The following is a 63,669-nucleotide window of genomic DNA, read 5'->3' on the forward strand; positions in this document are numbered from 1 at the left end:
CAGATCTTCCCCTGACAGACGGTGGCTCCCTGGGCAGTTTGATGAGCAAGCTCTTTGTGCAGGATGTTTAAGGCTAGAATTCAGTTCTCTTCTCCTGTGGAAGGGTTTCAAGACATGCTAAGCAGGGAAGTGCTGCAACTACGTTCCTCCTTTCTAAGAAAGTTCACAGCTATTTTCGGGACCGTCAGCAGGTGAAGCCACCTGCAACACTTTCTAAGTTTATACAGGGTTCCAGGGCTTCTACATCGAGAATAAAAAAAGAGCATCAGCTCATCTTCTTTGCCAGAAAATCCAGACAGAAGTAAAAAGCAAACAAACCTGTGCAAAAAAACCCCAAAACCAAACCAAGTGAACACAGAGTCATAATTTCTACATGTCGTTCCCAGAATTTGAAGCATAAGGGAAGGACGACCATAGCCAAACTTGGTGCCCTAGCCATGCTCCAAGAGCAGCAGAGGGCAGAGAGAGCTGTCCCCTAACTCTTCACCGGGTCCTGAATCACCAGAAGTAGTTTCCGGCAAAAGCACACACATCTCCCATGGAACGGAACGCGCTGAGGCTCCGGCAGGTTGGCAGCACGGCAGGGACCATGCCCAACAGAAAGCGTGTGCGTGGAAAGGGACCACCGCGGGTCCTGAGCCTGCCAGCGAGCGGCGGCCGAACCCGCGGGGAACCGGCACCTGGGGGCTCCGGGCGGCCTCAGGGCCGAGCCCCCGCAGGGGCGGCGGGGAAGGCGCCCGGGGAGCCCCGGCCCGGCGGCGGCGCCGACCACAAGACGGGCACCGCGGAAAGGGCCCCCGCTCCGGCGAGGCGCGGCCGGGGCAGCCCGGGCGAGGCTCAAGGGAAGCCCCCCGTCCCAAGACGCACGGCGGCAGGGCCTGCGAGGGCTTTTCTCCCCCGGCCCCGCCCGCAGCCGCCGTCGTCCACGCCGGCCCGCCCCCCGTTCACGCCCTCTGTGAACGCCAAGGGGACTGGGCGTGGCGGGGAGCGAGGTTCTTTATGCGGCGGGAAGCCGGCGGTTGCCGGAGCTGCGCGCGGTTGCGGCATCAGAGAGGAACGACCCGGGCGGGGGCAGAGGGGGGCGCGGCGAAGGCGAGGAGGAGGAAAAAGAAGAGGAAGGCGAGCGCCGGCCGGGGTGCTCCTATTGTTCCTCACCTGCGCCGGCCGGGACACGTGGCGCCGCTGAGTCCCGCTCCTCGCCCCCCGCCACTTGACGCGCACGCAGTCGCCCGGCACCATGGGCAAGGGGGTGAGCGGCGGGGCCGGGGCGGGAAGTGGGAAATTCAAGGAGCCGGACCGTGGCCGGCGCCCTTTTTCCCTTCGACGGGGCCGCGCTTTGTCTGTGCCGGGCTGGGGTGGGTGCGAGCGCGGCCGCGGCCGTTGGCGAGCGGCGCCGGTGCCGCCGGCCCCAGCAACGTGCGAGGGCGGCCGCCGCCGCCGCCCGCGGGAAGGAAGAGCCGCGCTGAGGGCGTGGCGAAGCCCGGTGTGAGGAGCCGGCGTCCCAAAGCCCCCGGCTCCTCCTTGAGGCCGTGTCTCCCCGACCGGGGGCCTCCCGCCCGCCCGCAGCCCCCGGGGCTGGTGTTATCTGGTGGCCTTGCGGAGCTGGGGAGGGAGCGCGGCTGCTCCCTGGGCTCCTGGGAGTACTTTAGACTTTCCTTGAGACACGAGGGCCCGGCGTGGGGGGGCGGGAGCAGGGGAGCCGTCAGCGTTATTGGGGCGGGTTGGTAGCAGTGAGGGTGTCATGGGAGATCGTGGCGGGAGGGAGGCGGACACTTCTGAGATCTGTTCATTGGGGTGGTAAATTCTCGCAGAAAGGCTATGCAGCGGTTTCTGCCCTGTGTCAGAGTTGTTTCTCCCTTATAGCGAGGAGAAGTCCTTAACTCAGATCGGATCTTTCAACTAAAAAAAAAAAGTGTATGTGAAGGCTGTTGGAAGGAAAAGAGTGGTGGAAGGCTGTTGGGGTCTGTTGAGCTCAAGCGCCCGTGTGTGGAGCAGGAGCACCTCTTGGCTTGCTCTGATTTTATGTCAGAAAAATATAGTCCAGTTTCTGGGTTTTGTTGCCTGGGTGTTTGTTTCTTCCCTTCGAATGCTTCCCTGTATATCTGGTGTAGTTGGAGGTGTGTAGATTTGTGTTTACTTTTGGTTTAGACACATTCCAGTAAAATTCCCAGATTTCTCTGCCTCCTGAGGAGAGGGTGACCGTGCAGGGCCATGGCAGCGGTGGTAGCATGTTCCCTGCCAACAGGTGTTCCGTGCTTCCCGGGCGCTGTTCAAACATTGACTTGACTTTGTATTGTCCTCATCGGTGCAGTACAGCAGCAGCAATGTTGACATAACTGCATGAGTAGCAGGGAGAGCTGCAAAAACATGGCTGAGAGGACAGCTGCTCGGAAAAGGGGCTTGAGGAGTGTGTGGGGTGGGCTTTCAGCATTTGTTCCGTATATGGGGTTTCTTTTTCTTTTCCTAAGGAAGTCCTTCTGTTGCCTGGCAGTCCAGCCTGTTGTATTTAAATCCAGTAGGCAGCAGGCGGTGTGAACAGTAAAAGTTCATCTAGGAGATTAAACACTGAGGAGAGATTTGGCAGTGTGAGCAGGATTCTGAATCTTGTTAATATCATCAGAGCAGCCTTTGAGTTGTGCTTTGAGTTGAGCGCAAAAGGCTTCGGGGGCTCAGCCTGCCTCGGTGGGACTAATAGAAGGTACAAAGGCTTTCCGATGTAGAAAACTGTCTTGCTCCGCTTCAGATTTCATAGCTTGCACGGATAATAAAGCAATTAGCCTGCAACTGAAGCGCCGCCACAAGGGATAATTCAGCAGGGATAATACGGCTGCCTCATGCTTTCTGGTAGCAAGTCACAAGATTTGCCCGTTCAGCAGTGAGAATGCATGCGGATAATTGGGGACCCCCTGAAAAACGGGCACGTGAGAAAGATGGAGTGTGGATGCAACACTGAACGGCATGTGCCTGCCCTGAGTTAGGGTGCCCAAAAAGGAAACCTCTTTCCCGGGGGTGCATGAGATGGAAGAGCAAAAAAGAGCCTAAGTGTGAGAAAACAAGTTTCTTCTCTCTCTGGCTGTGAGGAGAAGCTGTGTGGAGCGTCTGGTTTACTTTAAATGGTAATGGGGCAATGGGAGGGCCTTCAGCTGCTGCTATGCAGCCCAAAAAGCAAATTATCCAACGGGGGGTGTGTAGTGGAGGAAGGCACTCTGGATTTCATTCCCGTTCAGAGCTGACTGGAAGCTGTTCGTTGACAGGAGCATGTTTCACTCCATCTCCCTCGCTGCACAGGCGTAGCAGTAGTTGGTGGTGTGTGCTCTGGGTCACTTCTGGAGGTCAGCCCTGCCTTAAAAGCCATGAAGAGGAGTCCTTTATTCAGATCTTATCTTCTAACTCAAGAAAAGTGCGTGTGAAGGCTGTTGGAAACAGTAGTGAAGACTTTTTGAAGCTGGGTGCTGTGATCAAGCACCCGTGTGTGCAGCAGAAACACTTCTTGGCCAGCTCAGATTTCCTTGAACCCCAGTTAAGGTTTTTTTTTTCCCCTGTCAGAAACTATGAATGTTTACTGCATTATGGAACCATCTGAGGGGAAATCATGCAAATCAAAGCTATCCTTATCTGGTGCAATTAAAAAAACTGAATATATTACCTTTCCCTTCCCCCATCTCCTTGATTCCTTTTTTACTATGGCTATTTTATGACAGTTCACTTTTTATTACTATGGCTAGAGAATAGTCCTTTTGCCAGAGAAAACCCTGGGCCTAGTCAATGCATGTTTCTGGAAAAATGAGGGATCAGGGACCGGGGTATCTGGCAAGTGAGGTGAGCTGTACAACCCACTCTGATCCTGGCCTGCTGAAAACTGCAGCTCATCCTTCACCCAGGCCTTTCCAAGGGATGACCTTCACCAGCTCATGTAGGGGAAAACTGTGTCCAGTCCACTCATCTTGATGTGTTTGTCGACTACTAGAGGTGTCTGGAGTTATGGTGACTATTACAGGCAAAGAAGTGAGGAAGGTGACTCTTTGTAGTTGGCACAGCACCAAAAAGGCCAGGATGGGCTGCTCAGCTGTGCAGGGATGACATTTGGGAAGCCCTGTCTGCTCTTGGGTCTTAGCACAGCTCCAGAGCCGTAGAGATGTTTGTCCTAATACCCAGAGAGGGCTTAAGGTGTGTGGGTGGTCCTTGTTTTATCCTGATGATTAAAAGCCTGATTAGGTTTGCATCTCTTCTCATGGGAGAAGAGCTTGTCCTTCCATAATTTGGGAAACAGCAGTCTGTGCACATTTAGCAATTTCTAGCTGTTGAGTAAAAACTGCCTTGTACTGTGCTGGATGCTGAGAGTCTGATCAATTGGTGCAACTTAGATTTTTGATTCAAGACAGGAGGTTGAACACAACTCTAGGGAGGGAGTAAGAAGGATCCAAAGAAACGATTCCATCTTTTGCCAGGATTACATCGGGTCATGGAACAGAGATTTCAGTCCAATAGGCGGAGTTAGTTTTATGACTCATCTGGTTAATATATTTACTGTCTCATAAGACAGCAAGACAGTAACTTTTCTGTTTTCTCTGCACAATTGATTATAATGACATAAGCAGTAAAACAGACCAGGCCTCCAGAGACGGCATAATTTGTTTTGGCTCTTACTTGACATTTCTTGTTGGATTAGGTGATCTTAGAACAGGGTACTTCTGAGCTTGTCTGCTCATTTGTACTCCTCCTGTTTCCTGGTCAATCACGGCTTGTATTGAGAACATCAGCCATGAATGGCTCAATTAGTCCAGAGCGGAAAATCAGCAGCTATATCTGAAAGACAATAGGATTTTCTGGGGGATGTATAAAACTTCTTACGCTGGTGTATACAAATGTTGTGCTTAAGCCAGTGGAAAAAAAATAAATCTTGCATGGAAAAAAAAGAAGCTGCATTGTTTTTTTTCTGAGGCAGTTTTGATGAGTCAGTTCTTAGGCTAAGTCAAGGAACAGGGGTGACATTTCTGATGAGACAGACCTTCCTTTGTGTTCAGGACATGTGATTAAATCGTGATAAGATGTGGATGTGGAGTACCACAGGCCGCCTTCTCTTTGTACAGCAGGAAAGGAAGGGGAGAGCAGGGAAATCCTACAGCGCCGAGGTGGGATGGAAACCTCTCCCCCTGGCAGCCCAGCCAGCACAAGCCTTTGTTGAACGGATTGGGCTCATCTTGCAGGAAGGGAGGCAATGGCCCCGGAGGCACAGAACAGGGGCAGGACTTGGACTCTGATGTGTGTGTCAAGTTCAGATTTGAATGATGGAGCAGGAAGTTCAGATTGTGCATGAAATGATCCTGTAACAAGAGCTGAAGCTGATTCTCCTGACTTTCCTACTTACCTTTTCAGTAAGGGTGGGATGTAGTACTAAAGCAACAGGGAAAGTATTGAAAGTATTGTGCTTTTTTTTTTTTTAAGCTGAAGAATTGCTGAGCTCCTCTGTAAGATGGACTCCATTAAGACCTAAATACTTGGGTGCTTAAAGAAACAAGTAACTCTATCCACTCTTTGTTCTGACTGCGGCTGATCGCTGGGTTTTTTGAGTTTGTTTTTTTTTTTTAAAGCAAATCATACTTGAACAAAGGCAATGAGCCTTTTCATGTTTGCCCACTTGTAGATTGTTTCAGCTACAGCTGAAAAAGCTTAAGCACTCCTATATTCCTGGATTATTCACTGCCCCCAATGAACTCAGTAACTTTATTTCTGACAGAAGTTTCAAAGAATCAGAAGGTTTTTAGATCGCCTGCAGGAGTTTGCCAGGCTTTTCTCGGGGAGAATCTGAAGGTGGTGGAATGGTAGTCAGACAAGGCACTAGCTCCTTCACCTTGGTGAGGAATCCTTTCTCAAGCAGTAACCAAGAGGCATGTGTTTTGTGCAGGGCTGTGTTTGGACTTGTCTGCCATAGCTCCAGCAGAAGTCAAAATTGTTTCCTTCAGAGGTTGAAGGAGAGAGATGCTTCATGGCTTTTTGTGAATTGCCTTGAGGCAAATTCCTGTGATGCTGGAATGCAAGGACCTTGCTGATTTAAGTACTGTGGCTTTCACTTTTTTAAGAAGGGAAATGGGAGTTTAGGTGCAGGGAAGAGAATGTCAGGAATGCTGACAGTCTGTAGTTCTGTGTCCTTTTCCTGGATCAGTGGAGGCAAATAGTTCGGCTCTGCTCCACTTACTAAAAACTGTTTCCATTGCACAGCTCCGTAGTGGTGTGCAAAGGTTGCCTTTCCTGAGCAGGGTAAGGGGAGACTTCTGTGCATGTGAAATGTGTGAATTCAGAGTGTTGCACACAGCTTTCTCAGCACAGTGAAAACCCTTGTCTAGATGAAACTGACGAGCTCTTTCAGAAAAGTAATGATCCTCCTTTTTTGTGCAGTTTCACTTTTGGTTTCAGTTTCTACTTCTCTCAAAATAGATAATAAAGATTTCTTGTGCTAGCTGCTCATCAGGACAGGTCTTGGATCCAAACAATGGTTCCCGAGTCCAGATCACTCTCAGGAGTCCAGTTCATGGTTTGGGGTGTTCATGCAAAGAACAAGCAAGGCAGTGCATTTGAAACTTTTTCTTAATCTTGTTAAAGATTTGACTCTGGTGCCACTAAATGCTGTTTCATCTTAAAGTTCTTCTCGGGGATCTTATTAGGTGAAAATCTCATCACATAAAACTTGGCAGAGTGTAGGGATGTAACGGGTCCCGCACAGAAGGGAACAGAAGGTTGTCTTTTAAATGATGTTTATGTGCACTAAGTCATGATTTGTTTGTCCTTAGATGCTTGTTTACCCCGTTATGACTAGATCTAAATCTTTGCACGATTTCATGTAGAATTAACCATAATAAAAGTGACTAAAAATCCTACTGGATAAAGAGGCTTTAAGCGAATCATCTGCTCTGTGAAGTGTAAGCAGGACTGAGCACAGATTGAATCTGCAAAAGTGTACTGCTGCTTTGTATACCATTCTTGCTGCTCAAACTGCCATAAATTGAAAGCAGATTTCTGTTGCGTAAACTGGCCAGCTAGTTCTCCAAACTGAGAATGAAAGTGTTGGAACTTAGCCCCCAGAATGGACCAGCCAGAGGTACCACCTCTAATTTATCTTCAGTTGATAGGCTGCTCCTCCTCACCAGAGGGTTTGGAAGGCTGGGAGGGGGGAGGAGGAGTTAATGCCTTGAAGGAAACATACGTTTGCTCTCAGGAATTGGTTTCTTCTGCTCTTCATCACTTTTTCAGCTTGAGCTGAGGCTCACACGTCAAGACTGCCTGAATAGTGTGTAGCTTGCTTTCCACTGATAGGCTTGCACAATGTCTGGCTCTAATCTGTGTATTGGGGATGATACTGAGCAGACCTTTCTGTTCACTTGCTCATTTTTATTATTTATTGTAGTGGCATAACTTTCACAGAATCATGTAGATTGGAAAAGACCATTAGAATAATTGAGTCCAATCGCTAACCCGACATTGCCAAGTCCACCACTAAACCATCTCTCCAAGTGCCACATCTACACATCTTTTAAATACTGCTGGGTATGGTGACTCAACCAATTTCCTGGGCATCCTGTTCCAGGGCTTGACAGTGCTTTCTGTGAAGAAATTTTTCCTAATAGCCAATGTAAACCTCTCCTGGCACAACTGGAAGTAGCTTCCTCTTGGCCTGTCGCTTCTTGGGAGAAATAAACAACCCCCACCTGGCTACAGACTCCTTTCTGGGAGTTGCAGAGAGCAATAAGGTTTCCCCTGAGCCTCCTTTTCTCCAGGCTCAACAACCCCAGCTCCCTCAGCTGCTCCTCATCAGACTTCTGCTCCAGAGCCTTCACCAGCTCCATTGCCCTTCTCTGGACATGCTCCAGCACCTCAGTGTTCTTCTTGCGGTGAGGGGCCCTGAACTGGACGCGGGACTGGAGGTGTGGCCTCACCAGTGCCGAGCACAGGGGGACGATCTCTGCCCTGGTCCTGCTGGACACGCTGTTGCTGACACAGACCAGGATGCCATTGGCCTTCTTGGGCACATGCTGCCTCATGTGGAGCCGCTGTTGACCAGCACTCCCAGGTCCTTTTCCACTGGGCAGCTTTCCAGCCACTCTTCCCCCAGCCTGTAGCACTGCCTGGGGTTTTTGTGACCCAAGGGCAGGACTTGACACTTTGCCTTGTTAAGCCTTGTACTGTTGGTCTCAGCCCATTGATCCAGCCTGTCCAGATCCCTCTGCAGAGCCTTTCTGCCCTCCAGCAGATCAACCCTCCTGCCCAGCTTAGTATTATGTGCAATCTGACTGAGGGTGCACTCGATCTGCTTGTCCAGATCACTGATAAAGATGTTAAACAGGACTGGCCTCAATGCTGAGCCCTGGAGAACCCCACTGATGGCCAGGTGCCAGCTGGATGTAACTCTCTTTGCCACCACTTTCTTGGTCCAGCCCTCTAGCTGTTTTTTAACCCAGCACACAGTGCACCTGTCCAAGCCACAAGCAGCCTGTTTTTCCAAGAGAATGCTGTCAGAAACAGTGTCAAAGGCTTTACTAAAGTTTAGGTAGACAACTTAAATAAACTGTAATAATTTTGTCTGCCTGGCAGTCTTGTGTGTATAGTTCATGTCTACTGCTGTGGAATTTGGCTGTAAGATGTTTCTAATAATGCTGTCTTCCCTTGCAGGCTGGAAGAGACAAGTATGAGCCCACTGCTACATCAGAGCATGGCGGAAAGAAGAAGGGGAAGAAGGAGAGGGACATGGATGAGCTTAAAAAGGAAGTTGTGATGGTAAGAGTCTAAGGCACAGAAAGAGCAGCTTTAAGAATGTTTGCTATGCCCAAAGCCCTGTGCCTAATCTGACTAAAAGAGAAACAAGCTGGTGTGCTGACAGCATGGTGTGACTGAAGGCACTGATCTCCCTTCTCCTCCCCTCCGTCCCCAAGCCAAATGTGTTGTAAGTGTTTAAGCATCAAGATGAGCACACAATAGACCCTGGCAACATCACTTCTCAAAAGGCACTTGACACAGAACCTAAGCCTGTGCCTGCCTGCATTACCCATAGCAGTTTAGATGTATTTCCTCAGCCAGTTGAGTGCACTCTGCATAGCAGCATTACAGGCTTTATTGTGCTGTCATGTGAGTGGGACTGCTGTTTTCATTCCAGCTGAGGAGTTGGGGCTGTACAGCTCCATTTACTGCTGGCCTCTGCTCAGACTGACCTCAGTAGTATTCCTTCTAATTGTGTGTGAGGCTGTGGGGAGTGTCTCCCATCTCCATCTGTGAAAGCTGGCTGATGCTAGATCTGTCCATGAGCATCATCTGGCTTAGATCTGCTGACCTTGAAGGTGCTGCAGATTTTGTTTCTGTTCTGTGGGTTTGAGACTGAGCTGTAACATTTTTGACCCCTCTGTTAGGAAGAGGGGATTCTAAAGATTGCTCAAAGATCACATTCTGTGTTCAGTACTGATGTATACTTGAAGCAACTGCTCCTCCAGTACAGCCATTTAAGTGAGGCACTGGTCTGAACCAGCTCAATCCAACTGAAAAATAGCCTGACTGTGAGGAGAAGCCACTTTGGGGAAAGAAACACTTCCCCCAAAGTAGTGCTTAATATAGCAACACCACTTAAAAATGTGTGAGATTACAGGTTTAATCTTCTGTGCATTCCTAGCTTCCTTCCCAACTCCTTTTCTTTCCATTCCTCTCTCAACCTCCCAAAAACAACCACCCACTGAGGTTTCACAGAATTTCCTGGGGGTGTAAGGACTGCACTGAGAGAAAGTCAGACTTTTTCAGAAAAGCTTTTAAGTACCCAAATAGTCACAAGAATGCTAAAGATGAGACTGTGCTGAACTCCAGAATGGGTTTGAGATTTCTCTTCACAGAGAGAATGAACTAGAGTCGTGCTATCTCACCCACCTGTTGCAAATAGGAAACCTGGGGTGGGGTGGAATTGCTGAGCTCTTTTCTCAGATTCTTTTCTCTTCCAACTATTTCTTGTCTTTCAGGATGACCACAAGCTGAGCCTTGATGAACTTCATCGTAAATACGGAACAGACTTGAGTCGGGTAGGTAGGCATTGTATTCCTTCCCTCTTTGCCCTGATCTGAAAAGAAACAGCCGCAGCTCAGAGCATTTCACAAAGGGAGATCTGGGTGGTCTGACTTTGGTATGGGTTGGGGTTTTTTTTCTTCTTTTTGTGTTTAATCTCCCTTCCTCCAGTTAAGTTTCTCAGGCTTTGGGTGAACTGTTGAATTCACAAGTACTTCTCTTTATCCTCCCACTGTCCAACTTGACTGCAATGCTTCAGTGACTTTGCTTCTAACAAAGTCACTGTTACCTGCCTCTGAGTTGCTCAAGGTCAAGTTGCTCAAGTTGATTCTTGGTGTTATTTTTTTCCGGAGGAGCATGTAATGAAGACAAATGTTTGTTATGTTGCCACTGTAGTCTAGAGAGCTAGCACATGCCCAGAGACTTAATGATGGCTAGTAGCAGTTAAAATTCTGCCTTTCTGCAGTAAGAGGTATGCAAATGTCATAGGCTTCCTTAGAGTCCGGTGCAGAAGCACTGCAGTGGTTTTACACTTTTGCTGCTGTTTGCTTTGCTTAATGCATTTATTGCATGATTGCAAATAGCATCAAGTCTGCTCTTTATAACAGTGCAGAGATTTGCATTTTTGTGTCCAAGGTAGTTGCTTTTGAATGCTGAACTTCCTGGCAGGTTCTTCTAACATGTCATCATTTTTATGGCCTCCAGTTTTCACTTGTTCCATAATTTGATAAAGGTGGATGGCACTGTGCTGTTCCTCAGAGCTCAAAGTTTGCGGCTGTAGCCTTCTTGTCCTGCCCTTCTTCAGTGTTTGTAGGCCCACGGCCTGCAGGCTCCTGAAGTAGCATTCAGCATCCTGTAACTCCTCTTTTGGCATTCAGCTTTCACATCCTGCATTTGGGTTGTGGAGCCCTGGCAGGTTTGGACATCTCTCCTACCTATTAGCAGCTGCTTGTTGCTGCATCAGAACTTGAGCAAATTCAGACCTACCTTCTGCAGTTGGTCTTGCCACGATGCCTGAAAAGGGAACCTCTCTTGTAGGGTTTGACTTCTGCACGTGCAGCTGAGATCCTGGCTCGTGATGGCCCAAATGCCCTCACGCCCCCACCCACCACTCCTGAATGGGTAAAGTTCTGTCGGCAGCTCTTTGGAGGATTCTCGCTCCTGCTGTGGATTGGTGCTATTTTGTGTTTCCTGGCTTATGGCATACAGAGCTTGATGGAGGAGGAGCCCAACAATGATAATGTAAGTAAAAATGTCTGGTTTACCTCAGAGGCAGCCAAGCAGCCTGTTGGGCTCAAGGCAGATTAACTTCCTTTAAGCGTTCAGTCCAGAAGCTTTTCCCATAAGCACGGGAAGTTCAGTGTGTGTGAGCTTAACATGTTTTGGAGTGCTTCCACATAATGAAATGAACAGGCAACTTCCTTTGTGTTGTGTTAACAACTGCTAGCTTGTGGATAGCTTTTGTGTTCAAAATGTAGGTAGACTGCAAGTACCTTCATGCTTGTGATGGGGCATTTAAATGCCAGGCAATTTATTTGGACAAACTGGAAGCCTTTCAGGCAGATTGTCCTCTGACTCACTTTCTCTGCTTTTTGTAGCTGTACCTGGGTATTGTGTTGGCAGCTGTGGTTATCATTACCGGCTGTTTCTCTTATTACCAAGAAGCCAAAAGTTCCAAGATCATGGAGTCCTTCAAGAACTTGGTGCCTCAGGTATGGAATAAATAATTTCTTTGAGGTCTGGCAAGCTATATCTTGTTCAAAGGTACTAATGGTTTTAAACGTCATGTCCAATTGCAAGGGCTGTTAGTGGGGGTTACTAGCTTCTAATTTTGAGGGATCTGAGAGACTGCTCCAAGTAACTACACTAATAGGCCAAGGTAGTCCCTGAAAACCGGTGGGTTCCACCAGCTTTTAAACAGTCGTAGTACAATTTCTTCATAGTCTGGGGAGTTCAGTAACTAGTGTAATAAGCACTGAAATTTGGATTCCTTCATGGACAGTCTGGATCATACCTAACTATCACACTGTCACCTTGGTAACAAGGAGCTTTAATATCATGAAAAAAAGTTGTTTTTCTCAAATACCATATATATCAGATATAAACATCTGAGTACAAGTAGAAACCTTGTAGAAGCATAGCATAATTATTTTAAGATTCTTAGATCTTTTGAGCCTCGTCTTAAGAGCTGCTTTTGACATAGATTGTTTCTTCACTGTCTTTCAGCAAGCACTTGTAGTCAGAAATGGTGAGAAGATGAGCATAAATGCTGAAGGTGTTGTAGTTGGAGATCTAGTGGAGGTAAAAGGAGGAGACAGAATTCCAGCTGACCTTCGGATCATATCTGCACATGGTTGCAAGGTACAGTAGTGGCGGGCTGTTGGCAGTCTTCATTCTGAAGGAGGATGAATTAGTCTTCTATGCTGTGAATGGGGGCTGGAGTGGAGGAGAAGGAGGGGAAGTACCTAGTAGGCAGCTGTGTCTGCTCGTGTATGATAAAGTACTCTCTTTCATGTAGGTGGATAACTCCTCGCTTACTGGTGAATCAGAGCCTCAAACCAGGTCTCCAGACTTCTCCCATGAGAATCCACTAGAGACTAGGAACATTGCCTTCTTTTCCACCAACTGTGTGGAAGGTATGTGTGTTTCCTACTTCCCTGAAGTATGAGCAGTGATATTGAGCTGTATAGATAAGCGTACTTCTACCGTGCAAGAGCAAGGTGAAAGTTCCCATCAGAGTTGTTGCCCATTCCAGCTGCAGTACTGTAGAATGGGCAAAGACTCCACAGCACTACTGGGTCTTCTGTTCTTGCTTCTTTTAGAGGAGCAGCTATGTGATGTGTCTTCTAGCCTGCCTGTTTTATTACGAGTAAAAAGTGTTGAAGTGCAGATAACATAATGTGAACTATGAGGTAGAGCTCTATGAAGTACTACAGCTCCTGCAGAAAGCAGGAACCTCTGTCAGGACTTTTGTTGCAGCTCTGAATATGGAGGTAGGCAGTCTTTCTGCTGAGGCCCACCCAGAACATCTCTTCCATGCCTACAGGATATTAAGCTGTGGTTGCTTTTGTTTTCTGAAACCCGTCTCTCTTCCAGGCACTGCTCGTGGCATTGTCATTAGCACTGGAGATCGCACTGTGATGGGACGTATTGCCAGTTTGGCTTCTGGACTGGAAGGGGGGAAAACTCCAATTGCTATGGAGATTGAGCACTTTATCCACCTCATCACTGGAGTGGCTGTGTTCCTGGGTGTCTCCTTCTTCATCCTTTCCCTCATCCTTGAGTACACGTGGCTGGAGGCTGTTATCTTCCTCATTGGGATCATTGTGGCCAATGTCCCTGAAGGGCTGCTTGCAACGGTTACGGTGAGTGAAGTTGGACTAAAGATGGAATTTGCTACGTATGTGATCCTTAAGGAAGTGGAGTGCATTATCTCAGTGTGCATTCAGAGAGGTGAACACTAAAGTAATGGAAGATGAGTGTGTAGGCTTCGGATTTATAAGTTCAGTGTATGTTAACTAACTGCCTGAATCAGTGTCAAGTTCTGCAGTTATTTATCTCATAAAGATGGGTCCCTAAGTTAGACCTGCACAGAGGCTTGTCATCATGCAGCTGAAGTCAACAAGACTAGGCATTCTATTCCTGCCTTTTTCTGTGGCAAGAAGGGGTTTTCCTGCTACAAGCATCAGGGTTTCTACGCTCACATGCACACCAGCCCTTCCAACCCTTTAGAGCTGGCAGAGCATCCCACAAGCTTCACTTCAACCCCAGCTTTTGGTCTGGGATCTGTCAGAGGTTTTTGTAAGTTTGTTTTCCTGAAGAGGTGGTGAGAGTATCTAGGTGTTCTTAGGTTTATGGAGAGCAGTGGTGGACAGGACAAAATGCTTTCATGCTGCCTTAGGAAGCAGAGTAGCAACCAAGCCAGGGAATGAACAGCTGGGAACTGGAGCCAGATGAGAGCCTCTAGCAAGAAAGTGAGCTGGAGCTGCTCACTTCTTACCCCAGTAACTTGCAAGGCCTATCACCTGAGCTAATTTGGACTATTTCATATGTGGCTCACCTTCACCTATTTTGAGAGCTCCCGTGATTAGGAGGTGGCAACTTTAACTGAAATGTTAGTCCTTCCTTCCTAATGCACTGAGAAGCAGGAGGCTGAAGCCTTTTCTGGAGGTTTTGTAATGAGGAAAATGTCATTTAAACCTAGCACCTGGGCTGAAGTGTTGCTGTTTGTTCTGCACTGGCAGGGTGAGCAAGGAGTTAGGGAATCACTGCAGGGCTTGGAACCTGGTTGTCATTCCATGTGCATGTTGAGTTGGACAGCAGTGTTATTACTGCACAAGTGCATCTAACCTGACATCTTCTTTCTTGTCCCCCAGGTATGTCTGACACTAACAGCCAAGCGTATGGCTCGTAAGAACTGCTTGGTGAAGAACCTCGAGGCCGTGGAGACCCTGGGTTCCACATCCACCATCTGTTCTGACAAAACAGGCACTCTGACACAGAATCGCATGACAGTTGCCCACATGTGGTTTGACAATCAGATTCATGAGGCTGATACTACAGAGAATCAGAGTGGTAAGTCTGCCTCTCTGTGCTTGGGGCTTCTCATTAAAAATGGCTTTTTCTGGGCCTTCCTGGACACTGGTACTTCTGAGAACCTGTGTTTGTAGCTCTCCAGTCCAAGTGATGTTCACAGTGCAAGGACTTCTAATGTACAGTCTAGGATGAGCATTAAAAAAAATTGAAATGACACATAGAAAGCTTTGCACTCTACCATGACTCTTTTTAATCCTTAAACTCTGTATCACCTGCCTTTTCTGCAGAATTACTCCATTGGAATTTGAGCCTCTTGAATGTTCAGCCCGAAATGTTTGTCCTGTACATAGAAATATTTGCAAAGTACCTGATTATCTTTGCTAAAATGTATCTTGATGAAATTGCTCAATCTTAAGTCTGTTGAAAGTATGGACAGCAGAAGTGTTTGCCCCAGTAATAATTACTTGAGGCTGGATATAGATGGAAATTTCCCATGTGGAACTAAATGGTTGCCTTTGGACAGGGGTTTTCCCAGAACATCCAGGTTGTGTTTGCATAGTGCCAGCAATGAATGTAAGACTTTAGAAGGAAGTTTCTCCTAGTCGATAAGAATCTGAAATCTCAGTGTGCTGTGCAACTGAGAGAAATGCTTGTCTCTCCAGAGCTGTTCAATACAACCAAACGCAGGAGTTTCCGAGCTGTTGTCTACCTTGTGAAATGCTGTGCTTGCAACACATTAACATAAACATCTTTCCAGTAGTGCTGCTGCACCCTGCCCTGAACCAGTCCAAAACATTGTGCTTGCCTGTGCTGCTTAAAAACGCCACTTTATTTTAACACTATTGCAAAGTAATGAGCTATAAATAGATTTTTTGGAAGCCCTAGGCCTGGCAATGGTTGGCTTGGCTGCAGTGGAAATAAACCTAGAGGATTTCACTTCATGGAAAGTATGTTAGGTTATCAGTTAACTGTCTCTTGAATTTATCTCCTTTAAAGTCAACTTAAGAGCCAGAATGAGTTTCTTTATTTAAGCATTGTTCCTTTGGGAGCTATTTCATCCAGTTCCTGGGTTGATGGATAAAGTGAGACAACCTGGAGGTAGAGCCCAGCATCCCTTGCTTAAGCCCTCTGAATGAATGCTCTCTGTCCAGAATTCCTTGGCTTTGTCAGCGTGTCCCTCTGTTGCTGCTGGATATGGAATCTTTACTGGAATCTTGAAAGCAGAGGTGTACTCTTGCACTGCTGCTGTTCCACCCTCTGGTCTTAAAATAATCAGCTGCTCATCAAGTGTCTGGGAAGAGTGGAGGAATGAAAGATGTAGTGATGTTCTGAGTGTGTTCTGTTTCTGATATTAAGGTTTCTGGCTCTTAAACCTGTAGGATTTTGAGCTTACGTGACTTTCTTGAGGGGTGGCTTTTGACATTCTTCCTCTGCCATCAGGTGCTTCCTTTGACAAGAGCTCAGCCACTTGGACTGCTTTGTCCAGAATTGCAGGTCTCTGTAACCGTGCTGTGTTCCAGGCTGGCCAGGAGAATGTACCAATTCTCAAGGTGAGTTCCCAAAAAAAAGGTGTTGGTCTTGTTCCTCACCACCATCTTGTCATAATGGTAGTGAGATTATATCCTGTGTGTCACATGAATCTGCAAAGTTGAGGTAGCTGCCACTCTTAATCTTTTCTACAGTCTAGCACTCTTAGTAGAAGTGTGCTACAGGCAGAGGAGATGGGATTGAAGAGACATTTTCCCCACAGCAGAATCCCAGCCATCTTCTGCCATTTACACTCAGTTTAGGAGGCCAGATATTTCAGACCGCGCTAGAAAAGACCAGAAAGCTTTCCTAGGCATTTACCAGTATCTGTCTGTTGCAGGAATTGCTATCTCTGGCATTTATACACTTCAAAGCTGCAAACACCTGGTGCTGGGGGAGCATTGGTTGTGGGAGACTGGCTAGAGGCAGTCTCCTCTCACTGACAAGTCTCCCTAAGCTTTCAGTGCCGGTGCAAATGCTGGCATAGCACCAGTTCACATTCCTCCTCCTGAACTGTGACCCAGCCAGGGCTGAAATTAACCGTACAGTGCTTATAATCTGTCAAGTATTAGTCATGTTGCTTGGTAAACTTATTCCCAAGAGAATTCGTATGCAGTGGTGGTAGAGATGATGGAACAAACTATTTTTCCCCAGTACTCCTCTGACTGTATCTTAAGTCTACAAAATGTGACCTGAAGTTAGTAGAGCTGGAGTTCTTCCTGTTTAAAGAAGGCTTAGGAGAGGGGAGTTTTGAGAAGTCTTTAGATACCAAAAAGTAGTACAGTAACGGAAAAAAAAATCTTAGAGACCAGAAGGACAAGAAATACTTGGTTTCAATTGCAGCAAAGGAAACTCCACCACAACATTGGGCACATACAGATCTCCTGGGCTGAGAATCACCCATCTCCCATCTCTACCAGTGCCGTCCTTTATGTGGAAAGGGGAGGCATGGACAGATCAAATTTCTCCCAAAGGCTTGATAAGCTGGTGTTATATTGAAATGGGAGAGTACATGAAAGTTTCTGTGTGCACGTCATCACTCTTCATCTCATGTTAGCTGTTCTTTATGGCAAACAGCTTACAGCAGTTCTCAAAGTTTACCCTCCAGCCTCACTTGGTCTGACTGTACCTGATTATGTGCCTTTCTCTTACCTTTTAAAAAGGCTTCTTGACTTTGTCGCAAGAAGACTGCTGCTCTCAAGATGGGAGGCCTGGCTTTCTGAAATGCAGTATTTGTCAGTACTAGATAATAGAACTATTTATTCTTTGCTTTCATATAATGTTATGTAGAAACTGGGACTGGGCTGTGATGAATTCACTCTTAAAAACTATTTTAAATATCCAGTCTTCTGTGGTTGTATGTTTTGATAGTTGTCTTTTTTCCTCAGCGAGCAGTGGCAGGAGATGCCTCTGAGTCTGCACTTCTGAAATGCATTGAATTGTGCTGTGGTTCTGTCAAGGAGATGAGAGAAAGGTATCCCAAAGTGGTGGAAATACCATTTAACTCTACCAACAAGTACCAGGTAAGCAGGTGTCCTCTTGAAAGGAGAGCTGCTGTGTGAAGTACTTGTGTAAATTTGTGCACAGTGTGCCTCAAAACTTGTCCTGGCACTCAAATCTTGTCTAGCCATTACTTGCTTGAAGGCTGCTCTAGATATCTAAGTTAACAGACCATTGTGTAGGAGCTGCACTGACGCTGAGGTGTCAGCTGCTAACAAAGGATCAGACACGCTCTCAACCTGTGTAGTAGTAGGGCACAGAGTGTAGAGTAACTCAAATCTGGGAATAGGAATGAACTGCTGGGAAGTGACCTTAACAGGTGGCACTTGAATACAGAAAAGGTCATTACAACACCTGCACTTATACCCTAATGCTAAAGAATGCACAGATTCCTTAGTTTGTAAACCTCTTAAGGGGGGGGGGGGGGGGGGGTGGATGAAAACTAGAGCAGAATATGACAAATGGCCCTGAGCTGCCATAGTTTCAAAACACTTATGTTTATTACTTGTGTCCTTCACAGTACATGTTTATAGAACAGATTAATTTCTTCCACCTTTAGCTGTCTATCCACAAAAACGCTAATCCATCAGAATCCCGTTACTTGCTGGTGATGAAGGGGGCTCCAGAGAGGATCTTGGATCGCTGCAGCACCATTCTTATTCATGGCAAAGAGCAACCACTGGATGAGGAAATGAAAGATGCTTTTCAGAATGCCTACCTTGAGTTGGGAGGCCTCGGGGAGAGAGTGTTAGGTAAGGAAAAACAGCCTTATTACATTGGAAAAGATTTGTCCTTCATGTTCCCGTGCAGTCCTCACAGATTAAGTGAAGGGTCACTCTGTTCCTGCAGTGTAACCATAGTATTAAGGTCACTTCAGCAATTCATGTAGGGACAGTCCTGCCTTTAATCCAAAAGGCAGACTGCAGAGTCTGGTCCCCACCGGGCAGCAAAGTCACATAGATCAAAATGCAGCAAAGCATTTGGGACCTTCTGTGGGACCATGGAGTATTGAGTTTATTCCTCTGCACAAGAACCAGGCTGTCTGGGCACCTAGCAACAGCTGGTAGTTGTTAGAATAGGAGCATGACTCCTGTCTCAACAGCCCTAGCTAAACCTCTGACTAAGCTGCCCAGTTATTCTTGTGTAGCTGCTTGCAGAAGCAATAAGTGTTCACTCTCTCTGCCTCCCGATGTGTAGGAACAGAGTAAATGTGGTTTTGATGTGTTACAGGATTCTGCCACTTGGCTCTGCCTGATGATCAGTTCCCTGAGGGCTTCCAGTTTGATACGGATGACCTGAACTTCCCTGTGGACAAACTTTGCTTCGTAGGACTGATGTCTATGATTGACCCACCTCGTGCTGCAGTGCCAGATGCTGTTGGCAAATGCAGAAGTGCTGGGATTAAGGTAATTTATTCCTGGGTTGAAAATCTCCTCACTTCATACTTGTGGAAATAAAGAGCTTCCTTGGCCTCCTGTGTTACTGTAACGTGAGCGGATGAAGTAATTGATCAGGATTTAACTACTACAGGCTTAATTTCTAAATTAAATACAAATGGTTGTGTGTTCATGAACTGAAAAATAAGTGAAACTCCAAACTGCTAGAGCTCAGGCAGGTGCAGAGAGCGTGGTGTCCCAAAGCACATGATTTGGCTTAGGCTGAGTTCTGTATGTGCCACAATATTGACTAAAATGATAGGGAAGTGCAGGCTGGAAATGCAGCTGGCTCCATTAGCTCAACATGAACAATTTTTTGATCTTCCATCCACCTCAGTCCCTCACATACTGGTAGCAGGTTACTGCCTGTACCTCACACTTGCTCTTTGCTAGGGCTCTTGAGTAGAACAAAAGACGTGGCCTTTTCAGTGTAAGGGACCCTGCCTTTTTGGCAGCATTGCCCTGCAGTACAGGCAAGGCTTTCAGGGCAGTCTGTTTGCATTTCAGGTTATCATGGTTACTGGAGACCATCCCATCACAGCCAAAGCCATTGCCAAGGGTGTCGGCATCATCTCCGAGGGCAACGAAACAGTAGAAGATATTGCTGCTCGACTCAACATTCCTGTCAGCCAGGTCAACCCTAGGTAATGTCTGCTGGAAAAGGCCAGAGCTGTTCAAAGAATTGAACATTTGCCTCTCTCCTTGCCTTGGATAATTCCTCATCTCCCCTCTGCACATGAAAAGCTTGGCATTTGCTTAGCTCAGCATCTTGTGGCTCTTCAATGTGTATCATGAGTTATATGAAGAATGCACAAGACTGTCTTAAATGTGCATGTCTTGTGTGTGGGGGAAGTACTTAGGAGTAAGATTGTAGGAGAGCAAAGTGAGTGGGGCTTGTTCCAGGTACAAGAGTTGACACTAGTGCATAGCTACAAGCAGAATATACGTAGAACGGGAACTCCTTCCTCTTAAGGGTTAATGCTTGCCTTCATAGCCTAGCTGGGACTGAGGCATCCTCAGAAAATGTGCTTTGGCATAAGCAGGCTCTTTGCAGAATGGCTGGGCTGTCTGCAGTGCTTAGCTTGACCCAGCCTGTGTTTGGGCTGGAGGACAGCCATGTAGCTTATGAGCTGTGAATAGAGACACCCTGTGAAATGAAATTGCTTGGGGGTTTTTTGGTTGGGATTTTTTTTTTTTTTTTTTTTTTTTTTTTTTTTTTTTTTTTTAGATTTTTAGGGTAGCTTCAAAACCCAGCAATGCAGGCTGGGGTTGGCTGGACTGTATGACTGAGAAGTCAGCAGCTGGTTCTAAGGGTGGGGAAGGATTTCCCCTGTCTACCCTGTCTAAACTGGGTGATGTCAAGAGCTGTGTGGATAGTCTCCTAGACCTATAAGGGATGGTATGCTGTGCTGGAGAGATGGTATTTTGCTGCAGCATGTAGGGTACCAGACCAGTCTAAATATAACATTGCATGCTTTTGTGGCCGAAGGGTGTAAATTAGTTGGAACTGGCATGGTGTGAACACTCTGTGAAGAGCCATGTGTCACCAGTCACATGGTCATCAGTCTATTGCAAGAAGGATTGCTTGCTGAAGACAGCAGCATCTCTCGAAACCTTGGAAGCTAACTACCTGAGCCAGGGGTTCCTTTTTTTCATGGATGCCAAGATTTGTGGAAACAACTAGTCTTTGCCTTGATGAACTTTAGAAAGCTATGGAAAGAATTAATCTGCTCATGAGTTTATTTTTTTAAACTGTTGCTTGATTCTGTTTCATTGTATTTTTTTGGTGTTCCCCATATGCCTCTCAAATTTTGAGCATCAAATGTCTGTGCAGAGGCTGTCTGGATTAGTATTTAGTCATAGCAGAAGTTGGTCTTTCCCAAGAGCACTGAAGATCCCGCCCTATTTTTATGGAGCAAGTACAGCTAACAAGAAATTTATTGTGAAGTAAAACATACTTTCTCTTGTTTTCAGGGATGCCAAAGCTTGTGTGGTTCATGGCTCAGATTTGAAGGACATGACTAGCGAGCAATTGGATGACATCCTGCTTCACCATACAGAAATTGTCTTTGCTAGGACATCTCCTCAGCAGAAGCTTATCATTGTGGAAGGCTGTCAGCGACAGGTAAAGAGAGGGAGAGTAAGGGTGTTATATTAGAGAAATGCCCAGACACGTGTATGTAAACTACCAGGCAGTTCTGCTGTTGAAGTGGTAGGGCTAAGTCTCCTCAGTGCTCTCATGTAAAGGGCCAGATTAAATCTGTCAGCAGCCTTCAGGTGCTGATGGCAGGCTGCTCTATGATACATAAATCTAAGGGTCTGAAAGGAAAACATCTTCAGTTTGTACTGAGGTTTTCTTCTGATCCTAGGATGTTCATTTGTAAACTTAATTCCTAAATGCTCTGGGTGTACTTGGGAGGAAGATCCAATATGTTCATGTATTGTCCACTGTCTCCTTCGGACAGAGCAGGATGGTTCTCTGGATGAGCCTGATCAGAACAGGGAAAGGGTGAAGGGAGGGCAAGGAGGAACTGAGGTCTCTTTACAGCAAAGTGAAATAGTTTTTTGTGCTTCATCTGAAAGGTAGGAGAAAGCTTTTCTACCCAAAACATCCTACATGATGATTTCACGCTTGATGTTCCTCTCTTTGTGCCTAGGGTGCCATTGTAGCAGTCACAGGTGATGGTGTGAATGATTCCCCAGCCCTGAAGAAGGCTGACATTGGTGTTGCTATGGGTATTGCTGGCTCAGATGTCTCCAAGCAGGCAGCTGACATGATTCTTCTGGATGACAACTTTGCCTCCATTGTCACTGGGGTTGAAGAAGGTGAGTCTATAACTTGTGTGCAGTGGTGGTAAAGTAACATGCTTGAGCATCCCCTCTGAAATAGAGGCATTCTGGGAGCTGTTCTTTGAGCTTGCCTCCATGACAAGAGTTTTCAAGGAGAGCAGCACTTTTCCTACTCCCTTCAAAGTTTTATTCCTTTCCATGGGTGTTCAGCATGGCCCTTTGGGATGGGTAAGAATAGGAAGCAGCTGAGTAACAAAAGCTACTTTGTGGTGTTGCCTAACACGTGACCTTACAGTCATCTTTGCCAGCTGGGTGTGACATTTTCCTCCCTGATGGAGAAGTAGCTCTCAAACAGGAGCACAACAGAAGGTCCCTCCAGGGGCTCTTGATGCTGTCCAGAAAGGCTTAGTATCCTAGTGCTCCATGCAGTGAGCCCTGATTGCTGTGACCAAAAATGTCTCCACAGGTGTTGCTGTGCATGCAGCAGTCTCACCCTTACATACAAGAGAACGCTTTCATTTGCTGCACTAGCATTCTGCCATTTGGTGTTAGCAGTGAGGCTGCCTGTGAGCTGCTTGGCTGCCTTCTGCTGACAAGTGAGAGTTGTTACCCTGTTCTCTCTTCCTTGCCCCAGGGCGTCTGATCTTTGATAACCTGAAGAAGTCTATTGCCTACACCTTGACCAGTAACATTCCTGAAATCACGCCGTTCCTGATCTTCATCATTGCAAACATACCCCTTCCTCTGGGAACAGTCACCATCCTCTGCATTGACTTGGGCACTGACATGGTGAATGTGGTTCTTTTGTCTCAAGAAAAAATGTGGATGTTCTTAGGTACCCTAAAGAAAGGACAGGTGGAAGGAAGACGCTTAAATACAGTTTTCTCTAGTGTTCTGATGTAAAGTAAATGACCTTTTGATATTCCTTTTATTCACATCTGTCTCGTGGCTCTTGAGTCTGAGGATCTTTAAGGTCCCTGTGAGGACAAACTGGGGATGGGGAGGGGGTAAGGTCCTTTTGGAATATCACATCTAGGGCTTTTGGGGAGTGCTGTTTCTCACACTGAATACATGGGATAGGGAAGACTCTATACAGTGGAGAATTGAAACTTCTCTAACAGCAGTCCTTACACCCTCAGGTCCCTGCTATCTCCCTGGCATATGAGCAAGCAGAGAGTGACATCATGAAGAGGCAGCCCAGAAATCCCAAAACAGACAAGCTGGTGAATGAACGGCTGATCAGCATGGCCTATGGGCAGATTGGTAAGATGCTCTGTTTTCTCTGGCACCAGTTTGCACTTGATGGTAGCAGAGGTTGTAAACAATCTTGAGTCAGTGACTGCTCTGCTTATTTTGGTAGGGTTGAGGTTTGGGGTGTGTAAACCAGAACCTCAGGCTGTAAAGAACTTGCAGTGATTCTTCCCGCATGCCTTATAGCGGTGGCTTGTGCAGCTTGATCCATTGAATCGCTTTCACAGTAATTTTGTTTAATTGCACAGTGCTGTAAAGGAACTGGCTGACAACCAGCTCTCCTCTAGTTCAGGCTTGTTCAGCAAGAACATAGATCCCATTGTTAGTTTAATTAGAAGTAAAGGATTCTCTCCAGCATATCCCTAAATGTGCAGCATTAGGAGCCTTGATTAAAGGCAGCTACAGAGACGTGCCCAGTTCACAGGATGGGAGCTCATGCTTAATTGCAGCAGACCTTGGGAATCTTCTTGACTGTATTTTGCAAGGGTTGGGGGTGGGCAAGGCATAATGAGAATACAAAGGGAGTTTTATCTTGTGTCCTTGAGTACAGTGCCATCACAGCACAGGGCAGAACAGAAGTAACTCTGTACAAAGTTTGGGGCAGAAGCTGCTCAGCAAAAGGGTTGCAGCTGAGTTTGATGTTAGTGTGAACTATTTCTACAGCTGCTACTTGGGACACTGAGCCCCACAAGGAGTAAAATTTTAAGGTGGTTAGGGTTTCTTGCAAACTGTTGTTCTCTGTTATAATTGCTCTGCACAGCAGCTTTATCAGTTGTATCATCCTTTCTTACCTGTTTAGGTATGATCCAGGCCCTTGGAGGCTTCTTCACCTATTTTGTAATCATGGCAGAGAATGGATTCTGGCCTTCTGGCTTGCTAGGGATCAGAGTTCAGTGGGATGACCGATGGATTAATGATGTGGAAGACAGCTATGGGCAGCAATGGGTAAGTTTTGAGGCACAGCTTAGAGGCTGCCAGCCAAAATATTAATGCCTGCTGAGCTTGGTGTGAGCACCAGAGAGCAAAGGCAGCAGGTCTGAACGAATGCTCTCTGCTTTGTCTGCGTCCTAGACCTACGAACAGAGGAAGATAGTGGAGTTCACTTGCCATACAGCCTTCTTTGTCAGCATCGTGGTCGTGCAGTGGGCAGACTTGATCATTTGTAAGACCCGAAGAAACTCTGTCTTCCAGCAGGGGATGAAGTAAGTCAGCCTGTCCATGGAGGATTTAGATGTGGACTCTGTGTTCTCCAGCACACAGCATTCTAGTCCTTCATCCCAGCAATTGTTTTGGCAAAAGTCTTGACCAGGCTGCCTTAGTGGATAAAAGAAGACTCTGTGCTCTCTTCCTTGTAGTACTTGCTTGTAGACTTGCAGTAGTCAGGCTGAGACAAAGAAATGGTGGCTTCTGTTGACATTGTCTGTGGGAGCTAGCCCACCTCAAAGGACAGTGACAGTCTAGTACACAGCCTTGATCTCTTGATCTTGTACAGCAAGAGATCTTGTGGTATGAACCCCAGACACCTCCTGCATTTGTGATGAAAGCAATTGCTGGTTGACTTAATCATGAACTGCTCTGAAGAGACTTAAAAAACCACCATGGCAACTCTGCTGTCACTTTGGATGGATGGCCTGGTAGTTGACACCTGATGAATTCCTTGGGCTGGACTGGAATGTCTGTTTCCATTCACTCCCATGTGGCAACTAGGTGTTTTTTAGGATGTTATCTCTGAAAGTACTTTGTCCCTGACTTCTTTCCTGTCTCTTCTAGGAACAAGATCTTAATATTTGGTCTCTTTGAGGAGACTGCTCTGGCTGCCTTCCTGTCTTACTGCCCTGGGATGGATGTTGCCCTAAGGATGTATCCTCTGAAGTAAGTCGCATCATGATTTTTGTGTAACAGATTGTACCACAGAACAATAGTGCTTGGGTGGGGAAGATGGATAAAAGTAGTTGTGAACTAGTGGAGCATCAAACCTAGTCTTAAGAGTTTAGGTTAGAGGGTGTCAGTGATCCTTTGCTGTCCTGTGGCACACCAGGGTTTTCTCCACTGCGTGTGCAATGTTTATGAGTAGCCTCCTGTTCAGTGCCTCACTGAAAATCAGCAATACAACTTCAGTGCCAGTGTGCTCTAGTGCAGCTGCCTCTTGCACTTACTTGCATGGAGTATTTTTATGGCTAGGGCACTGCACCTCCGAAGAAAGCCAGTTGTATTGCTGTAAATCATAGGCCGATTGATTCTTGGGTGCTAAAGAACTGCTGAGGATGTCTTGTGCCTTTTTCCTGCATTCCTTGGGAAGAGAACAAGTAGTGAAGTCTTAAAAGCTGCTACGTAGATGCAGATGACCAGTTGATGCACAGTAACCTTCCTAATGGTTGGGAAGGTGCCAACATCTTAAGTGTTGCTCAACAGCATTGCAACACTTCATGGCAGGCTTTAGTCTAAAGCCAGAGGACTATTCAAAGTTTTAAGTGTCATGAATCTTCATGGGAAAAAAAAAAAAAAAATCCTGGTACATCTTGGATTCCATTTAAAGTGTTGCCTGGAGTTGGGTGCCGAAGTGTGAGCATTTCCTTGCAAGAAAGCTGGCCTCTGCCCAGTGCCTGCAGCAGCTGCATGTTAGTAAATCACGAGGGAAACAACACAGTTCCAGCAAGCAAGGCTCTGGGCACAAAGGTTGTGTACTTAGAGGAAATGTTGCTTGATTGGTGGGTGGGGAGGTGCTGGTACAGAGATGAGCAAAGGTGCTATGACACACCTTGTGTTGGAATTACTATCCCAAAGTGGATTAATCTGCTGTAGCAGAAAACCTGGTAGTAATTCTTGGCTTGGAGGATTCTTGACTGAACCCCAGCCAGACTGAACTGGCAAGCTGGGTCATGCCAGCCTTCTTGCGCTTGAGGTGTGCCAGCCATCAAGTCAGAGCTGTGCCAGGCAACAAGCATCTCCACAGCCTGTGTTCTCACTGTCTCCTCTCCCAAACAGGCCAACCTGGTGGTTCTGTGCTTTCCCATACTCCCTTCTCATATTCGTGTATGATGAAGTCAGAAAGCTCATTATCAGACGCAACCCTGGCGGTAAGAATATGCTGCTCTTCTATGTGTTTCCTTCCCCACCCCTTCGTGCTGCTGAGTTCTCCAGAAGCCCCAGCAAAGCTTGGGCACTGTGAAGCACTATTTGTGGCTGTATTTTGCTGTGTTTCCTCCTTTTTCAACATTAATATGCAGTTAGTTCAAAGTAAGGACTCCTTGCTGTCCTTACGTTCTCTCCCATTATATGAAAGTACAAATACACTGAAGTAGTTGGAAAAGACTGATTAATGCTTGGATAGTTCTAGAAAGCTGGAACAGGTCCTGAAAGCTGGAGAACATCAATTTGGCAAGATTTTCCCATTGTGACAGGTCACTTATTAACTCGGATGCTACAGTGCAAGTTTACAAGAACCTAAAAGGAGCTCTCATGAGCCTCATAATTGGTTTGCCTTGAGACTAATTCTGCTTTCTCCCTTCTTTTCCTTTAGGCTGGGTGGAAAGAGAGACCTACTACTAAAAAGTACCTGTAAAACATTCCACGCACAGCCCATGCCACCTCTCCACCATCTCCCTTGTGTGCATACTTCATCTTTGCAAGAGCAGAACAGTGCCTGAGCAGAAGTGAGCTGAAACTAAAGGAAACATGAAGAAACATGGACTGGAGGAGACAGCAAGGGGGAGGTTGGGGTGGGGGGAGTGTCCGACCATCAGTCCAGGGGGATGAGAGTTTGAGTAGTTTTATGTGCCTTTATGTTTTTGTAAAAGGAAACCGAAGATTTTATATGTGGATTTTTACAAATAAAGATGGATTATAAGAGGATGCCCCCACATGGTCTTAGGTGGATGTTTTTCTCAAGGCAAAAACTGGTTCAGGGCAGTGTTCCCACCCTGGCTTAGGGTGTGGTGGTGAGTACAAGGGTTAGTGTCTGGCTTCCTGTTTTTGTAATAGGGAAGCAGAGCTGCTTGACCCACAGACAACAGCATATGTAAAAGCTAGTGCATCTTACTCTAGCTCAGTGCTTAATGTGACAAACTGTTTGCCAGCACTTGCATCTCACAGCCTAAAGCTCAGGAAGCTTCCTGGCCTCTGACTGTGCATCTTGGCTTCTTTGAGCGAATGGAGCATTGAGTGAAAAGCTGGCCTGCCTTAAGGGGCTCTTTGCTGGGTTCTGAGTGAGAACAGGCTTGCACTGACTGGCACTTGGATCCAAGCAGCCTTGTTCTCAAAACTGACACTAATTTTCCTCCTTACTTAGCCAAGCAAGGGATAGTGTTTCCAGTGTCCTCTGTGCATGACACTTGCCCCATCCTGATACTGGCTTGTGCCTCATGTGAAATGAGGGCAGGGGCTGATCATGGATTCTGCATCCTCCACTTCTGAGGAAGGTGTTGCTGTTGTCTGGGGTCTGAGCTGTCTCTGTGGGCTGAAGTGAGTCATGCTTTTTCCCTCTGAGTATCTAACCTTTTTCTGTATGCTTTGATTTACTGTTAATGCCTGTATGGCTCACTTCTGTGAGAACTCTGTGAGAGAGCTGGCCTTTTGCATGTGGGCAGTCACCATGAAGTCATAACTATTCATTGCTCCTAGTGCTGTTATGCTAAAGCAAGCTGGAGATGCTTCAAGCCCTGTTCCTGAACTACTGGTCTGTGCCCCTCTTAGATATGTGTCTACCTCTGCAAAGGATCACTAAACCACAGCACTTAAATGCTCTGCAATTAAAACTCCACGTTGTCATCCCTTCTTCCTCATAACTTTTTGGTTTTTTTTAAAGTGGTGTTTTTTTAAAGCTGGGTCGCTTTCCTCATGTACTGAACAATAAAAACTCAGAGAGCATTAGGGAGGGAAAAAATGAGAAGTTGAGGGTGGCAACTGTTTCAATTTGTCTTGGACACTCTACTGTGGAACCCCCAGTTGGAGATGATTAAAAATAATAATAAAGTCTTCCAATTGTTGGAGTCTGCCCATGCTAACAGTTGAATTCATGCAACTGGGCGTGAGGTGATCCCAGTTGGGAAGGGGAGATGATGAGCTGCACTAAGGGAGGAAGAAAAAAAGGTGGGATGTATGTTACTGGATCTGATGATGACTGAGAAGTGATGCAGAAATGACACTCAGTCCACCCAGGCGTGACACTTCCTTGACTCGGGGATTACACTTCCTTAAACGTTTTGGTCAGTGCCTGAGACCCACTGCAGTGAAGTTGCAAAATCAGTGTTGGTTGTCAGATGCTGGCAAAAAAAAAAGCTCCTGTCACTCTCCCTGACATTTGAGCTTTTAAAGCCTTAGCAGTGAGTTTCTCACCAAGACTCCAAGGTGTAGGTGAGGAGGGACCCCTGAAGGTCCAGCTGCCACTCAGAACATCGAGGCCAGAGCTGACCCCCTGCCCTGTGGCTCCCAGGGCTCCTTGTTGGGCTGTCCTTGTGCAGCAGTGTAGTTGAGGCTTCTTTCCAGAAAGGTGCAACTGCAGCCTGCAGGAATGCTTTTTGCTACAGTTGCTGCTCAGGAGTTCTACCTCACCAGGACATCTCACATCAGTCCAGGGGCATTTCTTGCACTTCATGCTGTGACTCACCAGTTTAGTTGCCATTTTCCACAAGAAAACTACTCTGAAGCCAAGTCTGGACAAGCACTGACTCATGTCAGTCAAGGAAAGCCTCACCCCCCTGTGACTCTGACCTCCTTCCCTGGGTAAGGGGCTGAGGGAGCTGTGACTGGGGTGAATGGAGCAGGAAACCGCCACTGGGGTGGTAGAGAAGGCAATGGAGGATGTTTTATATTGGCCCTACATACATGCTGGTCAATACAAGCTAAGTAATGAGCAGTAATTAGAGACAGCATTTATAGCAGCTTTCCTTTAGCACACTGAGCTCTGGTCACATGGCTGAGCTCACCCTGACTTTTTTTCCCCCCCTCAAAGGGCAGGATGTGCTTATGATGGCAACACCATCTCCTTTAGCCTAAAGTGACATGGAAGAATTCGCATGAGATGCCCATGAGTCACCACCCAGCAAAGGAACCTGAAATAGTATCAGTGCCTGAGTGGATGGACACCAGATGTCTGTGCCAGAATCATGCATATCCTTTGCTGGGGGTGGGGGCCTGAGGCAGAAGGATGAGGGCAGGGCATAGGGCCAGCTGGGAATGGTACCCACCAGGATGTGGGAGCATCAGCAGACCTCTACAGAGCAGTTACCTCGCTCATTGCTAGGCTCTTGCAGAGGTGGGTTTTTTTTTCCCCCCAGTAATCCTTCGTTTTCACAAGATCTGCCAATTAGCAAGAAGAAAGGCACTAGTCCCTCCTGGGGACCTGCTCCCCAGCATCATTCCTTAAGGGATAAAGCACTTTTCTGGCAGACTTGAAAGCAGGCAGCTCTGAGCCCCTCCACAGTGCTTGCTTGCCCCTGACTCCATGGCCTTGAAAACAGGAGGAGGGCGAGACATCTCCCTCCAACCTATTAGGCCTCTAAACCAGCTGATTAGCCAAAGTAGAAAGCAGATTAACCCCAATTAGGTGAAAATGTATAAACAATTATATTCAGTAAAGCTCTGTGGATAGGCTTCCCAGGAGTCTGGCTTTGAACAGGCATCCCAGGGACCTTCCATAGCTCACAGTCACAGTTGTAGAGACTCCTAAATTGTACCAATGTTTGGAGCACCTTCTGTGCTCTCCCACAGCTCACTGCTGCAGGCTTCCTCAGATCCTGCCTGCACTTGCTTCATATGTTGCTTTGTTCCTCTACCTCTCCTCTCCTCCAGTCTCGGCAGCCCTCCTTCTCTTTCCCCATCACTCCATGTGCCATCCCAAGGGCCTCTGGACTCCCGTGCTTTGCTGATGAAAAGTATGGCAGAAGGTCTGTGTCTGTGGAAAGTTTTTACTCTCTAAATGGAAGGATAGAAATCCCTCCCATCACACTCATCTTTTCTCTCATGAGATCATCTATCTCCCTGCTTCTTTCATCTGGCTTTCCAAGCACAGTAACATCTTCCCTTGTGTGAACCTTTAAGCTCCCTGACTCTTCAGATGGCTGGAAAGAAAATATGGCTGATTTACCCAGCTCTGATAACAGCAGCTGTAGAATCCTGCATTTATGTGCTTCCTTTCACTTTAGGAGGCCCCACACTTTCCTGCACGGTACACAAAACTTTCCCTCTGCCTCTGGGAGGCTTGTGCTGCTGTCTGGCAAACAGCCAGTTCAAACAGCCCAGAGGAAGATCTGATCAGGAAGGAGATACTGAAAAACCCTCCAGTGAAATGCCACCAGAACTTTCCAACTATAGCTGGAAAACAGCTGTGCTTCCTAAGCATGCCTGGGAAGGCTGGTATCACCTCCCAGAGGTTTGCCTAGCCAGCACCCCCATGTCCTGTGTGCTTACTTAACTGGATCCCTGATGCACTGAAATAAGCCAGAAGTCAGGGACGGTTAGAAAATAGTCAGCCATGAGGAATGGGAAACCTCTCCATAGGCACAGCAGCTCAGCTTTTCCCTTTACTGTGGCAGAGGACATTGAAGAGCCAGCAGAAGAAAACCCCACAGCTGTTTTTTAAATGCTAAAGGATAAAAAGAAGGGATTCTTGACAGCGTGTCACATTCATGGACTTGGACCCACAGCTGACAGGAATCAGGGCTAAAAATAGACATCAGGGCTAAAAATAGACATCAGTGCTAAAGGGCTCAGAGCAGCCTTTGGTGAACGAGTCCCAAGGTGAATTATGAAATCTAACACATGTTCTGTCCCTAACAAGTGTGGTTTCTATTGAGGCTTATTTACTTTGGTCTTCATACCTGCTGGACATAGGATACGAGTGTTGGGTTTCACAACTAAACAGAGCTGGGCCTGACAGAGGACGGGCAAGAAGTCAAGAGGAGCACTGTTGTGGAGGATGCAGCTCCACACAACTCGGCAACAGCGCTGGCCAAAGGAGTTCTGGTGGTGGCCCTTGCCCAGACAAACTGACCCACCTCAGCTGTGACTCCCCTGGTGACTTGGCTCTCACATAAGCTCCTGAAACCCTTCATTCATACAACACCAGCCACTCTATCCACTATTTACCTGCCTTTGGTGATAGGCATTCTGTGGTGATGATCTGATAATTTCCGTCCAACCAATGCCCTCCTGCATTACCCATCCTTATAAATCTGGTCTGGCTGAGGCATGGTGGCAGGGTTCCTTTCTGTTGTGCGGTGGCTTCATCCCATGTGTGGGAGAATGAGCAGCACCTGATCCAGAGAAAAAGCAGCAGCCCAGGCATGAAGCTTGGCTGTGCAAGAACAACTGTCTCAAAATCTCAAAAAGTGTTTCAAACCAACAAGTTTATACTTATCTGCCCTGTGCACGGCATGGCTGGGGTGTATTTGATTTGATGGCAGGAGGTTTACCACATTGTCAAGCTACAACCTGAAAGAGCTGAGAATAGTCTTCACACAGCTCTGTGCTGCCCCAGCAGACAAAGCTGGGCCCAAAGGCAGAGGAGAAGGGAAAGGGAGGGCTCAGTAGACAGCTGGGCTTTTTCTTTCCAGTTAGGGTATTTTCTGCTGTTTTTTAAAGTTGTATCTCCAGCTAATCATCCAGGGACATTTTTCTGTCCCTTTTAAATATTTTTCCCCTTTTACAAAATACTTTCTAAATGCAAATCTGTATAACAGCCAGTCTGCAACATGGTTGTCCCCAGCCTATCCTTATCACACGTGCTTGCCTGCATGCTCTTACTTCTCTGCTCTTCCAGGTTTTTTTTTAGGAGGCAATTAATCCCCAGAGAGATTAAAATAGAAATGAAGGGAGTTTTTCCTTGGAGCAAACATTTCCAAGTGACCTTCCTTCTCCTCCACAGTGAAAATTGACCATCTTGGACAAATCACTCCCAAAGCAACAGATACCACTTGAAGGCTTCCGGCAAAGCCTTCTAATTACCTTAGGCCAGGGGTCAGGAACAGCTCAGCTGCACTGCTGGCAGTCAGAGCAAGCTACGGGGAACACTGTGATCACCTGGAAATAATGAAGGTATGATAGGAAAGAAAACTTAATACGGAGATGACCACCCTCAGGATCTGCTGAGGGGAAGGTCTATTTTGATCACAGACAGAGCAGTCAGGCCAGAGTCCTCACTACCTCCTCTGGAAGCAGTCAGATAGCTACAGTTTGCCTGAGCCTTCCTCTTTTTCATTCTGGATTTCAGTGTGTTTTTGTAATCGGCTGCCTGAACTCATACACGCCTTTAAACACCCATGTGTCATTACTGGAATCAAGGAACTTGCACTGGTGTCAGCAGGGTCCCTTGTCATGCGTGAGATCCCCAAATTACAACCAAATTTGGAAGAAGCACCCAGAACCTCTTCCTGCTGTCAGTGCCTTATCCTTGAGTTACCCCCCACATGAAGCTCTCCACTTGGTGCTGCATGCACGTGGTTGCTGGATTCTCAGCCAACATCCATGAACCCCCTCCCTAGAACACACACACATGGTGTGCAACAACCTTGTCAGGACAACCTTTTCTGTTCCTGTTGTCCTTAACGATTGTCCTGTATTCACTCCCATCAGAGGAATATTAACACCTGAACACTCAGGTAAGATCTAGGTGCTTAAATGCATGCCCACAGATGTCTTACAGCTACAGCTGTATAAATACATCTACATAAATACTCTTTTGCCTGACCACCCTTCAGGCTTGAATAGGCTTGTCCTGCTGTCTAGGGAGAGTTCAGCAATGCTATTGCTCCCAGGGTGTCACTGGGGCTTAAGCCCCAGCAGCTCAGCATCCCAGCTGTGCCCTAAGGGAGATCAGGGAGCTGGCTCTGATACCATCCAGCAGCAGTCTGGGAAGGCTGCAGCAGTCCCCAGGGACAGGGATTGCATTGTATGTCCAGCAACACAGCGAGAGACATGCATTCTCCCCAGAGGTTCACAGAAATTAGCTGAATTGCTGCAGATCTGAGCAGCAGTTTAGGACATGCCTTGTTGTTGGGCCATAAGTATGTGATGGTTCACAGGGGATGGGGGAAGCAAAGCCTCTCAAGCCGGTCTTGAGAAAGACACCCTGCTACAGTCAAGTTTGAGAAAGGAGGGACTAAAGAAAAGCCTTTTCTTTCACAGCTTAATGCCTATCAAATCTTGAGCAGGAAAAGGGAGGTCAGTCCCTCTTTGAATTTCAGGCTAACATTAGTGATTCCACCCTAACAAGGCCTGTCCCACCTTACTGAGGAACAAAAGTGTCTTCAGATGCTGTGTGTGTGTTACTGTTAAAAAAACCAGCTCTTCAGACGTATGTGGGATGAGCTTCTGCACTCACTGAGTGTGCTGGTGACACGGCTCTACAGTCCCAAAGAGGTGAGGGGTAGGTTTGATGGAAGGAGATGTGGCATGGGCAGGAGAAGAAAAGCCCTTGAACTTCTGTACAGTGTGTCCCACCATTGGTTCCCCCTGGAGCTGTTCCTCCCCCTGGTGCCTGTTCCTGACATCTCCTGTGTACCCTGGACAGTCATGGTGTAGGCTGAGGCTGTTCAGCAACCCACAGCTCGCATCCCCTTTCTTGCCAAAATAAGTGAGGAAGGGGATTTTTGCTTTACTTTGCTGTGAAGCACTTGGGAGCAGAGAGATTTTCCCATAAATGGACACCTTTTTCTGCTCTGTGGGGAAAGCTATGTCACCCTTGGCACAGGAGTACAGAGCTAGCCAAATTAGAGGTATTCCTCTGTACTCACATCATTCCCAGCTCCCCAGACCTCCCATCACCAGCCAAGGCCATGCATTAGGGAACACAGGTCAGGGGGTGAGAGGCAGGAGGGGAAGGGTTCTTAGAAGAAGATCAAATCTCAAAACATCATATTTGCATTCATTAGGAGGCAGTAAAGAAGCTAGGCAAGCAGGGCAAATAAAGTTAAGGGTGAGCAACACAGTGTTCCCAGACCAATGTCCTGCCTGCTGGTAAAAGTGGGGGTGCAGTGCAATGCATTCTTGACATTTTGTTCTCCCAGCTGATGCCAGCTCAGTTCTTATCAGATATCTCCACGGCCAATGATTTTTCACAGTGGATAACACAACTGAGCTGCATAGGAAATAATCATAAACCTCTGTTGTCCAGACAGCAGAGCAGAATGTTCTCTTCCTGGCCTTTAAATATTTGTGGCTTTACCTTTTCCACTCTTCCTCACTTAATCTCTTTCCTGCCCTGCACATGCAAGGCTCTGACCCACCCTGAGTTACATGAAGGTAATGAACTTCAGACCAGATCTTTCCTTCCCTCCTTGGATCGAGTCTGACCTTCTCTTCCACAAACAATACAGACTTGTCTTTATCTTGAACACACTCTTTGGTGGTTCCCTGCTGGTCAAACAAACCTTAAATTGCAGGGACAGTACAATCAGCATGCAGACTTGGAGCTGTGGCAGAAGGGCACAGCCAGGGCAAGGCTGCCATCAGCAACCAGCAAGGCAACAGGAGATGTCGTGTTTTCCTCCTGATTCCCCAGCTCTCCACAGCAAAAGGATGCCCCCATCCACCTTCTCTACTGAGGAAAGCTATCTCCATGCCCAAAGATACTCCCAGCTTGATCGATTCCATGAGAAAAAATTCCACAGTCTTGGCAGCGCTGGATGAGGTGGAGGTGCATCCTCTGCCCACCACCATTTCAGACTAATGTGGAGATCATCTTGCAGCCAGTAGAGCTGCCTCTGACAGGAATCTGACTCTGAGCACGCTGGCCTGTCCTCCCAGCAGCAGTGGCACCTGAGGTTCCCTCTTGCACAGATTTTGGCCGAGGCTCAAGGCTGCTTTTGCTGCTATTCTTCCTTTATTCTTCATTTTGAACGTCATGAAGCTGGGCTTGGTGTCACCGCACTGTGCACGAGAGACACCTTCCTTGCTCTGCTCTGTGTCTATCTCTCAGCTGAAGCAATGGGGAGCTCAGTTATGTGTGCCAAAGCCAGGGGAGCTGAGGATGCAATCCAACTGCTTCCCCTTAGATTCTGCACTCCAGGATAAGGAAGCTTACCAGTAAGCACTCACACCCTGGTGATAACAGTGACAAAAGCACCCTCCTGCCTAGGTTAACACGTGATGGTACTGTTAATTCAAGCAAGGTACTGCTCTGCTCTCCACACATGCATACCACGGCTCGAGACTTTTTCAGAACTCCCTGGGAAGAGTCCTACAGATTAGGCAACGAGGAGCGTGTTAATTTTGGCCAGGCTTCAACTCACCCTGGGCTGCTCTGCCCTTGGCTATGTGTCCCAGGGCCTCCCCTTTTGCAGTGCCCTCACTCCCAGGGCACAGAGCACACCCCTCTGGGGCTGCCAGTGATTCTGGGGCTGTTCAGAGCCTCATGCTCTTACAAAGAGATTTCTGTGTGCCACACATATATGCATACATATAAAAACATACACATTCATACAGCCATATATAAATCTCTGTAATATGTGTCTGTATTTACACACATGACATTACACTGTCACATCATAGCTGCCCTGCTCTGGAAACCTTCTTGACACTGTGATAGCAGGGTTTCTGGGAGATGAGCTGTGCAGCAAGTTTCTGAGCCAGTTTAGGCCCTTTTGGGGGTCTTTTTCAGAATAGGCTGGATAATTTCCCATTTTGTCCATTCCTCCATTTTACTGGCAATGATAGGCATCAGCAGCCACCAAACTGAATCTCTTGTGTGCTGCATGCTCTACCACAGTCCCACTAAACTGTAGCCAGTCTCATGCACTATCACATTACAGCATCAGCTGTATCCAGCCACGTTCAGATTTTTGTGGCTTGCGTGGCTTGTGCAGGCCCCACAGGTCCGTGTGCAGTCATCCTTCATCCACACACACTGCTTAGCAGGTCCTAGCTCCCTTTATTGCAGTGCTGTGGATTCCCAGCTCTGCAAACGGTTCCAGGACACTACTGACCCCGGCATAGCCATGTTTTTTGGGGGGATGCACTGTGTTGCTTGGCACAGCCTGGGTTAGTCCTGGCTCTCCATCAGTCCTTGTTTTCAGTTCCAGCCATGGGCTGGGCTCCTGTAAGGGAGCTGGCTACGCTCCTCTTTTCCTTTCTCCTCCCCTAAAACTACCAAACCTATCAAGCACATCAGAGCCAGCCAGTGTAAGATATAGGACTATTTCTTGAGATCTTTTTATTTGCTCACACTTTGTGCAGGTATTGAGTGAAACCTTTGCTGCTTCCCATAGCCCCCGAGCTCCTCTGGAGCTTTAAGACCTCCAGCCATCTGCTCTGATGTTTTCTTGGTATGTCTGGCCATCAGAGATTACTCAATAATCTAGTTATTAATTTGCAGGACAGAGGCCTGCCTGTGGTCAATAAGGGGGCACCTTCGTGTTTATTACATGCAAGCTCTGCCCCTTCTCTGTCCCAAGAAATCCTTCCCAGCACCTCTAACTGATGGGAACTTTTCCAAACAAAGGCCTGTAAGCACAGGAGCGCCAGTTCCCAGCTCCCTGCAATAGCAGGACTATATCTGCCAGATGAAATCCTGGGCAACCAAGTCACATTCCCACAATTCTTCCCTACCTGACCAGAACAAAGATTTTTTTTTTTTTTTTTTTTTTTTTTAATTTTTTTTTTTTTTTTTCCCTGGCTTCAGTCTGGACACTGGTTTACCCTTGAATTCATGAGCAAGAGAGACCCTTAAGAGGTTTCCCAGCTCAAGCTGTACACATCCCAGCTCATCTCTCTACCTGTGGCCAATCTCTAGAACTTTAGAGAGTCAGCCAGAGCTGCCCTGATTTTACAGGAATAGCCACCAATGGCAAGCAGTTAAGCAAGTGGCTTCCAGACAGAGACAAAATCTAGGCTGACAGCATGCCTTCCTCTGGACCATGCAGACAGTAGGCACACCTGTGATGGAGAGGAAACTTCAGAGAGTGATCTTCACACCTGGATAGCAGCTCAAGAGAAAAGGGAAGCTGTAGCTCAGCCCCTGTGTCTGTGCACCAAGTGTGCTCTGCTACAGGTGCCACAAGGACACTGGCAGCCCCATGACCCTGTGACCTGTCCCCTCTCCCTCACTCCATCAGCTGCCTGGGGTCCTGCAAGTGGGAGCCACAGGATCAGGACTGTGTTTTTCAGGAGACGGGAAGGCACCATTTTGCCCAGTGTGGATGGGTGGTAAGGGCAGGGACAGCTCCCCTCAGCTAGCTCCTGCACATGGAGCTCCTGGCTGGCTCTTGTTCCAGGGGTTATCTAATGGCAACACAAGGTCACCAGCCAGCAACCAAACGTCACTGCACAGCCTGGCTTCCTTGCTTGTGTTCCCTGCCAAGACCAGCCCCTGGCAGAGACTGGCTGTGGCCTCTCTCCCAATCCCAGAAGAAACTTGGTGGAAGACCCTGATCCAGTGTCTACCCAAGATCCTGGCAGCCTGAAAGAGCAAAGTGCACTGTCCCACTCATTTGGGTGGACAAGACACAGCTGCTGCACACCAGTGGTGGTTTTGGTGGTTAACATTGTTTGTTTCTCTGAGAGCTGTGTTGGCAAAAACATTTGATCTCTCTAGCAGTACAAATACGCAGCTGTTTCCTCCAAAACAGGAGGTAAATGGAAGGGAGAGGAGTGAAAGTGTGTGTGTGCATTTGTGGTGCTTGTGCTACAGAGAAAAAGGGAGAGGAAATGAGGCTTAGTGCAAAATACAGGAAGTGGAAGAAAAACAGCACAAAGCAAACGTTGCATCCATTGAACGGGACTTGAATTGGTATCTTGGCTGCTGTTTGACTAACTTATGGTATCACTAAATCCCATTCTCCTCACAGGGAAAGAAACCCTGCAACTGTGCATTGTCAGTGTGACGGAAGAAACAGCGGCAGCTGATGCTGGTTGGGTCAGGATTACTCTGGGGCACACAGACCAGCCTTTGTTCCCAGTGCGGTGACAAAGGGCTCCCTTCTTTCCTTTCCCTCCCGCAAGCTGTTCATAGGCAAGCTGGAACAGCGCACGTTCTAAGACTATATCAGCTATGGCAGAGAGGCCTTGGCCAGCTCCCATCAGGACCTGGGCCACCCTGCCCCATGGGAGGTGTCCCTCTCATGCACTGGGGCCCTACATGGAGGGTGCAGCCAAAGAATCATTTCCTTATCGCTTGGTGGAGCTGCGTGCTCCCAAGAGCCTGTTGGCTAAACATGACCACAAGCCCTGAGCCAGCAGGTCCACAGGACACCAGGAACACACAGAGTGCTCCTATCACTTTCTTGCTCACCTCTCCAGTTACCCAGAGCACCCTTAAGCTTGTCCCTTGGACACTCTGCTCCCCCATCTTTCTTGGCAGAGAAGCACTGGGGAAAGGGAGCTGGTGTTGGTGAGTCTTGGCTGGTGTTCATCAGGGTGACCTCCTCCTCCCTCCACATGGAAGAAGAGGCTTTGGAAGGCTTGGCCAGTGCCTGAAAAGGAGCAAGTTCTGGCTGTTGGTGTAACCCCAGACTGTGGTGCATGCTTTTTCTAGAAGAGGTAGCCTCTCAGGCAGTGATTTTTGGCAAGTGGCTGTGCCCAACATCTGGCAGAAGGAAGGATGCTAGGCATTGTGCTGGGTGGCAGAGCACTGCCAGACAAGGAACTCAGCTGGAAAACACACTTCCCACATTCAGCCACCCTCTGACTGGTGGGCTCTCTGCCACCCCACTGCCAGGGTGTGAAGCTCTCCACCCCCAACATCTGCCTGTTGCAAAGGGAGAGCATGCACAGTGGTGCAATATCTGAAGACCTGAGATGTGATCTTGCACTTGTAAGACCATTTGATGTGATCCCAGCATTCCCCATCTGTGCACTCTGGACAGTTCTAGTCTGAGCTATTAGAGCAGCAGAATTATTCCAGACACATTTCTAGCACTCTTTAACTTGTCAGCATAAGGATTTCACCCTCATTATCTTTCCCATGTCCTTGGTACAGAGGGTGGAACCTGCACAGAGACATACAGAGATACAAAATAGGACCCATGCCCTGATGCACACAGGTCCTGACACACAAAAAGACAGATTTAGTTAGAGGCAGGTAAACAGACACCCTCTTACAAAGTAATTCTGTGATCTTCATGGACAAGAAGACTAGTACATGGAAATAATGACACGGGCAGACATCTTCTAGTGCTCCACAAGAAATCCAAAGTGTCACTGTCCCCTAAGGGAACCTGGAAAAAGCAGTATAGTACATTAGTTTAGAAGCTGATGTTTCAGTGTCTCCTTTTCAGAAAGCAGGTGAATAATTTTCAACTTCTGAGAACATCGAACAGCAGTGTATGGAGAAGTCAACATAGGAGCCACTGCTTCAGCTGTAGTTTTGGTGCAAGAAAAGGCCTCAGCAGGAACACCACATGCTGGCCACTGTGTCTGCACACAGGTCACGCCACTGGGAGATGCCTGCAGTCAAGTGATTACAAATCTTTTTCTGGAAGTTGTGTTTCCAGGTCACGTTTGTACTAACTAGCACAACCATAAGGAGCAGTTCCTTGAACAAAAGAAGAACATTTCTGAGTGGAAGCTAAAAAGGTGGAGTTCACCACATCAGTCTCAACAAGGGCTTGTGACCAATGTTCTCCTCTATCCTTTTGCTTCCTGGAAGTTTATTTTTCCCCTTAGGGCTTTGTCTGATGCCAGGCAACAGAACTCTGTCGTGAGGGCTCCACAGGCAGCCCAGAAATACAGCTCAGACTCTCCTCTGGTGTTGTTTTTTAACAGTAGGGATGAGCCAGCTGACTCCATATACAGGTAGTGTAAGTACAGGAGAAAAATGAAAAAGGAAGATAAAAGATGTTTAGGGGTGCAAGACATCCTGCTTAACCCATATGTGTTTATTTCCCTTACCCTGTGTAATACTGTCTGGAGGAGCTGTGGTAACATCCCCACCTGTATCAGGGAGTGCACAGCAGTGAAAGCTGTGTCAAATATGCACATTTTTGGGAAATTCAGCAGGAGCTTCTTCTGTATGCTAACAGGAGCCACCTATGCATTCAAATCCCAGGAGCAATGAGACCAGGGACCGTACTTCATAGCTCATGTGAAGCTGGGCCAAAAACCATGACCTTGAATCTGTGATGTTTGGAGAGGAGGCAGGGATTGACTTGAAGCAGGAATTACGAGTTGCCTACAGCTTGGCTTAGCTAACATTTCCCACAACAGAGCAGAGGGAAGGGCTTAAGCTTGTTTGAGATTGTTCGAGGGAGAGAGAGAGAGAGAGAGAGAGCTTGTCTCCAGGGCTGTTTTTTATGGCTTATATCTGAAAACAATTTACATGTGGCTAGAAGGAAGCTTCTTTGTTATTGTGGTTCAAATGTCCTCTTAGTATCTAGCCTCTATTTTAAGCAGGTGATGCATATATGTTCTCATGCCAGTACTCTTCAGCCTTTTAGCTGAAATAGAAGTTCCCTTTCATTGGGATTTACCCATCTGATGTATTAATAGGCAGCAATCATATGCCCTCTTAACATTCCTTTTGCTAGGCTAAAAAAAGCAAAGACCATCTAGACTTCTACTATCACCTCTCTTTTTGTCCAGATAGCCCTAGTGCCATTCTTTCCACTTGTTAGAAATTTCTCTCTCCTTTTCCAGCTCTTTTGGAAGGTATTTTTCTCTGTATAAGCAATGCTTCTTTGTTTTGTCTCTTTAGCTAACATTTACATTTTTTATCCAAGGTCATCAGTGAAGATACGAGATTAGCTGGTGCCAGAACCAGTCCCTAAGGAATTTCATTAGCAATTGTCCACAACTTTATGTTTCAGAATCTCTTCATTAAGCAATTTGTTACCCTCTTTTGAGTTCAAGTGTGTATCCCTGCACTCCCCAGCTTTCACAACTTCCCAAACACCCTCTGTGAAATCCAGGTATCTTTCATATACCGCATAATCAGTGCTTTAAAAATTATTTATTCTCCTACCCAAGTATAAAAATAATAAAAAATACCTTTCATACAGTCACATTGAATTTTGTCTTATTGTCTGTGCACTTCTATGTCTTTAACTATTCCTTTTTTGTTCTAGGATAAAAAGAAAAGCTGTTCTAAGCTCTTGGGTCTGTAAGTAACTACCTCCCTTTTTTTGTTCCTTAATTAAATTTAGGTAAAATTGTTGGTACTAGGCAACTGTCTGGTCCCCATCCAACCTCCATCTGCACAGGTTGACTGTATATCAGTGCTATTGAATTTACCACTTGATCTGTCTCCAGGAACTTTCTGATCTGAACAAGCCTTGCAAATTTTGCCTTGACCTCTGATGAGATTGTTTGTGTTTCCAGAAACTTTTAACCATCAACTTTTAATACTCTTCTCCTGCACCATCTTTTCAGCAAAATGAAGCAAAACTTGTGGTTTCTGAAGCATGCCTTGATCTTATCTGCACTGCACAGAGTTCTGATGCCTTGCCTGATCTTTTTACTTCTACAAAGAACTTCATTCAACAACTCTGGCAGGTATATCTCACCTGGATTTCTGCTGACTGACGTGTCTTTTTCTCTAAACTTTGTGACCTCTGCAATGTAGATTTCTTTGCTGACCACTCCCATTTTTCACTGAGGAATTTTTTTCCCCAGTCAGCCACATTTTCTATACAGTCTCCTCCTGCTTTTTGTTTGGGAAAGAAAGTTAGCTATTGCCATAGTGAGCCTGAATGCCTTCCACATACAAACACTTCAGAATTTTAACTCAAATTGCTTCATCACTTCAGTCTTATAACTTCTCTGACCATTAATGTTTGGCGGTTGAAAAATCTTAGCTGTGGCCGCACAATAGTTACTCTTCCATTTAATTGTAACAGAATCAGCCTGGGCACAGTCAAGGTTAAAAGTTATCTTCTTCCACATTGTTCTGTAACGTCTCACAGGCTGTCAAGACCAGGTCAAACACAACAGCAGCTGTGGTTATTTTGCTGCTTCTTTAGGGAAGGAATGTCAGGCAGTGCATCCTAGAAATCCAAGGCCCAGCCTATGTTAGTAGCAATTTTTTCTCCATGTATGAAGTTAAAACTCGCAGTAACGGCAATCTCTGGTTCTGCATATCATCCTAACAACATAAGGGACCAACCAAGAGACCTATGCAGACACAACCTTGGATAACAGCAGCAGAACTAAGCTGTCGTTCCTCAAGGTGATTTGAATCCTGACAAAATCTGTTTTATCACCTCTGCTCCTGCTCTCCCCTTCACACTCAGCAATATCATGCACAGTCATTACTACCACATGCTCCACTGGTCTTTGCTCCTCTGAGCAGCACAAGTCTTTCAGTCTCAAAGCTCCAGCCACGCCAGCTGTCCATCCAGCCCCTGAAAGTCCTGGCATACATGGTCTGCTATTGCTCATGAGATCCTTGTCTCAGCATTCAGGCACTTCCATTGTTTCTTACTAGTTTCCCATATACATTGGTTATATAATCTCGGATAGAATATTTCCTGCTCAAATTAGTATTACAATCCTGCTCTCATATGTTCCTTTAGTCATCGTTGTATCTTAATATCTATGTTCTTCCTTCAACTAAACATCAAAAGCCAGGATGGAAACCACACAAGTCCCATCTAAAAAGCCCAGACAAAATCCCAAGCCCTCCTCCTCATGTCTCAGTCTAAAGCCTGTCTCAGGTGTCTGTGTGTTCTTCCACATGCACAGTCGAGCTGCCAAGGAGGGTCCTCTTTCTCTGGATGACTTCAAAGAGAAAACACACTGCTGGCAGGAGTTCCCAAAGAATCTGTAATGTCTGGGCCATGGATTTGCCCTTCTTCTCTTAGGACATGGTTCACTGAGGTATGTAAAGTGCCTTGAACAGTATCTGCAGTCATCCTTCTTCCATTTCAGTGGGAATCTAGCTCCCTCATTTGTCTCAACATGAAAGGAATCACTGGGTTATTCTCTTTTCCTGCCAAATGCCTTTTCAATTCCAGATCCCCTTTGTAACAGGATTTGTCTTAACGTATTCCCACTCACCTAGACCTATTTTTCCTGGTACTCCTGCTGGTCTCTATAGCTTCATTTTGTCTCTTCCCCTTGTTCTTTGCACTGCTTCCTGGTTTAGGGACCCATGCTTCCCTGTCATCTGACCTCAAGCCATCCTTATCGCTTCTTTTCATTTCCTTCTAGGTTCAGTTTTTCTCTCCTTCTTGTTTTTGCAGAATAATTGTTATTCCAGATGCTTTTTCTTGAACTCCAGATGAAGCAGTGGCAGGGAAGAACTTGCATGGGCCTGATAAACTCTGCTCTGTTTGCTCAGAAGATATGGTAGGGATGGTGTGAGTGCATTCCTCTCCATATTGAAAATCTGAAATCCCGAAAAGAGATCAGAGGTTTCAGCAGCACAGAAGTTGTTATCCTAATTTAGATTTACCCAGATCCCAGCTCTGAAGTTACCTGCTGATCTAAAGCAGCAAAGCAGGCTGCAGCAGCACAAGGCCAGAACATACAACAGCCTTCACTTCAAGGCAGCAATTACAAGTTTAAATTAAGAATCTCATTTCTCCAGGAGGCAGGCAGATCGTGCATCACAGGGACAGAGGTTAAATAACCTGCCTCTTGTTGACAGAAGTCAGCTCCAGACACCTCTGTTGCCTGCCCCTTGGCACCACGTGAGAGCTGCTAGAAAGGTGGGGAGCTCAGTCAGTGTGCCTCCATTGTGGATATCTCAGCCGAACTGTGCTGCCTTAGACAACAGAGGTGGAGGCAGAAATGATGGACATACGGACATATCTTCAGCAATGTCATCCAAGTGTTTGAGCCTCCCATCTGAACCACAGTCCTCCCCACAGCTTGGGTACAGCACTCTTTGGCTGACAGCACCCTTGGGTACAGTTCCTTAGGTGGAAAATGTGTGTTTCCTCCACAAAGCTTCCATCCCAGATAGATAGGGTTGTGTTGTCTAATGTGAGTGACATGATGCTCCCTCTTGCTGGGCGGAGGAGCAAATGGTCACAGCACAGGAAGGGACACTGTTGTCACGGGACCATCTCCCCTTGCCTCCCACCGGCCTTGCTCAAGGTCATGCAGCATGGCAGCAACAGGAATAGAGCTTGTGAATTCCAGCTCCTTATCCCACTTGACCCAGAGCCAGGCTCAGCTGGGAAAAAGCAATATCCGTCCAAGCGCAGCAGCAGTGCCCGGGTGTTGTTGTGCAGCTCGGGAACAGGTTAACAACATTCGTGCTGAAACCCCCGCCGTGCACACAATAGGCAGTGAGAGGTGCCAGCTCTGGAAGCTGGAGACCTGGGGACACGCTGTGCTGGAAGCGCTGGGGCTCCATCCAGCTGCACCAGCACTCCCTCGCCCGTGGGACTGCGAGTTCCTCCCTGGGAAAGCAGCAACGCCCAGCTGACTGCGCTCCAGCCCTGGCAGGAAAACGCCGATTTTACAGACAATGCCCAGATGGGGTGATTAAACCTGCTCAGCGACTCACGGTCCCACGGGTGAGCGGTGTGCACACCTCGGAGCACACCTGCTCTCCGGGATGCTTTTTGTGCCTCTTTTTCACTACGTTCTGTGTGCTAGGGATGCTTTTTCCTAGAGAGGCAAGGGAGTAGCAGAGTGTTCCCCCCGTTACCCACCAAGCAGCTTCAGCTCTCCCCCAGAGGCCTCCTGGAGGAGGATGTGGGGTTGTTTACCCTCCATGAGAGCTATCAAATCTGTTAGCCTGGACCTTGGAAAGTCTGAAGGATTTGGGCACCCAACCACTAGGGAGTAAAATGTGCTGCTCTGACTTCGGTGGAAAAAGTCGCGCATCACAGGCTACTGCCAGCTAATGAGAAATGAGTCTGGACAATTAATCAATACACAATCTCCTCCACTAATCATATTGATGGAAGATGAGCTCCATCCCCCAGGAAGGGCAAAGGCCATTGAGCTAAGCCATTTAGCAGCATTTATTTATATCCTTGGTGGTTCAATAATTTGAGTCTTGTCCAATAGCATCAGGACCCTGAGGGCTGGGTAGTATTGTCCAGCTGGAAAAAACCCACAACACAACAGGTATTACTAGGCAGAAAAATTGCCTTTTAATGGAAATGAAAACTTTTAAGGGAAAATACATTCCTTTTTTCTACATTTCAACCACACATGTACGTACAAAAGAAATTCTGAAATATTCCGTGTAAATGGTCATAAAAATATTTTCTAGGGGGAATACTTAAAAGAGTTGTCAAGGTCTCAAAACATATATTACTCTCAGTTGCACCAGAATGCCTGTCTGTAGAAGCCTACCTATTCTATTAAAACAGGATTTGTCCCCACTCATTCATCCTAAAACCATGCCTTTCCTCTGGCAGCCACAACCCATTTTGTAAGAATGCTGGCCCCGTAGGTAAGGTGAGTTCACACTTGTGTAATTAAAGCCTGTGTTGAAACACACACACACACACACACCAAGGGACAAAGATGATGTCATGGCACAGCTGTTTCTGCGACACAGCTGGTTTCCCGGCTTCCTGATACAAATCCTGCTCTTTCTGAGCTGCGGCAAAGCGGGTGGTAAAACTGTCAATTGGAAGTTGCAGATTGTCCCTGCCTGGTGCGTGGTGCTTAGGCTGTCCCTGCAAAAGCTAACAGAGCCCTTCCGCTGCACTACGTAAACTGTGGAGAAAGGCACTGGTGCTCCCAAAGAAGCTGTTTACTTACACAGTTGCCTGCTGGTACTTATTTACAGAGTACTACTGACAGCCACCAAATCTGCTTGTATAGCTCTGGAGACAGTTCAAACTCTGGGTTCCCAGACAAGTGATTAATGGTGTATGGAGAGAAGTTGGGACTGAGGATAAAACCGAGCTTTCAAAACAAGAGCCTCTGATCTCAAACTGAACAAACAATTCCCCTTGCCTCTGTCAGCTAGTTTTATTTCCAACAAAAGAGCAGATTGCTTGGGAAACCACAGTCATGCCAATGAATTACTTTCCTACTAAACAGAGAGAGCTCTCCCAAGCACCCTGCCCTGCTCTCTCAAATCAGGTTGAAGGCAGAGCTCCCTCTGCGAGCAGCTAGTGCAAATGAACCTCAGAGGTGGGTGTCTCAGCTCAGACCTTGTAAGGAACATGACAAACCTCTTCAGAGCCCCACCTCCTTATTAACCCTTACTTGTAAATAGCCATGGGGCCAACTTGTGCTCAGAAAGTGCACCCAATCCTGCCTGCAGCAGATCCAAACATGAAGGCATCAAAGGAACAGTTAACTCACCCTTTGAAAGGATTACAGCAGCCAGAACAGTATTTTCTCACAGTTTGAAAGCATCTCTGAACAGGAAAGAATATATGGCATTGGCAAAGGGGTGCTCCCTGCAAACAGGTCTGTGGCAGCAACACAGAGAGTGCTGTGATAGCAGCAGCCCGAGGCACAGTGTCTGGTCAGACAAGGCCAGCCTTCCCCAGTGCCCCGTTCAAAGAACAGTGAAATGAAATGTGCGGGGTGGTTGTCAACGGCTCTGAAAGCCCCTGGGTATTCGCCTACATGTACACAACACACGTGCGAGTATAGACTCATATATGTGCAGGCACACACACACCATTGTTCACATATTCATGCTGTGGAAAAGTGCATCCAGCCCGAAGCCATTGCCTCAGGCTCTGCCAATAACTGATGGGATCTTGCTGAAAAGTGCTCTAAGCACAGGTTTAACTCTGTGTGAGCCTCTCCCAGCTGATCCCACGGAGAAGGCTGCTATTGTGAGGGCCAGAGCCTTCCTGCCATGCCAGCACATGCAAAGGCTGACGTTTCATAAGCTGCCTGCCATCGGGAGGACAAAGTCCCGTTGAGTGGGCATTGGCTCTGCCTTCCCTTGCAGATAGCAAGGGATCAGCTGAACTCGAGTTTGGCAGCCTCCCACGGTATGGCACAAGGCTAGCCAAGCATGTGAGGCAGAGCCATTATCAGTGCCCTGCTCCTAACAAAGTGAAGACATTCTCTTTCATCTCAAACTAATATTTGTCCCTGTTCTTTCCAAGTAGAGGAAAAAAGACGCACGCTGTGCCAGATCTCCTGCTGTGATACGTATCTCCTAATCTCTGATTTGTATGGTTACAGGGAGGCTGCAGGCATGGGAAAACCCTTAAACATCCGAATCCAGGATAACATCCTGAAATCAAGGTGTAAAGCAGAAACAATAAATAAAGGTTCTTTGGGAAGGAGGGAAGACAAAATTACTTAGTTCCATGTGTTTTCCTGCCACAATGGCTAAGGAAGCTAAGGTTTACAGAGGGAAAGTAAAGAAGGTTGGTCCAGTCCCTTTTAGGAGAAAGAACGTGCTGACTGCCCAGATTCCATATCCTGCTATCTCCTCAGTCATCTTTATCACCAGAGGCAGGAAAGATGAGGTTCTAGGACTTTTCTCAGCACTTTAGTCCTGATTTAGGGCACAGACAAGTCAGCCTCATGAGTTAGCCAAGATCCTGAGCACTGAAGGAACTTCTCTCTGCAGAGAGTAATCCTAATTCTGCATGACCTTTGTGTATTTTCTTTGTAACTTGAACCTATCCATGAACTAGATTCACTTGCATTTCTACTTAAAAATAATCCACCTGTAAACACTGACAGAGCTGAGCTGAACCTCAGTGATGTGACATGTACTGGAGACACCCTGCTCCTGCCAGGATGCTGAATATTTTACACAGAGCTGTTCTGGGAAGCTGCTTGCATGTCTACTGGCCATGATGTAGTGGAAATGCTGAGAGCCCACAAAGCACTGAGCTGCAAGGTTCTGGTTCTAGGCAGGCAAAACAGGATGCCTGGTTACAGAGGGGTGCCTGTTCCTCTGCAAAGGTTAGACCAAGACTCTAACAAGCAGGGAGGCAGGGGAGAGACACAGCTCAGGGGCTCACTGGCAACTGGTACAGAATGACCTGAGGACCACCAGATTGCCCTCATACCTTCAGTCATGTGAGCTGTCAGGAAATCCCAATGGAGAAGGCACTAGAGAGGATTTTGCTGCGTGTGCTTGCAGCTCCTTGAGTCAGGCAATTTTGGAAATAGAGGGCTAGCATTCATTTAACACACTTTGCAGTTAGCTCTTGTCCAGAACCAGTTGATGTCACATGTCCTCTGAACTGCTCAGAGAGGAAGAGAGGAAAAAGAGAGGAAAGCTCCTGTATGACTCATGCCAGTAGTAAACATACAGAAGTGGAAAGCAGGTGGACTACAGATACCAAGTGGTAGGTTTCAAATCAGTGTCAGGTTTTTTGCAGCTGTGTCTCCTCTGAACTGGAGCTATTTCATATCCAGCCAACTCGGAGCACAGGCAAGGATGGAAGGTGGAAGGATGTCCCCTTGCTTGCTTCAGGAAGGAATGAAAGAGTGCAGTGCAGTGAGCCTGAATCAGGCCAGACTTTCATCTGTGCCTTTTATTTTCATGTCCAGGTTTTCCCCAGTCTTTGCAGATACAGGCCCCTTCATACCATCTCCCTGTGGTGCTGTCAGGAGGAGGGGACGGGGAGCAGAGTGAAGGAGAGCTGGTGATAAAATGGATCACACAGCCCTGGAGTGCCAGGTGTCCTTTAGCCACCAGCTTTCCTTTCCCTTAGCAGCCTGCTGAACATTCTTTGCAGGTTACTACAGACCTCTGACACAGCACCTGCACCCCTGCAGCAAAGGCAGTGTTTGGCTGGGTGACCCTGGAGGCGTGTGAGCAGGTGCCTCGTCAAAAGGATACGTCAGGAATGCAGAGACACCCAGCAGCACACAGGGGATGAAGCCCAACATCACAGCCAAGAGGTTACAGGGCAGGCTGGGCAGGTGTGTGCAGCCTGTGGGGTCACAGGTGAGGGAGGTGACCACAGCACAGCACTGCTGTGGTGTGTGACACATGGCAGGGGGCGGGACAGGCCCTCATCACATGCCTCACATCCAGCTATGGCTGGGCATCAGCAGGCCTGCAAAATACAGCTAGACAGCCTCGGAGCTTGCCCATTTCTTGACGACTCAGTCTGTTCCAGCACTCCTGCATCCAGGGGACAAGGGTCACTGCAGTCCTTTCACAGGGTGCCAGTGAAGCAGTAGGGAAAGAGCCAAGGTAAACTCCTGAAGAAAAGCAAGAGCCACCACAAACACAACTGACTGAGCCCAGCAGGAGCAGGCGTGTGCTCTGTGTTGTCCCTTTAAATAACATTCAGAGAAGTAGTATTATAAGCCAGTGCCTGCCTCCCAGGAGGCAGGAGTCCTGGCTGCCATGGCCAGCCCTGCCAGTCCCTTTGCTTTTTGGCTTTGCCTAGGCCACATGACCTCTATGTTTCCCTTTCCCTGCTATTACAGCATGTGGCAAAGCAGAGGGACTCCTTCCAAAACCTGTGCCCTCTTTGAGAGGGCAGCAAAGGACCAACTCAGCTTGGCACTGGCCAGCAAAAACAGGGACAGCAAAATGCCTGCGTCAAGACCACAGGCTGCCTGCAGGAGTGCTTGGAGCACAGATCCTCAGGAATTAAATCCCCAGGGAAACAGCCACTGTTGCCCATCTATTTACTTCCAGCCATAGTGCTCTGCCTCCACAGGGCCACTATGCTGAGTGGTGAAAGGCAGAGATTTGGGCATCTGTCTCTACATGGTACCTGGACATTATGGACACAACCCAAACATCTAAGACACACCTGAGTCCCATGGCCTGACCCATCCCCTGCCAGTATCTCAGCTCCGACCCCTCAGCCAGGGCCCTCCTGCAGCCAGTGGATCCCCATCTGCTGGGGTTTCAGCCCATGCACCCTTTTTATCACAGCAGATGCCCTTCATGGGCCTCCCATGTCTGCCAGGATGAGCAGCCGCAGAGGAGAGACCCTTTCCCCTCTGTGGGAGAGAAAAGGCTTCAGAAAGGCTGCACAGCAGAAGGCTTCACACAGACTGCCTCTCTTCTGTCCCCTCCCAGAGCTGAGATGACTGGCTGTTTCCCTGGGTGGCTGGCATCTGGGAATCTCACCTTTAAGTCTTAATTTTTTCATGTGTGTCAGTCAAACTAATCACAGTGGAACTAATCACAGATGCTTTTTAAAGTACTGGATGCTATCTTACCAGAGACTGTCTCCTTAATTGTGTTGCTGGTTGACAGCCTGCCAGGGCCTCTGCACCTCATCCAGGAGTTAATATTTTATCTAGAAGTTCAAGGGAAGCTTGGTGGAAATTGTGGTAGCCTTGAAATGCCAAAGGTAACTTGTAAATATTTCCTTCCGGACCCTGAAATGTTTCTAGTAGAAATGTATTTTCTGAAAGGAAATGGCTCCAGACCTAGGCTAACAGCTGGGAAGATTATTCATGGAAATCAGTGCCCTGAGGCTCTGTATCACTTTCATCTGTCTTTGCAAAGCCCCCCACCTTTATGGAGACCAAATGCATCACTCTTCCAGGGAGGTGAAGCGAGAGCAGCTCTCCAGCAGAGGAAAATGTGCTCATCCTGAAAAGGTTTCTTTGTTCTCATTGCACGGGATCATTTTTCTACTGTGCAGCAGATTTATGTGAGGAGCAGCAGTGGCACAGGGCATAATGACTCCATTTTGTTTAATGATTAACTCACATGGTCTCCGGGTGCCACACGTTCCAGCAGACGCTGCAAGGCAGTCAGGCTGTGCCAGTGAGAGAGCAAAGCAGCAGGTGAGCAATAAGGAAAAACCCGTTTCTCCTCCTGCTCACTGATGTCGTGCCCTGAGCAGTTCTGGGCTCTTCTTACCTGAAGTGTGCTGTCCCAAAAACTCATAGAACTCTGCAGGCTCAGAGGATTGTACCAAAACAACTGATAGTGTGGCAAATTTTTTCAATGGGGAACATATAGCAACCATTTCAAAGAACAAAGCCAAACTACGCAGCTAGAGTGAGTGGAAGCCAAAATCCGTCTCACCGCATTTTCCAGCTGCCATCAAGAAGCTCTGTCTTTCAACCCATCACTGCTTGGTTTGCAAATGGCCAGGAAATTCTTTACAGTGAAAAGATACATGCTTCAGGAGAATTTCCTGGAAAGTTTTCAGCAAACTTTTCTCAAATTTATTGCTGGTTCCTCAGAACCAGATAATTTTTGGAGAAAAGATGTTTTCAAAGAAGTTTTCAGCTTGAAATACTGCTGAGGGAGTCCTTTTTCTAGGTATCATAACATTTAGACATTTTTTTAAGGAAAAAATTCACTACAGATATGCAATACTTAGTTGTTAAAAACCAGAAGGCTAGATATTGTAAAATGGTTTTAAAAAGACCGCTTCACTGAAGGAAAATATTTCAAAAAGGGCTTCCTTTCCCCTAGCAAAACATCAATTATTTGAAAGGTTGGAGATTTCAATTTTTTCTCCAAATATGAGATAGACCTCTTTCCACAGTATCTCCAACCTTTGGGAAAGGGGAAATCTATTTCCTGCTCAGCTCAGCTTTTAGAAAAGAAGAAAACAATAAAGTAGAACAGAATTTGGCTGAAAAAAAACCTCAAAAATCCCTTCCTTGAGTGAAAACAACCCTAAGGTTATCAGAGACACTTGCAGTCAAGGCTGAGGCAGCTGTGGTTTTAGCAGCACTTCCCTTCCTGACCAAACGCCTGAGATGCCATCAAGTCCACATTGCCTGGGTCCTGAATTCTGTTTCTATATCTCTGTCTATTTTAAGGCATATCCCATACATGGTCCTTTCAGCTCCTCACAGTCAGGAATGTATGTGGCTCTTCCTGGAAACCACCTGCTCAGGGAGACAGCTGGGCTTTTACTGAGGGCCGGATCTACGCCACAGCCCCTCCTGGATGGGTTAAGGTGTCCTCCTCGCGGGGTTTCACCACCTCAGCACTCAGGGCAGACCAGCAAATGTGAGAGGCACTTTGGTTTACACAATTACAACCTATTATCAGCCCTCAGGCATCAGATCATGGTTCAGGTACAACCTGACACCCACATTCTCCCCACCAGCCCGACACGAGTTTCCTTTGCAGGCCTCCTCTGCCCTCTGCACTCACCAGGCCGTGAGTCCTGCTGATAGCTGGTGCCAGGTGACTGCTGCTCCATGTCCTGTGGAGGCTGCCAGCCAAGCTTTGTCACCCTGCCTCTCCAGTGGTCTGAAATGACCTTCAAGAGATTGGCTGCAAGGTGAAAGTACACTGGCAGGTTGAAGCTGGTCACTCAACATCAGGGATTAGAGCAAATGTGCAAACAAAGCTGGTTTGGTTTGTCTGCGAGACATCCTTGTCTTAAAATCAGATCTGCAAGCCCCAAAGCAGAAGCTAAGAAGAGCTAAGGGCCAAGGTAACTCAAATTCAGAGGACTGGACGACTCTCAACTGGGCTGCCTGGGAAAAGGATGAGAGCTGGTGAGAAGTGGGAGAACATTATTGCAGACCATGTCTAACTGGGTACTAAAGTGTGGATGCCAGTCAGTGCCCTGTCTTCTCTCCTACAGTCAGTCCCACAGGAATTCTGTATGATGGCATCATCCTTGGTTCAAAGGGAGAGAGAAAATTCCAAACCACTTCAGTTATGGACAGAAGAGATCCTTAAAAATCCTCCCCCAGCTGAATGTCCTAGTAATGTTCTAGTGGTTCCTAAGAGCCCTAACACAGATTTCATGTGCCCTGCGACTGCTGGATTGTATCATGTTCTTTTATTTACCCTCTGAGTACCTCAAGAACAGGCTGGCTGGGGTGGGATGCACAACTGCACATTAGCACCCCACGATCATCAGGTGGTGGCTTAATTCCTTCAGAGGAGGGTTGAGTGATCTGGGAAGAGGAAAGTTTGGAGGAACTCAACAGACCTCAACTCTCTGCTATTTTGCTTAGCAGCACCACATGCCTCCTGCAATGCCAGGTCTGTAAAGGTGGTGCCCAAGCTCAGGGCATAGTGAGGAATTGTAGCTAAAGTTCTCCCTCTTCAGTCCTTGAACTTGCAAAGGGTGGCTCCACAATTCCTCCCAGGGCCATCCAGCTCAATGATGTGTGACTAACTCTTTCATTGACCAAAGACCAACCACTTCCCTCATGTGACCTTACATAACTGTTCATCTATTCCGTTAATGAATGGAGCTTGAGAAAATTTCCATTGCCTAAGGCCCTTAGGGGAAAATGCGCGAGCACCGTCTCCACCTTTTGTGTGCCGATGTGGGATTTTCCTATGGATTAACTGAGTACAGTAGTATTATTTTTTGGTTGCTGTCATTGGTGACTGAAATGGTAAGCTAACTGTCGGGTGCCAAGGGGGTGGGAAAAAAAAAAAAAAAAGAGTCTCTGCCTGAGCCAGGGGAAACAGGAGACTCCCCCTGCCAGGAGGAGCAACAGGGACGTCATTGCATCACCAGTGTGGTCAGGGACTGCACCTATTCCCAGGCAAAAGCTGCTCTGTTTACTCATCCCTGAGCAGAGCCAAAATACTTCCCAGCTACTCCTTGCTCCCTGCACAGATCCAGCAGTGCCAACCTGCTGGTATCCTGGGGGCCAGACCCAGTCCTGGGACTGGCAAACAGCTCTCTCTGGCCTGCAATGGTCAGGATGGAGCAGTTTGATACTGGGCAGCAGCAGAGAGGTGTGATATCCTCCTCCTGGGTATATTGGCATATCAGAGGTACCCACCCCAGTGTTTACAGCAGGTAGGAACTGGAAGGAAGATGGGAATACCCCAGTATTTCTAAAAGCCCCTACCAATGCTTCAGATTTTCCCATTTTTTACCACTTCACTGTGGTGCTGCCTAAGATAGAAATTATTTCTATCATAAAAGTCCTTCTGCCAGTGGAAGACGGGGTAGGGGAGAGCTCAACCTCTCCCCAAGCAATGGCATGCAAAGGTGCTTGCAAGTGCTAGAGACATACGATTTTCAGAAATAGGATTCATGTTGTTCTCCGAGGATGTGCTTTGGAACCAAGGAATATTTTGGATGTCTAATGTGGGCTCCCCATGCTGTGGGCTTCCTATCTCATGGTTTAGGAATGTTGCTGAAGCTAATAAGACAGCTAGGTTGAGCAGGACATGACTGGACTACCATGATGGATGGAAGTGGCAGCACTGAAATAATAGAGGATGCTCCTTTTTCATGGGGAGCAAATGCAAATGTTGCTTAGGCTTCTGTAATGCCTGGTCTGTGCACATTGATAAGTAAATATTTAACTGCATGAAGAACATTCCCTTCCAGAGACTGAAGCAGTCAAGTTAATCAGTTCCAGACTATATTCAAGTCACGGGTGTCAAGAGGACAATACAAGTTCAAAAACCTTGAGGATGTTCAAAGTCTGCTATTACACCTCAGCAGTTGCCTTGTCTTCCCTGGGATGCTAAAAAGGAGGATATTTTCACCTGCTGAGAAAGCAGGATGATGAACTCACTCAAAGACATGCTTCATAGGGTGGGGGAAGGGCTGAAGATGTGAAAAACAGGAGTTTGAAGATCCTCTTCTTGCATCCAGATGGTGCTTCAGAAACTTGGGAGAGGAGGCTGCTGCAGCAGCTGGACTGGGAAAGCCCTCAGGCAGGTCTGGAGACATTCCCTGCCCTGGCAGCCCGTGGGGTGTTCACGATCAGGGTTGATGACAGAAGTTGCCCTGGTAGGAGTTCTCAGGCTTTGGAAAGTGCTCAGTTTCTGCCAGACCCTCCTCTTACACAACATATTTCCAGTTGTTCTTTTATCCAAGTATAGTTTGTCCTCATCTGTCTCTCCCTTACAAAGCCAGTCTGTTCCCTGCAGAAATTATGAAGAGAAGGTTGTTAGTACTCATGTCTCTAATAAAACAAGTTCCCACAGATATGATGTGGTTCATATTTACATATACTGTCTGTAGGGCTTGTGCTGCACTCCTGGAGCATTGGAAAGAGGCTTGGCTTTCAGGACATTTTCTCCCACCAGTATGAGCAGTTGAGGAGCTGGGATCTTGGCTGCTCTTGGCTGCTAATTCACCTCTGACTTCTGCCGCTGCTTTGGAGTTGAGATATATCTCTGTAGAGAAGAAAAAAAAAAACAACTCCAAGAATATATTTATCTTTAGGTCCATCTGTCCTCTGATATCTTCCCCACAAAACCCCCTGAGGTTCAAGGCATGTATTTTCAGTTCCCTGCTCCAGACACTATTCTCTAGAGCCCATTTTGCTTTTAAGGGCCTCATTTAAAGTTGGGAGGAGAAAGGAGGGAAGGGATTTGGTGTCTTAGTCCATTTGGATGACTGAACATCTCTTAAGTGCTTCAGCCAAGGCACTCAACATTTACTATTTGGGGTGGTTTTTTTGTTAACAGTCAAGAGTCAAGTATTTTATGACGAAATAGCACTCTTGGTATATTATTCAAAGCTCAACTCCTCCTAGAGAAATGACAAATCAGAATAATGGCAAACTGAATTCTGGCTACAAAATAAAAAAGCAAAAGTCTCTGTTGCTATTTCTCACTTTGGATTTAAATCCTCTGGACTGAACAGCCCTTACCAGGCACTGTGTAAAGTTTTTTCCTAAAATAAGATGACAGGGGTCAGGGGCCCAAGCTAAGCTGATTAGCACAGCTAAAGCTGTATCACATTGCTACAATGGAGTCATATGATTGATCACTGGGACAAATATTTAGGAAGCTTCCCAAGGGACAGGGAAGAGATGGGTCTGGCCATAGAAACCAGGAAAAATGGGCAACTGGATTGTGGCTAACAATGGGTCTGATACCATTCACCTGACGTAATACAGATCAAAAAAGCAGGGGTAGCTCTGTGATGGGCATTACCTCTGCCATCAGCTTCCCCTTTGAACACGTGTTCTGCTCCTCAGGATTCTGCATCACCTTCACTGACAGGCAGGTTTTTCAGCAGGCGGGACAGAGAGATGTCCCTGTGCAACCACACACCCTGCCAGGCTTTGCTGGCTCAGCTGAGCCACGCTCCCCTTTCCCAGGGACAGCACAGTGCCCGCTGCGGAAGGGCAGTGTGCCCATCGCCAGGTCAAATGGCCTTTCCTCCGGCTTTGACTTTCCCGGGACCTTCCGTGAAGGGCAGGTGGGCCAGGAAGTCTTAACGGGGCTCTGATAGCCCCCAAACCATGACAGTATGTGAGCAGTATGTGGGGGAGAGTGGCACTCAGCTCGATTCAGCCCCCTCGAGGGCCAGCTTGTACCCCTTGTTGTGCCGGGCCTCTGCTAGGAGGGTGCTGGCTGGCCTCGGGGTCCAGGGAGGCCTCTGGGCCCCCTCTTTCGGCCATAAGTGATGGGCAACACTCTGGCCTGAGCCCAGGGTCACGGACAGCCAGGGTCTGACTCAGCCATCAACGCCCTCACCGCGAGGCACTCAGAGCCCTGACATGAAGAGTTCCTCGAGCTCCCAGCGTAACTCGCAGCAACCAAAATGGTCACGGGGAGGGCTGCAAGGCAGGAGGGAGGGAGGCACTGCCCCAGGAACCGCCTTGGAGCCCTGATGCAGCCCCCGGGGAGGCTCCTTCAACCTGCGAGTCTGGGTACCTAAAAGACACAGGAGCAAAGGCAAGGCATGGGAATTTAGAAGGTTAAACGTGAAGACAAGGAGGTTGTGGACAATGGAAAGTGAGCATACAGCCATGCTGGAGAACCTGTATTATTAAACAGGTGTGAATGCCAGCTGCCAGCTGCCCTGGAGGGGATGGAGGGTGTTTGTTTCCCACACATGTAGCGCTTTTACGAAACTACCCCATCAAACTTGAAAAAAAGGAGCCACGAGAAGGTAACCTTCTCCTCTAACCCCAGTTTTACCAGCTCTCATTTCTTCACTGTTTGCCTTTCCTGCCTTGTTGCAGACTGAGGTTGTTTGCCAGAAAATAAGACAAAGGCTCGTTGCTGCCAGGATCTGCCCTTCCAACAACAAGGAATAGCAGTAAGTGAGCAAGTAGGAACACACAGAGCTGTACAGAGAGCAGAAGAGAATGGCTCCTATTATTTTGGTAAGTTGCTGTTGACTTTGAGGCAGGACTCTCAGGGAAAGGTAACAGCTGGTGTTAGACAAATGATCCAGCTAGAAAAAACAGAAGAGCTTTTAGACACACAAATCCTTCTTCAGAGCTGAAGCAAAGGGCTGTAAACGTCAGCATAAGCACAGATTAGCAAAGTTTCCTCTAAGTGTCTCTCTCTGGGGGAAAAGGAGGCTTCACTGGGAAAGAACTTGCCTTTCTTCAGGGAGCAAAATGGACTGGATTCTTGATCCCAGCTCTTGTGCACTGGCATGGTGCTTCCCCACCTATGGAAATCATGGCTGTTGCTGAATCCACCAAACAAAACCTCTTGTGCTACTGCAATAGCACCCCCAGTACTTGTGAAGCATTGGCAGGTGCTCTGCATCAATCTGCATCATCGCTGCACACCAGCAGTTTGCAAGTGCCACTCAGACACAGGCTTGTGAAGTTGACCTGTGATTTATGCTGGCCCCAGAGATTTCAGGTCAGCTGAAGCAATTGCTTAATTCAGTCTTTGGTGGAAATATTCATTGTATTTTATGAAAAAAAAAAAAAAAGAGCAGTTTGTAGGGAGAAGCACCAAGGTTGAGCAGAGCTCAGGAGCATTATTATCACTAGAAGAAGCAGGTGAATTAGAGGAGGCACAGCATGAAAATGCTTTTGAGCTGAGACGTGATGATGGTCAGTGAAGCAAACTATGCTCTGGCAGGTTGCAGGGTCAAGCAGCAACAGTATATTGACTAATGATGTCAACATGGCCAAAGGACTGGTCTCAGGTACAGCAGACAGTTCTGGGATCTGTACATCTGCTTGATTTGAACTGCAGCACCATTTTTCCATGGGCACATGCCTTGGCTTTGATATAGTGCAGTGGGGTTCACGCAGGAGACTGCACTCAAGTATAATCACATTGTGTGCCATGGGAGGAACCCAGCGGCCTGTGGGTGGCAAACTCTGTCCCTGGGACTGGTGCTGAGGCACACAATTTTCCTATTGCACAGCACAGACACCTTCTGACTTGCTGTGTCAGACCTGCCTCACCCTCTGTCTTCCCTCCTTTCTGTCGTGAAACTCTAGAGGCATTTCTCCACAACAGCACTATTTTGTTCAGGAGGGAAAAGCCTAGGGCTGATCCACCCTGCTAGCAACAAGCAGGTGTCTTGGATAGTAACAAAAGAAGCAGCATCAATAATGGAGAGGGGAGAGAGAGATAGAGGTGCAATGAAGTGGAGGGAGAGAAGCCAATCAACCTAATGAAATAAGGTACAAGGTTAGTGAAGGGCTATTTATAGACTCCAACTGGTTCAGCCTTGTGCACTTAGAGGCTGGTTCAAACTGGCTCCTTAACAGCAGTAATAATCATTACCGAAAAGAAAGAGAAAAAAAAAAAGTGAAAGCTTGGAAAATTCACTGCCGGAGGTAAAGCTTTAGAGCTGGGTCTGGCTGGAGTCAGAAGTAACTGCATTACTGAGAGATTGAAAGGTTAATAGGAAACCAGCTGACACTGAAAGGGAACAATTAGAGAGGTTAAGGGGCTTAATATTAGATTAATGGTTGCCTGGAGGAGCAAAAGCAGAGATTTCAGGAAAATGGGAGAATGGTGTGCAGAAGACTGTTTTTTTCACAGATGAAGAGCCCCGGGTCTGCTCCTGCCCCTCCCTGGATAGACTGGAAGAAGGTGGCTCTGCCATTCCTTGCCTGTCTTGCTCAGTCTCCCATTTTCATCTTTCTTCCTCTTCTCCTATCTATTTGTCTCGTGAAGTCTTTTTGGGTTTGTTCTCCCCAATGTAAGCACTGTCTGTGTGGTTTTACCGTAGTGTTCTCCTTATATTCCTCCTGCATCCTCCCACTGTCTCCATAATAAAATAATGCTTAGTATTCCCATGGCCCTTCATTCCTCTCCAGTGTGCTGCTCTAAAGAGGCAGGGGTGGTGGGAATGGACACTTTTATCTGCATTGTCTGTAACCAGGACTCAAGGCTTCATAAGAGAAAAAAAAAAAGAAAAGGTTGACAAAGATCAGATGACATATCTGTTCCTTTGCATGTTCTCCACAACTAGATCGACAATTATGACACTGGTGAGGTCCCTGACTACATAAGATGAGCTGTTCTTCCTTCCCCCACATTATGAGATGAGTACAAAAGGGGTTGGGATGGACTCATTGCATCTGTTCAGAGCAGACTCCCCAGTCGCAACATGTCCTGTCCCATATCCCCACGGTCACTGCAGGGACACAGTCAGTCCCCTGACACTCCCTGTAGCTTGGTGCCACGAGAGCCTTGTCACTCAGCACCACCAGCTGCTGCTTAGGTCCATGAACTCCCTGCACCACCCTGAGGGACTCCTGAGGCCCAGGGAGTGATTCTTCCCTCATGCACCTTCGGTGGCTGCCACACTCAAGGACTTTCCCAAATGCATGTGCTCCTCCCACAGGCTAGGGAGAACTTTCCATAAGTGCCTGGCCCTTGATGGCTGCTTCTGTAGTCAGATAAGTGCAAGCTGGCTGGATCCATTTTAATCTTGCACAGCTTCCCACAGTACAGCCTCCCCTTTGAAAATCTCTGCTGCAAGATTAAAAAAGCAATGCTCTCAGTACTTCCTTCTAGGGCTGTAAAAGCCAGGCTGGCACTCCAACACTTTGGAGGCACCCAACAGAAAAGTTTCCTCATTTGTGATAATGACAGAAAATGTCACAGCCTAGAGAAGTTATGGTCATTCATGGAATATTAGTCCCAAAGGCTTGAAATGCAGTGTTCCGGCTTAATGCAAACCTCTGAAGGTCACCCATGGGGTCCGGAGGAGAAAAGAGCAAGGAAGCTCTGGCTGGCATCAGAAGGCAACTCAAGCTGTTTGCTTCTTCTGTCCATGACAGCTGAGCACTGACTTCTTCTTACCAGCTGGGACACTGCTAATCAACAGAAAGACCAGAGAGATGGCTAGAGAAGCATTCGCTGGATGTGTTTTTCCTCTAGTCTCTATTTCAACCAGCCTCATCTGCTTAAAAGAAATGAGTCTGAAGGGACAGCTCCTCCCTGTCACTTTCCCATTCCACATAGGAACATTTCCCAGATCTAAAATAAACCTCCCCTATGAGCCTGGCCAGCCACATCCCTGGAAATGCATGTCTGCTTCAAAAGACCTGATATACTCTTGAATACTGGCCTCTGCCAGAGCCTGGGGGTACCCATCACCTGCAGCCTGAAATGCCCCAGAGTTCAAAGCAGATTTCAGCTAAGGATCTTGAAGTGCTGCACAAACAGCCATTAATCCTCAAAACATCCCTGGGAGCCAGGCCTGTAATTATTTAGCTCACCATTTATCTCTGGAACTCTCTGTGCCCGTTCTCCCAGCCTGGGGATGAAGAGAGGTAAAACAATACCTACCATTTCATAACAAACTGCAAATTAAATCGACTGCAGCTCAGCCGTTAAGGGAAATGTTACCTTTTCCATAATCACCTCCTGCAGGCAAGTGCAACAGCTATTCTTTAACAGCTAGGTAAACTTCGACCAAAAAAAAAAAAAAAAAAAAGACAAGCTCTGAGTGAGACAGCCAACAAGGGGCAAAAGATTTCCAAGAGAGAAATCAGGAATCCTATCTCTTGGTTTCTTGATTTATCAGCTGAATTCTCTTTGCTCCACCCCTCACTCCCCTTAAAGATGACGGCCAAAGAGAAAGAAATGCTACCTATGCCCTTTATGTGACTTTGTATTAGGTTGAGGAGCCCGTAGGATTTCAGTCCAATGGAAAAAGATTAAGCGTTTTTTCCACTTGTTTTCTTACATTAGAAATGCAGGTCTTCTGGAGCCTAGAAGTCTCCAGTCTGTCTAGATCATGACAAAAACTAGGACCAAAGAAAGACAAGAGGGCAAGAATGGGACGGAGAAGAGGAGAGGGGAGAGAAGATCGAGCCAAAGTCACAACATGCTGTTCGCAAGCAACAACTGCATAAACACAGAAACAAAATGACGCACAAAATATCAGTAAGAAATTATGTGCTATTCAAGAGTTGATTTTCCTGCAGCTCCAGCCAGGGTGTGAGAATCCACAGAGGTCAAACTCTGATTACCCCAGGAGATCTGCAGAGCAAGAAGAAGAGGAAAAAAGAAAGAAATCCTCATGCCTTTTTTTTTCCCCCCCCTTCTCAAACAGAGGCCTTAAGTGTTCTGAGATATCAAAGAAGACAGACCCAACATACAGGAATGAGGAGAACTGGGTAATAAAAGCAGAGCAATGGCTGTCCCTTCTCTGCCTCCTGTGTTGGCCAGATCCATGCAGAGGAATCCCTGGAGAGGAGGTGTTGAAGGAAAGGAGCATGGGGATGGGTGGAGTAAACCAGTAAAACAAAAGGCAATTACAAAGTAAAGCGGTGATGAAGAAAGCGACAGAAGGACAGGGCTGGAGCAAATGTCAGCACGCAGAGGAAATGGTCCCACTTCAGTCCAAAAAGCAGAAAGGTCACTCAGATGGTGACAAAGCTGTCCCTTCTCTGCCCTCTTCCTACAGTTCCCTCCCCTACCTGTTCCAGGGAGGCAGCAAGATCCCTGCTCTGGTCTAAGCCCAGAAGGTAGTAAAGGAAAAATTCTGTCAGTTCTAGCTGTACCTGTTTAAACTACCTCTGTGGCTGGGAGGTTTAATTAGAGTTAGTCTGCAATATTCAGGCTTTGCACTGCTTTAATAGCCTGGGATCAAAACTTGTATGACCAGAGGATGGAGGGAAGGGCAGTGAGGGGCAGAAGAGGGGGACAGGGGGGCAGGGGTTGTTGCAGCTGTATTGAAAGAAGTCCGGTTGGATAGGTCCCGCCTAGATGTGGCTGAGGAGGGCTTCCACGTTTGCACAAGGGTATTTGGTTGCAAGTCACTGAGTACTTCAAGGGCTAAAATCCAATTCAGTAAGCAGAAGCCTTTCCTCAGTTCTTTGCAGGTAACTCCTCCAGAAACCCCCAAGCACAGAGCATTAAATAATCACCTATTAAAATTACCTCCCTCCTGTCCAACTACTTGCCAGCAATGCTTCACTGCTATCTCTAGGTATCCTGAAACCCAGGAGAAGTCCAAGAACTGCCTGCAGTAACCAAGTGTAAATCTTGTGGCAACCCCTTCCCTGTGTCAGGAAGCAGGCAAATACACTCCAAACTGGTGCCTTGAGCTGTAAGGACACCATTCCCCCATAAAAGGAAGCTGGAAGGAATTGTGATGAGCTTTGTCAAATGCCGCAGCAGCCAAGCAATTGCTGATCTTAGAGCGGTGCCTGCTGGCCAGTCATATCAGAAGCACTTGGAAATGTTTCCACAGTGGACAGAGCTTTAGTCAAGTTCAGGAAAACATTTCTAGGGAAGAGGTGCGTGTCCAGCTCTGCTGTGCTTCTGCCAGAATTCTGCCATCCAAGTTCCCACCTGCTGCAAACAAACTGTCCTAATTTTCTGAATCAGTCCGTATTTACTTCTATCGGATCTCCAGCCCCACAGAGTTTCTTGTCTTTACTCATTAAGGTTTTATGATTTTCAAGCCAATCACAAGGCAATTGATGACTTTATTATTTTGGTACAACTGATGTTGTCTTGATAATGCAATTCCCTGTAAAAGTTCGGCTTCTCGACAGTGTCATCCCAACCAGATCCTTAACCTGTTTGCTGTTGGACGCTGAGAACATAAGGCACTTCACATCACTTACGGCTTTTGAAAAGTCTCACATTTTACATACCTTTGCCATACAGAAACATGCTCAAAACGGCAACAGTGCCTCTTGTGCAGGCTGGGTGAAACTGCTGCCAAAGCCACTGCTCTTTTACTGTCCTTACAACATGCTGGGCAAAAAAAATGATGTTATGGGTGAAACAGCTCTGATCACAGAGGCAGTGTCTTGCATCTTGCATGCTTACAAATTCAAAAATGCAAAAAAGATGAAATTACTAAGTAATTCTCTCCAGAGGTATAATATAGCCCTCTTATGCCACCATCACACATGTATAACAAGGTATTAAACTGGAATTCATCCTCCTCCTCAGAGGATGAATTTAGGTATGAACAAAAGAAAATAGGTAGTGTATCTTGTAATTCCTGAACGTGTATTATGAGGGAAAATAGAGTTCTATCAGAAGGTTGGAATTTTGTTCCCCAAAGCCCACAGTTCTTCTAGGTAATGACACACACCTCTCCATACACAAACACACACACAGACACAGCGGTCTACTCCTAAGGCAGGAATTTAAAATGGCTTAGACTGGTAATGGCAGAGGGTTGCATCCATCTTCATGGGTCTTCCAGGAGCTGAGACAGTACAGCAAACTCTCTCTTGGACCCATGGTTTCCCACTGATGGCAGATGGAGCAGCCTCAGGTAGCGATTTTCCATTACTCACATTTGTTTGCTGTTTTGCTGCACTTGAACTGTCAATTTGACATTTTTACATCCTCAACGTGAGCAGGGCAGATGTAGGTGGGAGGTGGGCAGACAGAAACAACAATGAGGCTGCTAAATGCCTTTCTGAAGAACTGGATGTTATCTGTACATCTGTTTGAGCTTCCCCATGCTGTACACAAACCAAAACATTCAGCTGAATAAGTATTTAAGGTAAAAACTGGCCAAATGTCTGTGTTGAACTGGCAACTGCACAGATTTCAGCTGTCCTACTGTCTCAGAAGATGAAAGGACCCTCTCATCACATGCACTACAGCTTGGGAAATGGTCAGATGCTATGATGTGAATATTATAACTCAAAAATGTCTGAAAGAAAATTAATTACTTAAAAGTGCATCTCAGGTTATGCACAAAAGCCTGTGGGCTACGCAAAGTTAATGCAAAAAAATCAAATG

At 47.1% G+C, this 63,669-nt stretch overlaps 1 protein-coding gene across 1 annotated transcript; it reads left to right on the forward strand.

Annotated features, from left to right (window-relative positions):
- Positions 1–981: 981 nt before the first annotated feature.
- Positions 982–28,060, forward strand: ATP1A1 (ATPase Na+/K+ transporting subunit alpha 1). Its single transcript, XM_066175291.1, has 23 exons — positions 982–1,249; positions 8,665–8,769; positions 9,990–10,049; positions 11,071–11,274; positions 11,631–11,744; positions 12,259–12,393; positions 12,551–12,668; positions 13,129–13,397; positions 14,409–14,607; positions 16,009–16,118; positions 17,484–17,618; positions 18,155–18,347; positions 18,826–19,001; positions 19,539–19,675; positions 21,006–21,156; positions 21,689–21,857; positions 22,456–22,610; positions 22,961–23,084; positions 23,872–24,017; positions 24,144–24,274; positions 24,843–24,944; positions 26,058–26,149; positions 26,593–28,060. Exons 1-23 carry the CDS (start codon positions 1,238–1,240, stop codon positions 26,619–26,621), a joined length of 3,066 nt encoding a protein of 1,021 aa, XP_066031388.1. The 5' UTR covers positions 982–1,237; the 3' UTR covers positions 26,622–28,060.
- The last annotated feature ends 35,609 nt before the right edge of the window (positions 28,061–63,669 follow it).

Source organism: Chamaea fasciata, unplaced genomic scaffold (assembly GCF_029207755.1).
Source record: "Chamaea fasciata isolate MVZ Bird 193981 ecotype frontalis unplaced genomic scaffold, bChaFas1.0.hap1 SCAF_2, whole genome shotgun sequence".
Classification (NCBI taxonomy): domain Eukaryota; kingdom Metazoa; phylum Chordata; class Aves; order Passeriformes; family Sylviidae; genus Chamaea; species Chamaea fasciata.

Coding starts and splice junctions, on each gene's coding strand:
- ATP1A1 (XM_066175291.1), top strand. Junction 8,770..9,989: donor TTAAAAAGGAAGTTGTGATG/GTAAGAGTCTAA, acceptor CTTGTCTTTCAG/GATGACCACAAGCTGAGCCT. Junction 24,018..24,143: donor ACAGCTATGGGCAGCAATGG/GTAAGTTTTGAG, acceptor TCTGCGTCCTAG/ACCTACGAACAGAGGAAGAT.